At 40.5% G+C, this 72,089-nt stretch overlaps 2 protein-coding genes across 2 annotated transcripts; one reads left to right on the forward strand and one right to left on the reverse strand.

Moving 5' to 3' along the window:
- Window positions 1–2,230: 2,230 nt before the first annotated feature.
- Window positions 2,231–30,383, reverse strand: usp39 (ubiquitin specific peptidase 39). The gene is made up of 11 exons (XM_034170339.1): window positions 30,203–30,383; window positions 29,875–29,953; window positions 29,700–29,794; window positions 27,779–27,915; window positions 15,878–16,030; window positions 15,556–15,781; window positions 15,366–15,440; window positions 15,090–15,157; window positions 12,486–12,674; window positions 4,740–4,889; window positions 2,231–2,241 (listed from the first exon to the last, which is right to left on the reverse strand). The coding sequence occupies exons 1-10, from the start codon at window positions 30,261–30,263 to the stop codon at window positions 4,743–4,745; spliced, it is 1,230 nt and encodes a 409-aa protein (XP_034026230.1). The 5' UTR covers window positions 30,264–30,383; the 3' UTR covers window positions 2,231–2,241; window positions 4,740–4,742.
- Window positions 30,384–36,071: 5,688 nt separating this feature from the next.
- On the forward strand, window positions 36,072–43,725 carry c5h2orf68 (chromosome 5 C2orf68 homolog). Its single transcript, XM_034169467.1, has 4 exons — window positions 36,072–36,265; window positions 43,040–43,155; window positions 43,344–43,489; window positions 43,590–43,725. The coding sequence occupies exons 1-4, from the start codon at window positions 36,156–36,158 to the stop codon at window positions 43,710–43,712; spliced, it is 495 nt and encodes a 164-aa protein (XP_034025358.1). The 5' UTR covers window positions 36,072–36,155; the 3' UTR covers window positions 43,713–43,725.
- Window positions 43,726–72,089: the final 28,364 nt, after the last annotated feature.

A 72,089-nucleotide genomic window follows, 5' to 3' on the forward strand; every position in this document is an offset into this window, starting at 1 on the left:
GCATCTCTTCTAATGAGTGGCAACATGGGAGCCTCTAAACAACTCTCAAATGACCTGAAAACAAAGATTGTTCAACATCATGGTTTAGGGGAAGGATACAAAAAGCTATCTCAGAGATTTCATCTGTCAGTTTCCACTGTGAGAAACAGTGAGGAAATGGAAGACCACAGGCACAGTACTAGTTAAGGCCCAAAGTGGCAGGCAAAGAAAAATCTCAGCTAAGCTGAAGTGAAGGATGGTGAGAACAGTCATAGTTAACCCACAGACCTGCTCCAAAGACCTACAACATGATCTTGTTACAGATAGTGTCTCTGTGCATCGTTCAACTATACAGCGCACTTTGCACAAAGAGATGCTGTATGAAGGTATAATACAGAGGAAGCCTTTTCTGCGTACATACCACAAACAGAGTCACTTGTGGTATGCTAAAGCACATTTGGACACGCCAGCTTCATTTTGGAATAAGGTGCTGTGGACTGCTAAAACTAAAATTGAGTTATTTGGACATAAGGGGCAGTGTGCATAGCTGAAAAAGAACACAGCATTCCAAGAAAAACACTTGCAACCTACAGTAAAATTTGGAGGTGGTTCCATCATGCTATGTGGCCAGTGCAGGTACTGGGAATCTTGTTAAAGTTGAGGGTCACATGGATTCCAGTCAATATCAGCAGATTCTTGAGAACAATGTTCATCAATCAGAGATGAAGTTGAAGCCGCACCGGGGCTGGAGCTTTCAACAAGAGAATGACCCTAAACACTGCTCAAAATCTACTAAGACATTCATGAAGAGGAACAAGTACAATGTTCTGGAATAGCCATCTCTGTCCACAGACATGAACAGTATTGAAAATGTGTGGTGTGATTTTAAGTGGGCTGTCCATGCTCGGAAACCAACAAACCTGAGATGTTTTGTAGAGAAGAATGGTCCAAAATACCTTCAACCAGAATCCAGACTCTCATTGAAAGCTACAGGAAGCATTTAGAGGCTGTTATTTCTGCAAAAGGAGGCTCTACTAAATATTGATGTATTTTTTCTGTTGCGGTGCCCAAATGTATGCACCTGCCTAATTTTGTTTAAAGAATTATTGCAAACTTTCTGTAAATCCTATAAATTTCATTTCACTTCTCAAATATCACTGTGTTTGTCTGCTATATGATATATTTAACTGAAATTGCTGATCAAACAACCAATGACTTATAAAGGAAAATCATGGAAATCATCAGAGGTGCCCAAGCCTTTACATACCACTCTGTGTACATATATATACGAGGTCTGTTAGAAAAGTATCTGACCTTTTTATTTTTTGCAAAAACCATATGGATTTGAATCACGTGTGATTGCATCAGCCAAGCTTGAACCTTCGTGCGCATGCATGAGTTTTTTTCACGCCTGTCGGTTGCATCATTCGCCTGTGAGCAGGCTTTGTGTGAGCAGTGGTCCACCCCTCTCGTCGGATTTTTATTGTGAATAAATGTCTGAACGATTTGGAGCTTTGCTGCATCAAATTTTTCCAGAAACTGTGAGAGACCTCCAGGTGGACACCATTCGGAAAATTCAGATGGCTTTCAGGGACGATTTTATGGGGATTACACAGATTAAGGAGTGCTCCAGCCGGTTTTAAGACCGCCCACAGTGTCTGAGAGCGCGGCGCACTCCGAGCGCCAATCAACAGGCTCACACCTCGCTGAAACAACGCCACGGAGCCGCTCATGGCGCGGGACAAAAGCACCTCCGTGTTGGTCTCACAGGACGGGTTTCAGATGGCTTTCAGACGGCTTTCGGTGGCTTTTCAGTCGTGTGACTATCCGAGAACTTGTGCATGAGCTGGACATGCCAGAACATGGCCTGTGAGGCTTCATCACGCCGTTGCTTTGCGCCATGCGGCTCCACCGCGACGCATGGAATTCTTCCACACGTCTGTCTCACTGTGCCGAAAAAGTGCAGATGTCCACGTCTTCCGCAATTCCTGTGGAAGTCAAACGACGTCCCGGATCAACACAGCGTCCAGTGTGGAAATGAACGGCACATTTCACTGTTACAGGAGTTTTTGTCATGGAAAGAGGAGCGGAGGAATTCCGCGCGTCACGGTGGAGCCGCATGGCGCAAAGCAACGCCGTGATGAAGCCTCACAGGATATGTTCTGGCATGTCCAGCTCATGCACAATTTCTCGGATAGTCACACGACTGAAAAGCCACCGAAAGCCATCTGAAAGCCGTCCTGTGAGACCAACACGGAGGTGCTTTTGTCCCGCACGATGAGCGGCTCCGTGGCGCATCCCTCCGCTTCTCTTTCCATGAAAAAAACTCCTGTAACAGTGGAATGTGCCGAAAAAGTCTTGATGTCCACGCCTTCTGCCATTTTTGTGGAAGTCAGACGATGTCCTGGATCAACAAAGCCTTCACGTTGGAAATGATCTGGTTGTTTCAGCGGGGTTTGAGCCTGTCGATCGGCACTCGGAGTGCGCCGCGCTCTCAGACGCTGTGAGCAGTCTTTAAACCGGCTGGAGCACTCCTGTAATCCCCATAAAATCGTCCCTGAAAGCCATCTGAATTTTCCGAATGGTGTCCACCTGGAGGTCTCTCACAGTTTCTGGAAAAATTTGATGCAGCAAAGCTCCAAATCGTTCAGACATTTATTCGCAATAAAAATCCGACGAGAGGGGTGGAATGACGCAACTGACAGGCGTGAAAAAACTCACGCATGCGCACGAAGGTTCAAGCTTGGCTGATGCAATCACACGTGATTCAAATCCATATGGTTTTTGCAAAAAATGAAAAGGTCAGATACTTTTCTAACAGACCTCATATATATATATATATATATATATATATATATATATATATATATATATGTGTGTGTGTTGACAGGTGATGTTCTTCATCACCTCTCAACACGCCACGGCGATCCACATGTCGACATGCACTCCTGACGTGGTAAAAAAATAAAAACATTTATTATATGGCTGTGACGCTATGCATGCTCTGATTGGCTGATTACTGTTCGGATTTTTTCCCATATCCCAACCGGTTACCATGACAATCAATCCAGAAGGCGTATTTTCGTGACAAACCAGAAGTAAAAAATACAATAAAAAAAAACTAAGTCGGACATAAACCTACTCCATAAATATCTAAACAGTATCTGAAAAAATACAGATTGAGAGCTTACCAGCTAACAAATGGACCATCTGTTAGCAAGTTCTTCATGGAGGTGAAGCAATCAGGTCTGACTATGAGCTGTCAACAGCTTTCATATTCCAGTGATACTGTAAGTCTGTGTGTTTATATATACCAACCCCAATTCCAATGAAGTTGGGACGTTGTGCAAAATGTAAATAAAAACAGAACACAATGATTTGCCAATCCTCTTCAACCTATATTCAATTGAATACACCACAAAGACAAGATATTTGCTCATTTTGAAATGGATGCCTGCAACACATTTCAAAAAAGTTGGACAGGGCAACAAATGACTGGGAAAGTTGATGAATGCTCCAACAACACCTAATTGGAAACACGTGAGTATCATGATTGGGTATAAAAGGAGCATCGCCAAAAGGCTCAGCCGTTCACAAGCAAAGATGGGCAAGGATCACCACTTTGTGAACAACTGCGTGAAAAGAAAAAAAAAATAGTCCAACAGTTTAAGAACAATGTTTCTCAGCGTTCAATTGCAAGGAATTTAGGGATTCCATCATCTACAGTCCATAATATAATCAGAATGCTTTGACATGCACTGTCAACTGTGGGACCTTATATGTAGACAGGTGTGTGTCTTTCCAAATCATGTCCAATCAGCTGAAATTACCCCAGCTCCAGATGCACAGTAAAATGTCAAATTAGCTGACTATTATAAAGAAAGAAAGAAAGAATTATGAAAATATGGATGCATTTTGTTTTAATTTTGGTGCTATATGCCCAGAGAAATTAAGTCATAAATATGAGGAAATTCATGGGGATAAACACTCAGAAACCTCAAACTGTTAGGCATATGAATTTGGGTGACATCATCTCCCTGCAATTTTACATTGCTCTGTGTGTGAACACAGTGGGAGTGAAACAAGACTTCATGGTAGCAGGGGTGGTGGCCAAGTGGGTTGTGTGCTTGGTTTCAGTGCAGATGGTTCTGGGTTCAAATCCCTGCCATGTTTCTCCATGTAATGTGGAGTTGCGTCAGGAAGGGCATCCTTCTTAAAAATTGTGCCAAAGTCGACATGCAAATGCACCTCGGATGTGCTGTGGCGACCCCGAGTGGAACAAGAAGGGAGCAGCCGAAGGGACTTACTACTGAGACGTGCATGTTTTTCTGAATACACCACAGATTACAAAGAGGCGGAGAGATACATTTTTTGATTGCAAAATACAAGAATTTGATTTAAAAGCCAAATTAAAGCCAGCCATATTCCATTTGGAGACGAAAAAAAAAAAAAAAACAGGCCAGACTGACTGTGCACTGGAGTAAGTCATGTAGTGAACACAGGAGGGGTGACCTTCAGACAGCTAATAGTCAGCACCTGAGGTTACGTCACTTTTATGGCTAAAAATAGCTCTCCATCTGTGTGCATTTTTCAGATGCTATATGGCTAATTTTATTTTTATCAGTTACATCTGCACAAGTTAAACAGTAATTATTCATAATCTGGTATATAATTTTTTAAAAGATAGTGTTGATTGCAGTGTGATATGCCCTGAAGTAGCAAGTAAAATTAATAAATAAACAAACCACAAACGCAACCACCACTTACGTGATAGGGAAATTGACAATTGTGGGGTTCTTTTCCACAAAGAAGTTGTTCTTGGTGAATCTTTTGATGCAAAAGATGAGGTACGGTGGCAGTTTCATCAACTGGAACCTTTTCAGAAAATTCTCTTTGTACGTTTTGTATTCCTGAGAACAAAAGAAAAAAATGCATTAATAAAAGAACTTATATTTAAGTTCCACCAAATTCCTGAGTAAAAGCCTAAAGTTTATAATTATTCAGCAAACAACAACTTTTATTTCAAACTTTCAGATTAAACACCGTGTCTTTATTGACTGCATCTAGAAATCATTCATTCTCTGAATTTTAAACTTTTTTCCCTATTAAATGTCTTTCAAAATATTGTTACTAATCTCTTTTAGTGGTGCGACTTAGCTAAAGTTTCTATAACCAGGGTTGTAGCCACAGTGGGCGACACCGTCTGGTGTCGCAGACTGAACAGTCTGCCCCTAAAAATTGGTCCGTCCTGCCTCCACTGCGCATGAATAATTTCGGAGCTCAGAAGCTTGTCTGAGATGGAGTCTCTTCACCCAAAACAATCAAAGACATTAATGGGATTATTTACCATCAGATGACAAAGTAAAACCGCTTAAATTTGTTCACTCTATGCCTTCAACATGGAACATGTTGCAAAAAGACTGGAAATTGACTGAACTTATTTAATTGAGCAACTTTAAGTCCAGACTGACAACACTTGAGATAATGTTATCGAACTGCAGTTGTTTTTCATAATGTTTGTGTAATTTTACCTGTGCATTTGTTACTGTAACTTTTGCTGCCTCTTGGCCAGGACTCCCTTGAAAAAGAGGTTTTTAATCTCAATAGGGCTTTCCTGGTTAAATAAAAAAAAAATTCTAAAGTCAGTTTTAAGAAGAATGAGGCCATTTTCAGAAATAACGAGGCAATAAACTCTAACGTTTTCAAATGCTCATGTAGCCATGGCGCTCTGATCGCTTCCTCTGTCTTTTATGATGAAATAATGCTGAATCTATGTAGAAATGATTGTTATACAATCTGTCGCTGAGATAGAAAAGGATGAAAATGGGCAAAGAAAAAAAATAACTCTGAAATTCTGCAGGGAGCCAGGTGCCACCGTAGGCCCCCAGCAGGGTTCAGGGGCAGTGCCCCTAGTGGGGGCCCACAGGTTTTGGGCATTTTAGAGGCCACTAGAGAGACCTAATTTCCTGAATTTCCATTTTATATTTTTTGTATCTTGGGGTATGTTGAAACCTGACTGTAATAAAAGAATCTGTCAATGTAGACCTTCTTTCAGTGATATCTGCCTCATGCTGTAGCATATGTACTTACTATAGATGCCATAGAATTGGACAGATATCACTGAATTTGTCAAAAACTATTCTGTAAGTGTCTTTCCTTAACCTGGAATGAGCTCTGAAATATATTGGAACTTCATGCAAGTATGTGTAAATCATGAAGCAATCAGGTCTGACTACGAGCTGTCAACAGCTTTCATATTCCAGTGATACTGTAAGTCTGTGTGTTTATATATACCAACCCCAATTCCAATGAAGTTGGGACGTTGTGCAAAATGTAAATAAAAACAGAACACAATGATTTGCCAATCCTCTTCATATTCTTCTTCTATATTCAATTGAATACACCAGAAAGACAAGATATTCAATGTTCAAACTGATAGACTTTATTGTTTTTGTGCAAATATTTGCTCATTTTTATAATGATGCCTGCAACACATTTCAAAAAAGCTGGGATAGTTGCACCAAAAGACTGGGAAAATTGACGAATGCTCAAAGAACACCTGTTTGGAACATTCCACAGGTGAACAGGTTAATTCGAAAGAGGTAAGTGTCATGATTGGGTATAAAACAAGCATCCGCAAAAGGCTCAGTCATTCACAAGCAAAGATGGGACGAGGATCACCACTTTGTGAACAACTGCATGAAAAAAAAAAATAGTCCAACAGTTTAAGAACAATGTTTCTCGACATTCAATTGCAAGGAATTTAGGAATTCCATCATCTACAGTCCATAATATAATCATAAGATTCAGAGAATCTGGAGAACTTTCTACACTAAGTGGCAAGGCCGAAAACCAACACTGAATGCCTATGACCTTTGATCCCTCACACGGCACTGCATTAAAAACCGACATCATTGTTTAAAAGATCTTATACAATCTGCATGGGCTCAGGAACACTTCATAAAACTATTGTCAGTTAACACAGGTCATCGCTACATCTACAAGTGCAAGTTAAAACTCTACCATGCAAAGCGAAAGCCATACATCAACAACATCCAGAAATCCCGCCACCTTCTCTGGGCCCAAGCTCATTTGAAATGGACAGATGCAAAGTGGAAAAGTGTGCTGTGGTCTGATGAGTCTACATTTCAAACTGTTTTTGGAAACCATGGACATCATGTTTGCCGGACAAAAGAGGAAAAAGACCATCCAGATTGTTACCAGCGCAAACTTCAAAAGCCAGCATCTGTGATGGTATGGGGGTGTGTTAGTGCCCATGACATGGACAACTTACACATCTGTGATGGCACCATCAATGGTGAAAGGTACATCCAGGTTTTGGACCAACACATGCTGCCATCCAAGCAACGCCTTTTTCAGGGACGTCCCTGCTTATTTCAGCAAGACAATGGCAAGCCACATTCTGCACGTGTTACAACAGCGAGGCTTCGTAGTAAGAGTGCAGGTACTAGACTGGCCTACCTGCAGTCCAGACCTGTGGTCTACTGAAAATGTGTGGCGCATTATGAAGCGCAAAATCTGACAAAGGAGACCCCGGACTGTTGAACAACTGAAGTCATACATCAAGCAAGAATGGGAAATAATTCCACCTACAAGGCTTCAACAATTAGTGTCCTCGGTTCCCAAACGCTTACTGAGTGTTGTTAGAAGGAAAGGTGATGTAACACAGTGGTAAACATACCACTGTCCCAGCTTTTTTGAAACATATTGCAGGTATCCATTTCAAAATGAGCAAATATTTGCACAAAAACAATAAAAAATCAGTTTGAACATTAAATATCTTATGTTTGTGGTGTATTCAATTGAATATAGGTTGAAGAGGATTTGCAAATCACTGTATTCTGTTTTTATTTACATTTTACACAACATCCCATCTTCATTAGAACCGGGGTTATATCATTAAAAAGCACACAACCTGAGCACCAGCTGTTACCGGAGTCTAAGAATTCATCAAAATAAAAATAAAATTGATGCAGGACGATTTCATCATGCAGGCAAAATATAACTTAACATTTTTGGTTTATCTAGGTCCGCACATTTACAACAAAAAGTAGGTAAAAGAGGAAATTGTACATCTTACCTTTGATTTAGGGTGATGACTGCAGGATTAAAAGCTTGTTGAGGGTCAAATTAGTCCAAAATAAAGCATAATCTAGAGATGGAGAACTTTAAAACTGTCACACAGAGTTACAGGGCTGCAGCTGCATAGATCAGCCTTTAAATTAATTAAATCATCATAAAGTGTAAATTTATGTAAATTTGATAGCTTAACTATTTTTATATTTATTTTGATAGCATCTGTACCTGGATGTGTTGCTGTATATATATATACATATATATATACATATACATATATATATATATATATATATATATATATATACTATATATATATATATATATATATATATATACACTCAACAAAAATATAAACGCAACACTTTTGGTGTTGCTCCCATTTTGTATGACATGAACTCAAAGATCTATAACTTTTTCCACATACACAATATCACCATTTCCCTCAAATATTGTTCACAAACCAGTCTAAATCTGTGATAGTGAGCACTTCTCCTTTGCTGAGATAATCCATCCCACCTCACAGGTGTGTCATATCAAGATGCTGATTAGACACCATGATTAGTGCACAGGTGTGCCTTAGACTGTCCACAATAAAAGGCCACTCTGAAAGGTGCAGTTTTGTTTTATTGGGGGGGAAACCAGTCAGTATCTGGTGTGACCACCATTTGCCTCATGCAGTGCAACAGATCTCCTTCGCATAGAGTTGATCAGGTTGTCAATTGTGGCCTGTGGAATGTTGGTCCACTCCTCTTCAATGGCTGTGCGAAGTTGCTGTATATTGGCAGGAACTGGTACATGCTGTCGTATATGCCGGTCCAGAGCATCCCAAACATGCTCAATGGGTGACATGTCCGGAGAGTATGCCGGCCATGCAAGAACTGGGACATTTTCAGCTTCCAAGAATTGTGTACAGATCCTTGCAACATGGGGCCGTGCATTATCCTTCTGCAACATGAGGTGATGTTCTTGGATGTATGGCACAACAATGGGCCTCAGGATCTCGTCACGGTATCTCTGTGCATTCAAAATGCCATCAATAAAATGCACCTGTGTTCTTCATCCATAACAGACGCCTGCCCATACCATAACCCCACCGCCACCATGGGCCACTCGATCCACAACATTGACATCAGAAAACCGCTCACCCACACAACGCCACACACGCTGTCTGCCATCTGCCCTGGACAGTGTGAACCGGGATTCATCCGTGAAGAGAACACCTCTCCAACGTGCCAAACGCCAGCGAATGTGAGCATTTGCCCACTCAAGTCGGTTACGACGACAAATTGGAGTCAGGTCGAGAACCCGATGAGGCCGACGAGCATGCAGATGAGCTTCCCTGACACGGTTTCTGACAGTTTGTGCAGAAATTCTTTGGTTATGCAAACCGATTTGTTTCAGCAGCTGTCCGAGTGGCTGGTTTCAGACGATCTTGGAGGTGAACATGCTGGATGTGGAGGTCCTGGGCTGGTGTAGTTACACGTGGTCTGCGGTTGTGAGGCTGGTTGGATGTACTGCCAAATTCTCTGAAACGCCTTTGGAGACGGCTTATGGTAGAGAAATGAACATTCAATACACGAGCAACAGCTCTGGTTGACATTCCTGCTGTCAGCATGCCAATTGCATGCTCCCTCAAATCTTGTGACATCTGTGGCATTGTGCTGTGTGATAAAACTGCACCTTTCAGAGTGGCTTTTTATTGTGGACAGTCTAAGGCACACCTGTGCACTAATCATGGTGTCTAATCAGCATCTTGATATGGCACACCTGTGAGGTGGGATGGATTATCTCAGCAAAGGAGAAGTGCTCACTATCACAGATTTAGACTGGTTTGCGAACAATATTTGAGGGAAATGGTGATATTGTGTATGTGGAAAAAGTTTTAGATCTTTGAGTTCATCTCATACAAAATGGGAGCAAAACCAAAAGTGTTGCGTTTATATTTTTGTTGAGTGTATATATATATAATCTTCAACTGCTTTTCCGGTTTCGGGTCGTGGGGGCAACAGCTCCAACAGGGGACCCCAGACTTCACTTTACCGTGCCACATTGACCACCTCTGACTGGGGGATCCCAAGGCGTTCCCAGGCCAGTGTGGACATATAATCGCTCCACCTAGTCCTGGGTCTTCCCCGGGGTCTCCTCCAAGATGGACGTGCCTTGAACACCTCCTAATAAGTGCCTAGCAAGTGCCTGGAACACCCTTGGGAGGTGTTCCAGGCACTTACTAGGCACTTACTAGGCTTAAAGGTTAAAGTCTTAAAGTCCAAGTCTGGGTGTCCATGACAACTGCCACAGAAAATGTCAGGCCTCTAAGTCCATTATTTGCTGAGATATTCTACCTTGAAAATGGCTCCAGAAATGACGGCCATAATTTTTGCCTAAAAAATGGCAGACCCCATGCACACTAAATTGGCCATATCTCAGAAACCACTTGGCCCGCAGGCCTCAAACTTCAGATTTGTTGTTCTGAATAGTCTGGGAATATTTGATTAAAATTTGAAGAAAATCTGAGACAAAGTGCATGAGGCCCTCATTGATTTGACATGGAATGACCCCTTTTCAATGTTATTTATTTTATTAATTTAGACTTTGGCAGAAACATGCAAAAAAGAACTCTGATATTACAAATATTACAACATAAATGTCACTTTTGTGTCTATTAATTTTGCTTTCAATGCATCAAAAACCACTCAAATTTAGTTAAAATAGGGCTTGCCAATAACATTTTAGAGGAATAAAAACCTATAGCTTCGGGGGTCTCCGCTTTCTCGACCCCCTTGCCCTGGATCCCACTAGGGTCCTTTAAGTGGGGCCCCTGTACCCCCGGCTGTGAGCCATGATCGCATAATTTACCCAGCACTAAAATGGTGCTAGCTAAAACCCTGTCCATAACAGTTATTAATTTTGTCATATAAGCACCAAATATGGGACACATATTATAAATTAATTAATGTTTATTTTCAGATGTCGAGGCATGTTGGAGCTAACCTCTAATAATCTAGAGGGGTCAAAATTTAAAATGTTCCAGTCATATTGAAAGGCATGCCATATTATTTGCAAGATCATAAATATTCCAAAAAGGTATAGTCTGGACTATTTATGTTTGAATGTTATGAATTTATGGGGTAAAAACAGCAGAAAGGATGACAAAGGTCAATTTCAAAAGTTAAAGTCACTCCAATTTTGGTATAAAGTGATGCAAATTATTGGTTGACTTAATAGGGCAGCGCAGTCTCGTTTGAAACCCTGCATAATGTCGCATAATTTAACCACTTCTGAGGACAGCCTGCAATTGCACAACACAAACACAGCATCACTTCTAACGGAAAAAAGGTGTGCTGTTTTGTTTTTGACTGCAATCATCAAAGCAGTCGTGAGAAGTGCAGTTTTTATCAGTTCCAGTGGAGAAGGGAAGACGAGGCAAATGGGAGAGGTCATATCGGTAAGTGTAAGCCTACACACCTAGCCAGAGTAGGTGCGTTCTCTCACCTGCACAACCGCCTTGACATGTTTTGAGCTCTGGGTCATAAACAAATCGCAACACGTCCACTTTCCACCGCATCGTCACTTTTTCTTTGCCTTTTCCCTTTGTTTGGCGTGAAATTTTCCCAAAAAAGTGCAGTGTTTCTGATGGAAACAGATGAGGGCTGTCACCGGATTTAGCATTAGTCATATGTGTCATATCCTAACCTTTTAGCGCCCGCCCTCAAATGAGACTGCGCTGCCCAAAAGGGTTTTAAAAAGAAATACTATGCACGGTCTGTCATGCTTAGTTATCATATTTATGGGGCAACATATGTCACAGAACCCAATGGACATTAACCCTGTTTGACCTTTTACTTTGGAGACCAAGCATTCAACACAGTCAAAACTCTTCCATTTATTAATCCTATTAGCTCAACCAAAAATTTGCATAACTTCTTACTAAAATTAGAGCAACTTTAATCTCTGACCCATGTACACACTGAAATTGACCTTTATCACCATTTGTTCTGTTTTTAAACCCTAGCAATCCATCATACATATATAGTCCAAACTATGCATTTTTTAAATCTTTATGATTAGACAAACAATACAGTATACCTTCCAATACAACTGAAACATTTTAAGTTTTGACCCCTGTGTAATACTTCATTGACCCCTGTAGGTCATTAATGATCAGTTTCAGGATGCCTCAACATCTGAAAATAAACAGTTAATTTAGAATATGTATGCAAAATTTGGTGCTTTAATGACAAAATGAACAATAGCCTAGCTATGATGCCCCACAATTTGGAACTCCATTTCTTTGTTCCTTCTGGAGTGCAGAACAAAATATTAGTGCAATCCAATACCGGAAAACTGATAAACTTCAGCAGAAGGAAATACGTTAGCTGATAGCAGAGAAAAGAATGAACTGGCACCTTCTCTGTGCTGCCATTGAACTTGGCCAGAATGTTGAAGAGAGGAACCTGGGGGATGATGAGCTGCTCTTTCTCATCCTTGTACAGTGGTGCTGTTGGGAGGTCAAGGGTCAGGAACAGGAAGGTGGACTCAGACATCTGCTCTTGGTACTCCTCTGTCAGGATCAGTGCTTCTTTCTCTTCTGGTGGCTGGAAAAAAATAAAATAAATAGGCATAATTCTGTTGTAAATGGACTCTGGTCAGATATCAGGGCTTGACAAAAATAATCTTTTCTTAGACCTTAGAACAGTGGTGTCCAAAGACATTCCAGGAAAGGCCAAGAGGGCGCAGGCTTTTTTTTTGCCACCACAGACTCCAGCAGGTGATTTCCCTGATGAAGTCATCCTATCTGCTCAAAGTGATGTTAATTAGTGAAATCACCTGCTAGATTCAGTGGCTGCAAAAAAGAAGCCTGCATCCTGTTGGACTTTCCTGGAATGTCTTTGGACAAAATTACCTTAGCGATTCCAACCTGAAGTACAGAACCTTTTCTGTAACTTTAAGCTTCTCTTGTCAAGATGACGCTTCGCTTAAAGTGTGAATTTCTTTTATACTGTGTCAATAAATCTTAACGAGATCATACTAGAATTTAATGGACACATCACACATTATTTAACATCCTGGTTAGCAACACAACATCAAAGTATTCATGACTGTAAGTCTATCCGTTCACATGCTGTAATAATTAGTGGTCACTGATGTATTTTATTGCTAATTATCCCTTTCACTCAGCAAGCCAGCAGGTGCACTTCCGGAAAACGTCTTCCTGATATTTCTCGCCGTGTGATGTACATTTTAGATAAAGCAGAAACATCCCAATGGCCAAAACAGTGTGAGACAAATGCTGCTACCTCTGATAAAGTTTCTGAGCTTTCATAAAAAGTGATGACTCAGATTTACATAGAATGTAGAATGTTCACCCCAAAACCCTTAATTTTTTTTGAGAAACCTATTTTACTACCACCCTGGACACACATGTGAAATCTCCAAAACACTGTTTGTTAAATTTGAAATCTCAGAAGCAGTCTGGTGCATTTTCAGGTCAATTTACCCACCAAATAATCTCCAAGAAATTCAGTTTTTTTGTTGGGTCAGGTCAATTTTTCCACCCCAGAGAACTTGTACCGTGATGATAAATTTGTGTGAAAAGACTATTTTCCCATATTGGCAAGATGACAAAACTATAACACAGTCTGTCATGTGGATTACAATACAGCATTACTACTATTTAATAAGTAAGTTCCTTCGGCTGCTCCCTTGTTTGCACTCGGGGTTGCCACAGCAAATCCAAGGTGGATCTGCATGTTGAATTGGCACAGGTTTTACGCCAGATGCCCTTCCTGACGCAACTCCACATTATATGGAGAAATGTGGCAGGGGTGGGATTTGAACCCGGAATCTTCTGCACTGAAACCAAGCACATTAACCACTTGGCCATCACCCCTATTACTACTATTTGGTAAAACCACATATTCGCATTGGACTGTTACTGTTCTCTCTCTGCATTTATCCAAACATTTGACATCAGCAATTTCTGCTTTTATAACAATTGATAGTGTCTTTAAAATAAACTAAAATAAAATTTGATACAAGTAAATCTGCATCTACTGTTCATTTAAGTAACCAATATAACTTTTAGTTCCCAGGAACATTGATGTGGGTTTAAATTATATTCTTACTCACGTCTATAAATGGGAAACGCAATAACATGGATTTTTCATCCAGTGCTGATGTCAGCATTTCTAGGATACTCACAACTGAAGTGTTGTACAAAATGACACAAACGTTTTTTACATCAATATCTGATTTCTACGAGCATATTAAATATTTATTATAGTTTCCTCCACATGAATATGTCACTGTCATGTATCAGAAGAAATCACAAACTGCATATTTAGCAGACTAACATATCATGTTTGCATGGAGACAGTTTGAAGGAAATTCATCCCAAAGACAGATTTTGATTTGTGTGAAATAATTTGAGTAACACCAAAAAAACCTGATAAAATAAGATTAAATTAGTGTATCGCCCGTGAGGATCTACGGGCTCTAGATTGGGTATGAAATAGGTAAGCTGACATTTTTCAAGGGTGGTAATAAATTAAGCAATGACTTGGATTGGCATGTGACTCCAGAATATTTTCAGAACCTTAGACCTCAACAACTTTTAGAAGAAGAACTCAACTCTCTAGTCAAATCTACTTCACAGATTCTCACCACATTTTCACCGCAGACACATATTAGGCCTGGGAGTGTATTGCAACATCTTACATTATTTTGTTCGGTATACGCCACACTGCAGTCACACTGCCTTCACTGTCTTCTGCTGGACAAACTACATAATGACACCATTTCCAGCAGTCAAAGTGTTTTTCTGCATTATGCTGTAAAATAAAAGTTCTCATATCAGCTAAAATAATGCCATTAACAATGTTTCTGAAAAGCTCATAATCAGCCGACATAATCAGCCAACAGATGTAGCAGTCAGGCTCTAGCATAAACTTTTACCACCTTGAAACTAACCAGTGATATTGTTAATTTATTAACAAGACAAGTAAACTCACTAAATCTGGGTGTGGAAGTTTCTTCGAGAAGATGCGCATGGAACCTTGAAATGCTTTGGTAATGATTGCTATTAAAAGAGACAGACAGACAAAAAAAAATAGTAATTCTTAAATTGCTTTTAGGACAACATTTTTCTAGCTCAGTCTAAATTAAATTCTGTGTCAGGAAATCAAAATGAAACATTGCTCCACATTTACTTTTATAATTAAAAGCTAAATGGCATTCTGAATATATTACCTAAGACCAACAACTGTAAGCGTTTCCTCTTAACTCACATGACTTTTTCTTGTTGCCTCCCAGAGCACCGTGTAGAGCATTCAAGAACCACGTCATGAAGTCCACAGCATCGCCTACAAAACACAAAGGATTTAAATAAAAATCTCCATTAAGTGCTTATTTCACAAAAGCCATTGATGAGAACCACAAAATCTACAGCCAACAATTGTGTGTGGAAATACTTCATACCCTGCTTTGTAATCTGGAAGTTCTTCTTGCTGCACAATACCACAGCCTGCAGCATCTCGTGAGGAGATACGTGGGCCTTGAAGTTTCTTGGATTCCAGAGTTTGCGCATCAATTCCCCAAACCTCTGCACCAAAAGGAACATGATGTCCCCTGGTGGCCTGCGGATTCCTCTGTAATTTTCTTCCTCCAGAAAGTAGTTTCGCAGGGGTGGAACGTTGGAAAAAGCCTTTAAAAGTGAAGCAATAGAGAAGTAATGTTCCATTATTATTTGAGACACTTAGGACAAAGTCTAGATAACATTTTCCCTGAGAAAGACACATACCTGTAACACCACATTCGCATAGTCATTAGCCTTGATGTTATTTAGTCCTACAATTCCTGGCAGATAGGTTGTACCATCATAGGCTCGGTACAGTCTGCCCTGCTTGTCCAAACCCGAGATGTGTTGTTTGGTGAAAGTTGGCTTCAGCACATACTACAGAGAAACAATTCAACAAATTATTGAGAGGTTTCAGTTTGATAATGTTGACAAACTGGAGCAGCACTCACTAAAGCAGATACTGTGTCAACAAGAGCATCTGCCATAGCTAGACCTCTACCTCGAGTCAACCAGACTGAAGTTACTGAACAATGTACCGACTAATCTCAACCATGTTCATCAAAATGTATGATAGTGCTATGCCAGCCAATGACAAAAATTCTCTGCTGCTTGTGTTGTCTTACTGGTATTTATCCTACGGCATTAGAAAAGAGCAAATGACACCATGGCATGTACTGTCTTGGCAGGTGTGCCACATTCATAGCATTTGTAAAGTCAAAAATTATTGGATGCAAGTCGGAGAAAACGATTTGAACATATATGCGGGTTGGATTATCATCATAACAACTACAAACACTGGGGTTGTACGTCTTTGAGGTGGTAAAGTGAAGCAACCACAGATATAACAGAAAATACCTGAGTCATAACAACACTTCCTTCGCTTGGAAGTCATAGACATATTAACTACCTTTTCGTAAAGAAGAAACAGGGCAAAGTCTTTACTAAGGTGCAATCTGCTGACCCTGTCACACAATAACATTCCTGTTAAGAAACTAATGCTGTTACAGTCAAACATATGTTTAAAAATGACAACATTTCTTAACCTTACTACTTTGTCTGGAAACAGCTATTTTCTAACTCTGTCGCTACTTCTCGTATCAAGCATTGAAGCAAAAGCTGCAGTCTCACACACGTCTTCAGCACCATAAATGATATTATGGCTCTTTGTTCACATTTCGTGAACCTGGCTTAAAAACTAGAGGTGCACCGATCGATTGGGCACCGATCATTATCGGCCAATCACGCCTTAATCGGTGATTGGCAAAATGCGCCGATCAAAAGGACCGATCACAACAGTGCAGGCAGTAGTGCAGGGAGCACTTGGTCCTGTCATGACACGCTTTCCTCTGTGACGTAAACTCATTTTGACTTCTGGTATGAGCTGGACGGACAAGGAGAGCAGTCGCCATCATCTAATGTAGTCCATGTCCGTCCAGCTCATATCAGAAATCAAAATGAGTCAAATGGCTCAGAGATCTAAATAGACTGCTGTGTAATGAATGGAACCACACTGCCATCTAGTGGATATCCAGTGTGCGTGAGTGTGTATTTGTGAATCAGTAGGCATTTTGATTTTGTTTATTTTTTTCATATGAGTGTAGAGGTACAGAGAGTACAAAGAGGCTTTGTTCATTTGATTTGCTTATATTGTGAACTGCCATGATACTGGAATTGACAACAAAGTTCGAAATAAAAAAAAAATTGATTGATTGATTTGTTTGTTGATCTGTGGATTTCGCGAAAAGAATGTCTCAAAATTACGTCACAGAGGAAAGCGATGAATGTATGTAATTGGTGATCCACAAATGCTGAAACTCAATTCACATATACAATTTCCAGTTTTACAAATGTAACTTTTTTTTTCTTTTTTTTTTTACAAATTAAGTTTTATATTTGCAAATACAACATTATTTGCAAAGACCAATTTATAAGTTACAAATATGAAATTTGCATTTGTGGATATCTGAACACATTTGCAAAACAATGATTATTTGTAGATCACCCTGTGTGCATTTACAAATATTAATGAGACAATTTTAACCCCATAGAATGAGGGCTGTATTTTACATTCTCAATGTATTCTCTGTAGGTTGTAACCTGAGCAACATGAAACATGGAAAAAAAAAAGCTTGCTGGTAGAACAAAGTCAGTGTAATAAAACAAAAGTTGGCAGTTTATTCTAGTGTCTTTATTTGAATGCATGTTTTTTGTTTTCATCATTAAGTTTTAATGCAAAAATAGTCCTATACATTAGACCTATATTCTTATTTTGGGCATGATCCAAAATCAAATATGTACTTGATCGGTATCAGCAGATCAAAATTTCAGTGATCGACCTAAAAAAATCCTGATCGTTGCACCTCTATTAAAAACTATGCTTTTGAAGCTGCTTTTGTGCATAATTAGTGGCGTCAAACTCATGAGTGAATAAGCAACTTTTGCAAAATCCATCAATATGGAACATGCAGACTGTAAAAAGTGATGCGACAGAGGAAATCTGAGCTCAGATTCAGAACTCCAAAATTACCCTAAATCAATTCTCCAAGTCCATGCAAGAAAAAAAAGTTGACCAGTGTTATTATTATAATTATCAGTATTATGTTTTTTTTTCTACTTCTATTTTGTCATTTGATTTTAAAATGGACCACAATGGAAATGTGTTTTCACTTTCTTGTGTCATCCATGTATTTTTAACATATTTACATATCTCGTACAATTATATTATGTACTTAGATTGAACTTACTGAATAAAATCATGCATGCAGACACGCTTTTAATATATAGATGATTTACTGCCCCCTGCTGGAATGGTGTGTGAGTCCAGAATGTTAATATCAATGTCCATTGTTAAGTGTTGTTTGCTAATGTATGTAGCTTCTCTAAAAATATTAATCCTGTCAACGTTCAGTTTTGGCACCGTTCATCCTTGACCCAAAATACTCGTACGTAAGTATACCAAATGGCAAATGTTAGCTCTCCCCAGTTTGTGCGTGATCAAAATTCTATGCACGCACAGCTTTTAGGCTTTCTGCAAACTGCTGTAAGCAGGTGCTTTTAATCTGACAAACAGAGACTGTGGTGGAAGACATTAAAAGCACAGTAATATAACACTCAACTAAACTGACTAAACCAACTGAACTACAAAAACACAAATCAATAACACTAACAACACTATTAATCTAACATGAACTACAATAACATTTAAACCCATGAACTCCCATAGTGCACTGCAGCACAATGTCCACTGTTTAATGGTTAGCTAAAATCCCTCATTTCTCCTCCCCCCCCCAAAAAAGTCCTATCAACTTCCTGTTTTTGCAGCATACATTCTTGACTCAAAATACATACCAAACGGCAAATGTCAGGTTCTCCCCAGTTTCACTGTGACCAAAGCCATACCCACGCACGCACACAGTGGCCACATGGCTATTATAATATAAATGACGATAAAATAACAACAATAATAATAATCATCATAATAATGTCCATATGATAACAAGAACCTAAATAATTTATAAATACATTAAAACAGTAAATTAACATTTAAAATATTATGTAATTAACAGGAAATAAAAGTTCTAAAACTGTTACGGTCAAAGGTTCTAAAAACATTCTGGACTCACATGCCACTCCAACTCAGTATAGAAACATAATTTATTATCATCCCTGAAAAATGTCAGCTATCCATTTTACTATCCATTTTTCGTACAAGCATTCTAGAGCCTGTATGCCCACGGTCAATGCACCAGTGTAAACTAGTCAAGCAAGTGAACTCATGCTTTTATGAATGTTGAACTTTGCAACACAAGTTGTTCAAGTTTTCTGTTCTACTGAAACCAGCATTAATCAAAGTCAGACCATACCATTATTTGTCAAAGTCCTTCAGGTGCGTGATTCTGTCTCAAGTGAAAGTGGCTGCACTCTATGTCTAAAGCAGTAGTCTAAAACTGTAATGACCCAAGGACCTCTGTCAAGGCTTTGTCTACCCAGGTGGGTAATTTCAACAATTAAAGGAAAGCCTAGGTATGTACCCTCTAAAATGCAGTGAGTGAATAAATGAATTGTTAACACCACAACTCAAAAAGCAACAAATGCTATCAACTTAAGTAACCAAAGTAAAAGACGTGTGTGCCACCTGCTGGACGGTTGGTACCATTATAATCAGGTGTAACTGTTGCACTAAAAACTTCTTCAAAACAGGAATGTACTGAATCAGACAACTATGACATTGTTTTTTGTTTGTTCGTTTTCCCCCAGCTGAAATTTCACATCTTGCATTTTCGAAAATCCAGTAACTCAAACACTATGGTTTCAGAAATGGTCATGAAGTGCACTTTGGTGTGAAAGCTAAAACCTACAGATACTGTTCTCACATCTATTTATGCTGTGTAATAGGACATCAGATCTGACCAAAATTTATCATCACTTGACATAAATTCAGGTGTCTCTTAGCACTTGACTACCTGCACACTTGAATGATCTAATTAGCTTGTGGCAGAACAGGGAGAGATGGAAAATATGTAGGTTAGGTGGTACTTCAGGACCGAGTAGAGAACCACTGCTTTAGAACATGAGAACACAAGGATTTTCCTTGTCACCACTTTATTACAAAACTATTATTTTGCGTAAAACTATTGTAATTGGGTAAACTTTATTATGTGAAGTTGCTGTTTCTTTATTTCAAACTCTTTCAGGTGTTAATATATTGTGAAATTATCCTTTGCATTTAAAAAGCCACTCTATAATCTGGTCAACGTTTCTGTTGTATTTATTTTATTTTTATTTTTCAAAAAGCTATCCTTTCAGGCACCGTTTTGAAACATCAGCATTAGTATCAAACATTAGTATTAAAAATACTTAATATAATACTAAATAAATAAAAGAGAACCACACCAATGACTTGACTAAAGAAAACTGTCTGTAAAAGGAATGATTTTTGTTAACAATACTAGTTTGTCCAAGTATGTACGGGCTTTGAAAATACTTTGGTAAAACTGCAAAAATTGTCACTGTTCAAATACATATGGACAAACAATTTTAGACATTGTTCATGTCAGCATTATGATGACAATTTCGAATCATCAGATGCTAAATATCTCTCATTCAAACACCAGTTATTGGTTTGGGAAAATATTCCTCCTCCGAGATGATGGATGTGTCTTGCACAGTAAGTGAACGTGGAAAACTCCAGAATCAGACCCAATCCATATCAAAACTCTACATTTGCACAAGGCTTCCAGAACTGCAAAAATCTGTATCTGGATGCAGTGTTACTACTCAAATACTTTACATATTTGAGAAGAACTGAACCCCAACCTTAAATCATTTAAAAGAAAGTAATTTGCAAAGTTGCTAATTGACTGAGACATCAGGGCTAGAGCGTTGTTCTGAAACTGGAAGTGTGCAGTGCTCTCCCAACAATGATGGCTAATTTCAGGAGTGGCGCAGAGTGCCAAATCTTTAGTGTTTGTGCACTTTTTGCATACAGTTTTCCCACCATACACTACATGTGGTTCTCTCAGTAAGGCCTGCGTTAACACTGCTTACACATAAAATTTAAAAGGACATGTTGCACGTTATATAACATTCCGATTAAGAATACATCAAAGTATTCATGATTGTAAGTCTATCCATGCACATGCGGTAACAATTAGTGGTCGCTGATGTATTTTATTGCTAATTACCCCTCTCACTCGGCGAGTTAGTAGGTGTATTTCTTATTACTCAACATTTCTCGGTGTGTGATGTACATTTTCAGAAAAGTAGAAACATTCTTATGGCTGACAGACCAAGTGAAATTAACGCTGCTACGTCCGAAAACGAAGATTCTGAGTTTTCATTCGAAAGTGATGGCTCGGAATTACATAGGATGTACAGATAGACAGGAGGCAACACACTTCACCCTGAAACTTCTTTTTTTTTTCAGTCTCTCAGATTTTAGAACCTAACATGTGGTGATGCTGCTGTTTGCGTCGCAGGATGCCATTTTACTGCTTCAAGGAACATCGATACAGCACGCCTCCACTACAATGTTTTACAGACTGCCTGAACATGCAGATCTTACAATGGAGAAAGTCAGAATATGTTATTTTCAGGAGATAATAGGCATCCTATCTAACATAGCAGGATCGTGAGAGAATTCTCCGGCTGCCGATCGTGCGCGAGCCGTGCATGAGGACTTCTTAGATGAAGTGGACTTCAGATACTTAATCTTTGGAAATCATTCAACAAGTGGGAAAGTGCTTGTTCAGTTTTTTTTGCCCCTTTTGTACTTTGTCCTCCTTAAGCCCCTTTCACACCGGTCCTGCATACAGTTACATATGGTGCGTATGTAATAATGCAAGAATGTCTGCATCAGTTGCACACAGTAAAAATCCGGAAAAAATTAAACATGTTTAAACATTATTTAAATTACATTATTTAAAATTAAACATCTCATTTTTTTTTTTAATTTAACATGCTTAATTTTTTGTGTCCATTTCACATTGCCCTTTGCGTCCCTCAGTGTATTGTGGCACTAGGCTACAAAACTCTGCATCGTCATGACGCAACTCTATGTTTGCCCGGTGTGAAAGGGGCTTTAGTAGAGCTGGTCCGATTTATTTTTATTTTACTTTAAGAGTGTGTCAGGATCTCGATGTGTGGGGAGTCTGTTCTGTAATGGAGCAGCACGCTGCTTTAACCCCATTGTATCTCCCGCCGTGAACGTCGAACTGTGAGCTGTTTGATCACAGATGTATTTCTTAGATGTTTCAGTTATAATCGATGGCTACACTTATAAGCATGCACAAAGCTGAGCCTCTAGCAGAGACTGTTTTTAACAGGTTGCGTTCATGATGAATGTGCACTCGCACCAAGTCTTCTCACAGTGGATAGCGGCTGCTGGTTTCACCATGACTGCATCAAAATGAACAGTTTTCACTTAAAAATGAGTCATCATCAGAGGTGTCAAGTAACGAAGTACAAATACTTCGTTACTGTACTTAAGTACACTTTTTAGGTATCTATACTTTACTCCATTACTTATTTTTCTGCCTACTTCTGACTTCTACTCATTACATTTTCACACAAGTATCTGTACTTTCTATTCCTTACATTTTTAAAACAAACAGCCTCGTTACTCTTGGCTTCAGTTTAATGTTTATATATTATGTATATATATTTCCTGTCATGTGCGCCTGTAATCAGGTATCATTAGTGATTGATCTCTGCTCCCCTCCACAGCATGTCTTTTTCCTGGTTCTCTCCCTCAGCCCCAACCAGTCCCAGCAGAAGACTGCCCCTCCCTGAGCCTGGTTCTGCTGGAGGTTTCTTCCTGTTATAAGGGAGTTTTTCCTTCCCACTGTCGCCAAGTGCTTGCTCACAGGGGGTCGTTTTGACCGTTGGGGTTTTTACATAATTATTGTATGGCCTTGCCTTACAATATAAAGCGCCTTGGGGCAACTGTTTGTTGTGATTTGGCGCTATATAAATAAAATTGATTGAATTGATTGATTTCTTACACATTTACAACTACTAGTAAAACAAATTTAATAGCTTCTAATAATATTAAAAATAACAAGAAACCCAAACAATAAGACCACACTTTTTTCTTTCAACAGTCTGCCCCTGCTGGAAGGTCTTGTTTATTAAAGCCCTCCCAGCACAAAGGCACTCTAAAGCAGCCGTTAAAGCCAACTCTCTATCAATTACAAAGCGCCAGTCATGCGGAGGTCTTGAAAAATAAAGTCATATTGAGTTATGGTGTTGATTTATAAATAACATTAATACCGATAGAATAACTCCATTAATGTCAATTCTGTCATTTGTACAAAGTTAAAATATCTTTTAATGTTGAATAATGGACTAATTCTGAGTAGGGATGGGTATCGAGAAACGGTTCCTTTCGGGTATCGTTAAGAAATGATTCGATCCACCGACATCAATAAGCTTTGTGCTTAACGATTCTGTTATCGGTCCTTCAGAGTGGCCGTTGTTTTGGCGGGTGTTTGTCAGGAAAATGATAATTTCTGTACATTGATTACAGACCCTGCAGCGGGTCCTTAATCAACTTTTCTGCAGCGCCGCTTTGCTTTGAACCTTGAACCAATCGAAGCGTGGTTCGCAGATTGAAGCAATGCTTCAGTCGATTGCTTCGTTTCTTTCTTTCACTTAATTTAAATCGTGTAGTGTTCATGGAGTATCAAGCTGCGGTCAACATCTGACGACCACCTCCTGATTGCCGATCGTATGGTCGAATGAGAATCAAACCTGTTTGATATATTATTGTGGTCGGCCGTCGTGAGGGTTTCCTGCTGCTGAAAGCTACAAGCAGCATCCAACCGTTCGCACTGTGCCTGTGCAAACACTGCAGAGCTGTCTTGTAATAATAATATTATTATTATTATTTTGCAGTTGTTTTGTTTTTAAAACTTAATTTGTAAAAAAAAAAAAGCCATTTGCAAAGCAAAAAAGTTGATTTGACAATCATCTGACATAACCGGGGTTAAAATAAATAGAACACTGCCATCTACTGGTTCCCAGACACTGCCATGAACACTACTGGCCAGTAGATGCTAGATGGCAGTAGAGGCCTTCAAAACAAATTCTAGATAATCCCTGTCTGCTCACATTTAAAATGCGTGGAATTTAACAAACGCAGTTAAAAAAATCAACGTCTATAAACACAGAGAATATATTCAAGAGAGTTTTAGGCACTAGAGTTTAATGCTGTTGTCCGTGGAGCCTGAACAGAGTGTCTGAAATGCATTTGTCCTGTCGTGACGTACTGAGATTACATCATCCTACCCAAAATGCACTGCGGGGCAGAGCATGTGCTCACAAAACCTTAAAAATTAGCACATTACTTTAAAACTAAAAAATATATCTGATATTTTTACTTGATGAAACTTCAGATATGACAGTAATTTGACATAACTTGTCCAAAATTAGTTTGGTTAAAATTTAAACCACAAGTTAAAAATGTATGCCTCTGGATGACTTAGGTCATATTGCGAGCATATCGGTATGATGTTAAAGGAAATGTTTTTTTTTTCTTTTTGGGCTGTTTTTCCTTTGTCTGCAGAGGACTGAGATGGTTCTTATACAAGCAGTTCTCTTCTGTTTGCAAAGGTTATACTGTGCGTCTGTTACAAACTTTTGGCTGTTCAGCTTTGTTTATTTTGTTTATCGGTTTAAAAGTTATCGGACAAAAATTAATCGGAGATAATTGGTCCGATAATGGTTTTTAAAGTTATCTAAAAAGATAATCCGATGCTGAAAACATTATCTTCGATAATTATGTTATCGGATTAATTATCGGAAGTGTGCCCACCACTGTCTATGGCATTTTCAATGTTAAAAGTTAGCATTAAGCAATTGCAGCTCTCATCACGTTCGGGTGCATTTGTTTTCAAATTGTAATATTTCTTAAATTTATTTTTGTTTATATATTAATAATCTAATGATTATTATATACAATTTTGGAGAAAGAGGCTAAAAGAACCTGAATAGAAACACAACAGAAAATATAAAACCAACTAACAATGAACATACATAAATAAATACATACATACATAAATAAATGTTTCCTGTGAACACCTAGTGACTCTTACACCTCCACTTCATCCCTGTCTTATTTAATGACAGTTTGTTTCGGTCAAACCATATTTTCAATGTGTTAATTTCTTCAGTGATTTCCTCCAGAACTATCTGCCAAACTAGAAAACTGCTGCATCCTAGTAAGAGCAGATACTACTGGAATGAATTTGAAACAAGTTTTTTTTTTTTCCTTCACTAAATGGATGCTGCACTCACTGCAGTTTATTGTCTGGAATAGTCCCAGATTGCATTTCAGAGCTTCTAGAATTTAAACATTTTCGTGCAGGTGGTGTTGGGGGGTAATTTTGGGTTTTGTGTCTTGGGCCACATGTAGAACGAATCAGTTTAAGCTTTAAATTAAGCTTTCAATTCATATAGTGGCATCTACCTTTTTTTTTTTTTTTTTTTTAAAGGTTACTTTCTACTTTTATACTTTAAGTAGGTTTTGGAGCACATACTTTTTCACTTTTACTTGAGTAAAGAGGTCAAGTTGATACTTCAACTTTTACCAGTATCTATACTTCTACTTAAGTAACAAATGTGTGTACTTTTGACACAACTGGTCATCATAACACGACATCACAATTATGTAAACTTTGCAATTAATCTGCAGCTCCATTCTTAACATTAGCAACCACATTCTATTCAAGCACACAAAGCAAGTTTTCCTCAAACCTATGTAAACGCTATGGGAAACACTGAGAAAAACAAGTACTCACAAGTACTTTGTTTTCTGCAGTCTCTATAACTGTTTGCTGCGAATGCAAGATACTTTGAGACCAGCACTTTTATTGACGAGTGCACACGCACAGTGTCAGCGGCTTCTCCACAGTCTTAACTTGGAGCGCAAACAGGAGAGACTCGATCCATCAGCTGCAGATGCAATGATCGGATTACACTTGTAGCTGACTGCGCCAGTCGCAGATCAGTACAGCAGAAACTCGAACCATCATGGACTTTTCTTCAGCCAGGACAAGAATTTAATCATTTTCAGATGTTTTCATCAGACTGAAGATGATCTCACTGAAACAGACAGGTGAGACTATATTATTTACTCCTTGTGTCTCATCGAATAATAAGCCACGTATGGGTGTGTCAGTGATTATTTGAAGAATGATCCATGTTTTAAGCTATTACGTATCTAAGGTGCCTCTATGTGCCTCACATGCTACATATCAGCCTCTAGTGAGCCACGACCAACCTGTCATTTGAGACCCGCCCAGCCTCGAATGGCTCATGTTGCTGCATATGATCCACGTCAAGCCACATATGATCAGTGCCATGATAATGCGACGTTGGAGCACGTTTACACGTGGGTTTGGTCCAAATCTCCAGTCCTCCCAAACTTGGTCCCTTTAAAATGTGGGTTTTCAATTCACAGCATCCACTCAAGATGTCTCTTTTTTTTTTAAACGCAGCCCAAAACTAGACGCTCCAGTACATTCCGGCGGGTGTGCACCCCATTCTTTTCACACAACTTGTATTGTGCTACCGGCCTTTAATCCAAAAGACATACATTGTGGCTCATAAAAGTACACAGTAAAGGAAATGACAATTCAAAGAACTCAAAAATAATAATTCTCAGTATTAATTCAAATGGAACAACAGAAGCATTTACAGCATATTAATGCATCAATTTTTTTAAACCTTCACTCATTTCTGAGTTCTCCTAGTTTTGGCATGTTTTCAATTGTTTTCACTGGGACAATCCCAGGTCCTGCCTGCATTCATCTCTTTTATTTGGCTTTTAGCAATTTCTTTTTAAAATACAAATATTGCTTATATTGTAAGGTACTAAATTCATTAATTCACTTTTCATTTCATGTAAAAAAGAGAGGAGAGCTTTAGGAAAATCATTGCTTATCTGGCTAGACCCTGACTTAACAAATATTATAAAAAGTACATTAATGCCAACATGCATTTTCTTATGCATAATGCAATAATCAAAATCTCCTTAGCTCCCTATTTGTTTTTCTGAGAGTTAAACGTTCATCTGTATGCTAAGGGCGTTAGCAGCTTTGATAGCTTCACCCATTAGGTCTACTTAATTTATGATTACTGGAAAAATACGCAGCTCATAACTTTTAATGTCCACAACAAAGTAAGCTGTTAAGGAGAACCACCGCGAAGTCCCCAAAAATATGTTTTAATAAACACAAACCCAAACAAAAATAAGCCTTCTTCTTCATTGGATTTTATTGGTGGCTTGCAAACCAACACGGAGCACTACCTCCACCAACTGTTTGGGCATGGAACATGAATGCATTCTGATATATGTTGTCAAAAATAACCCAGAAACATTCACCACATAAGTAAAAACACGGATTTCTGGGAACTTCCAGAAAACTTACATCACTGTTTAAAAGACCAGTTTTCACAGCTAAGTGAATGCAGGTTGAGAGGACAACCTGCATTCACAAGACTACATTCATAGTCTACAAGTGCAATGCATTATGGAACCCTGAAGTTGTCGGTGTGGAATAAATAAACAAATGAGTAGAAGACATCAGTGAAAACTATCTAATAGATGCCGACACTGCTCACCGTGATGTCCTCTAGTGAAGAATCGATGATCTCATAGTTGTCTGGCAGACAGTAAAACTTGAGCGTGTGCAGATTGAGGAACACATGATGGGTAAACTGCACACTGTGTGTGTAAGCATGTGACTTCAGACCCCTGCCTGCAAAAGAAGCACAGCAACAACAAACGAACCAATGCACGACAAAGTGATAATAAGCTTAGAAAAATAATAATAATAATAATAATAATACTACAAGCAAAGTGCCACGCAGCAGCGCAAAGCTCCCTCTATGGTACAAGAAGACACAAACCAGAAATGGCACAAAAAATCTGCCCAGTGGGGGAAAAAGCCACAAACCAGACAACATTGTCGTAAAAAGCCATAAACCGATGGTAGACGAAGCTGCAAATCGGAAATGACATGGTGAGATGCTGAAGAGCTTTGCTCGTTCATGTCCGCGACATATCCATACTAATACAAGCGAAGTGCCACACAGCGGTGCAAAGCTCACTCTTGGTAGATGAAGGCACAAACCGGAAATGGCACAAAACAATCCAAAAATGGCACAAAAATTCGGCCCAGTGGAGAAAAAGCCACAAACTGGACAACATTGTGGTAAAAAGCCACAAACCGATGGTAGACGAATCCGCAATCCAAGCGCTGTGCGGCTCTCTGTCTCTGTCGGACGCTAAAAGCACCTCAAAAATGTGGCATAGCCGTGCTCGAAATTATTTCCACCGGCCGTTTTGTGTGCCGTAAAGTCGGAGGGATTCTATGAATCAGAACAGAAAATCACCTACTGGCGGAGGGATTCTCGGACGCTAAAAGCACCTCAAAAATGTGGCATAGCCATGCTCGAAATTATTTCCACCGGCCGTTTTGGGTGCCATAAAGTCGTTTGAATCAGAACAGAAAATCACCAACTGGCGGAGGGATTCTATACCGTTTTGGGTGCCATCACTAAAAGCAGCTCAAAAATGTGGCATAGCCGTGCCCGAAATTATTTCCGCCGTGTGGCAAAAATTATTTCCACCGGCGCTTTTCGCCATGCGGTGAAAATAATTTCGGGCACGGTGGAAATAATTTTTGCAGTCTTGGTAATTTTCTGTGTCGGGCGAGGATGATAAACAACTTATTTTTTTATTTGGCCTTAAGTGGCCTTATTTTGTGTAGCTAACACGATAAAACATTCAAAATACCATGGTAAACAGAACTACAGAAGTCCACGTCGGCATGTGTGTTTATCCTGTTTTTTCTCTGTTAGTGTCATGTCTGCAAAACCTTCGATCAGTCCACCCCTGAAAATAGTGAATGGTAAAATATGCCAATTTTCAATAATGAAAATCACCAATCATGAGCTATTATGGTGAATGTGAAATAAGGAGCTCTTAAATTCCGATTGCCTTTAAGTTCCCGCCAAAATGCGGCCGTTCCGTTCGTTGTGAATAAATTTAGATGGCCGGCAAAACAGCGCAACCCGTCATTTTGCCAGTGCCGTGTACAGGGAAATATCGTCCAGTTCAACTTTGCCGAGGGCACCACCATGTTGAAATAACTCAATGATGTCATTGGAACTAGCCAATCAGTGAGCAGATCCGGTCAAACAGCGCCATATCCGTCAAAATATCCACTGCTTTATTTCTATTTATGTCCAGAGATCAAGGATCCAGTGACCAATTTCATATTTATTTACTTTAAGACTCAAAATGTTGTAGACATAGAAAACCTGTAAAGCCTACTTTTAGTAATCAGAAAACTCACACGAGGTATAGATAAGGGAATAATAAGGAATCAGATCAATTAGCCAAATCCATAATGGCATCAATATCGATCAAATCTTATTCAATATCCATCCCTTGATCTAAATGACATGTTGAGCTATTGAAGAGCTTCGTTCATGTCCCAATAATGAGTTCAAATAAAATAAATGTTAAAAAGCCTACCTTGAAAGTATTTCCCACATATAAGGCATGCATAAACATTGATGTGGGACAGGGAGATGGAGCAGAGCTTCTCAAAGTCAAAGTCCAGCACACTCCTGCAGGGTTCACGGACACTACTGTCAGCTGCTGGTGAGCCTGAGCATCAACGTTCAGTCAGAGCATTTTCTAAACGTACCTGTTTATGGTGTCAAGATAAGGACAATGACGGCTTCTCCGGTCTTCTACTATACGTCCACGCCGTATTTTGGCCGACACTGTAACACGAAACGTAAAAATGAGGCACAATCACTGAACTGAACGTCACTTTGGCTAAATAATGCTAACAAGCCCGTTGTTTAGGGTGTGATTGATTTGATAAATCTATTGTGTCTAAGGGGCGGTGCAGATTTGGTACATGAAATCCGCCCGTGTGAAGGATAAGAACATACATAAATCGAACACTCTAGGAGCGTTAGCTAACAGCTAGCCAGAGGGGAAACTGGAAAATCTCATAATTAACCTACCTTCCTTTTCGTAGTCCTCATCACCATCATCAGGCTGCCGTTGTCGCTTTGAAGAAAGCATTACTGTACGTGTCAACTCTGCGTGTATTAGAGCTTTATTTACTACAGACCGATGAGAATATCAAACACGATACAAACTCGCGGTAGTGTGTAATGGGACTTCACAAAGTAAATAACTAACCCGGAGTTTGAAAGCCAAACTAAATCGATCCACGATCAGATTCAGATTTATTGTACCCTTAAGTAAATTTGGTTTGCGGTCAGTGAGTCATCTCGTTTAATAAACACACAGAACAACACAAAACATGACCAAAAAAAAAAACCAACGACAACAACAACAAAGGACGACCCCAAGATAAAAAAAAGAGTTAAAACAGCAATAGATAAAAAGCCTAAAGACATATCAAACCAAGCCAAATGATAAAAATGTACCATTCATAAAAACAAGGTAAAAGAAACTAAATAAATACATAAGAATAAATACATAAGTTATATTGCAGCTTCTTTCACTTGTTAACAGCACTGGTGGCTGCTGGTACAAAACTGCTTTTATAGCGTTTGGTTTTACAAGTAGGTACCCTGAACCTCCGACCTGAAGGGAGCAGGGTGGGAGTCATCTCTTAGAATCAATCTTACAACCTGCAACCTCATTCACTTGTCGTTTAAAACACAAATGTCACAGTGTTTCACATTAATCATCCATCCACACATTTAAAATAAAAATTCCTTATTTGACAACCATATGCTTAACTTCTGTGATGATCACAATCTCAGAATTTCTTCTTGTCGTATGTTACACCTGTCAGTGACTCTTGGGGTTATGAATCTGGTGAGACCAAGTTGTGTCTACAGAAGCCTTTGACAGTGCTATCAGTGATATGAATGTGTGTTATAACTTGACAGATGAAAACCATATTCCGGTTGCTTTATCTCTGGCGGTTGAAAAGATACCTAATCTCACAAATATTACCAACAGTTGCACCCCTAAACTGAACTGGGAAATTCTGTCTGAAGCATAGTATAATACACTGAACATAACTAGAAATGCAACACTTTTGTTTTTGCTTCCATTTTTCATGAGCTGAACTCAAAGATCTAAAACACTTTCTAGATACACAAAAGAGTGATTTCCCTCAAATAATATTGTTCACAAATCTGTCTAAATCTGTTAGTAAGCACTTCTCCTTCGCCAAGATAATCCATCCCAACTCACAGGTGTGACAGATCAAGATGCTGATTAGACAGCATGATTATTTCACAGGTGTGCCTTAGGCTGGCTACAATAAAAGGCCACTCTAAAATGTTCAGTTTTATCACACAGCACAATGCGCTTCGTTCACAGGTATTATGAACTCCAATATTCTGCTGGGAATCGATGATATCAAACATCACAAAATCAGGTAAAATGTTTTGATCAATTAATCTGAATAATTTACAAAGCCTTACATTTTGGAGCTGCCCGATTATAGCTCACAAAGTCACTCTGCTCTCAAAATGAAAATTCATCATCGGTGCCGAACTGTTATTGCTGCGAAGGTTTGGAAACAACCGGTTAGGTTGAAAGATCAAGACATAACCCACATATCCCACACGTCGGGAATTCTATTCAGATAAAATATTCATTCATTCATTCATCTTCAACCGTTTAGTCCAATTAAGGGTCGCGGGGGGCCGGAGCCTATCCCAGCAGTCATAGGGCGCGAGGCGGGGTACACCCAGGACAGGACGCCAGTCTGTCGCAGGGCCACAAACAAACACACCCACACACACACCTAAGGACAATTGTAAAGATTCCAATCCACCTAACCCGCATGTCTTTGGATGTGGGAGGAAACCGGAGCACCCAGAGGAAACCCACGGAAACACGTGGAGAACATGCAAACTCCACACAGAAAGGCCACAGGAATTGAACCCACGACCTTCTCGCTGTGAGGCAACAGTGCTAACCACTAATCCACCATGCTGCCTCAGATAAAATATATCTTATATAAAATATAGATCTTGCAGTCGATTAGTAACAAGGCAAGTTTTAACAGACAGTTAAGGTTAATTTTATTCAGTCAGCTAAGGGAAGAGGAACGCCACCATTTTATTTGTTTTTATTTTTTATGTGATTTCTGGTCCAAAGGACTATATCTTGTAGTCCATTGTTTTGTTGTCTGAAACTTGGTGCTAAATTTGTTGTCGTCTACACTTCTACAGGGATACAGTTGCTGTTTATTTAATTTAAGATCTTATTGTTCACTGTTCGTTTGTACTTGGTTTATTTTACTGGTATCCCAGTGTAAGTGATTTATGTATATATATATATTATATATATATATATATATATATATATATATATATATATATATATATATATATATATATATATATATATATATATAGAGATAGATAGATAGATACTTAATATTTGGGTGGCAAAGCAAACCAATTGTTGGGAAGGTGTCGTGACACGAACCCACAACAGGGGGCGTTAATGAACGGACAATGGATAAGCCAAAAAGTAACAATTTAATGTTGTGAATCGCACAACGAAGTACAGACAATAACAATATGGTGGAATGTCAATTATACACAAGGTGACGTGTGGGCAGGCTCGAAGATAGAGGACGTCTGGCGAGAGAAGAGCCGGATCCCACACAGCTTCCACCACCAACGGATCTGAAGAACACCGGAGCCGCCAAGCCCTGCGCCCCAGGTGGCCGCTGTCTTCAGCAGTCAGACCCGGTACTGCTGGCAGAGAACAGAAACAGTATTGATGAGTGTGAGTTCGCACACTCAGTAATCCCACAGTCTGTGTTCTTTAAGGAGGGAGCTCCTCCACCTCCAATCACACACTCGTGCAGCTCCTGTTTAACCACTTATCTGGTTTGGGGTGTGAGGCGAAGCTGTCGCAGTCCACACCAAACGCCAATACCGCAGATAAGAACACCGTCACAGGAAAACGGCTGCAAATGAGAAGTTCAGACTATTACACAAGGTTTTCTTCAGCAGAGAAAATTACCTGAATGGTAGCTGATTTCTCGGCGAGGAGGTGGAGTTGCAGTCCGGCCTTTATGGAGATGGTGATGAGTTGACTGAGTGACAGCTGGTGCTGATGAAGAGTGACAGCTGTCACTCCCAGTGGCTCCGGCGCCCTCTCGTGCTTGAAGCCCGCACTCCAAGCAGGGCGCCATCTGGTGGTGGTGGGCCAGCAGTACCTCCTCTTCAGCGGCCCACACAACACCAATTGTCCATTTTTTGATAAAAGCATGGAATATGGCACACATATTCTCAATTAACTAATGTTTATTTTCAGATATGGAGCTATCCTGGAACTGACCTCTAATGAGCTACAGGGGTCAATAAAGAATTACACAGGGGTCAAAATATAAAAATTATTTGTCTGATGATAACTATTCCAAAAAGGTATAGTTTGGACTATCTATGACTGAATGCTCTGGAGTTATGGTGTAAAAACAGCAAAAATGGTGACAAAGATCACTTTCAGTTTATACAGGGGTCAAAAGTTAAAGTAGCTCCAATTTCGATAAAAAGTGATGCAAATTCTCTGTTGAAATAAAAGGATTAATAAATGGAAGAGTTTTGACTGTGCTGAATGCTTGGTCTCCAAAGTAAAGGTCAAACAAGGTTGACGTTCATTGGATTCTATGACAAATGACATATGTTACCCCGTAACATGATAACTAAGCATCAGTTCAATCCAATTTAACCATCTTATAAAGCGCCAAATCACAACAAAAGCCATCCCAAGGCGTCTCACGCAGAACAGTTCAACATAAAAATTAAAATAAATAAATAAAAATAAAAAAAAATCAAATACATAATTAAAAACAGAAGTAAAAGAATAAAACAGATAAAAAATTAAACACTATTCATAAGAAAGAGAATAAAAATAGGTTTTAAGTCTTGACTTAAAAATGTCCACGGACTCTGACTGCCTCACGGTCACAGGAAGTTTGCCCAGTAGTTTGGTCAAATACTACTGGAGAAATGATAAGTAGATTACAGATTATTCAGAATAGGGCTGCTCATGTGGCACTTAGATGCAGCTTTAGGACAAATATCATCACAATGCATAAAAAATTAAATTGGTTGTTAGTCAAAGATAGACTTTTCTATGCGCTGATTAGTTTTGTTAGAAAGATTATTGTGACTAAGTTACCTTATATTTTGTTCAGGAATTTTTCTTTTAGTTCAGAAAATCATACTTACAGAACCAGACATGCTGTGGTGTGAAATTGTACGTTACCTGTAGCTAGAACCAATGTCATTAAGAACACATTTAGGGGTATGCATGAATGGAATTTATTACCGGATCACATCAAACTCATTGCAAATTAATGTTTCTTTAAAAAAAAATTCTGAAACAGTATTTATCGGTATCTGAATCAACCCTTTCACCATGCATAGATGATTCATTTGATTTGATATGATTTAGTTTTGATATGTGATTTTTATTTTCATTTATTTTATGTATTTGTATTGTATTTTTGACTATATTTGTAAATCTGTTGGACCCCTGGAAGAGGTCTAACTAATGGGGATCCAAACAAACAATAAACAACTGTTCCACAGAGTGGGTGCATGATAAGAAAAAGCTCTTTGACCCACTGAATTCTTCTTCACCCTGGGAACACAGAGAAGTCCCAGAAGTCCCTATTGTACAACAATCATTTCCACATAAATTCAACATTATTTCATCATAAAAGACGGAGGAAGCCATCAGAGCGACACGGCTACATGGGCTGCTAACTGCTACATTTACTGCGTGTCCATCATTTCAAAGCGTTACGGAATATTGCCCCGTTTCTGCTTAAAACAACCTCATTTCTGCATAAAACTGACTTTAGAATTATTTTAAGAGGTTTTACCTTGTCATCTGATGATTAATAATCCCATTAATCCATTTGATAGCTTTGGGTGAAGAGACTCAGTCTCAGACGTGCAGCTGTGGTCCGAAATGACGCATGCGCAGTGGAGGCAGGGTGGACCAATTTTTATGGGGGACCATTTGGTCTGCAATACCGGACTGGCAGACGTCAGAAATCTCAGATTGTTCTTGTTATTTTTTATTATTATCATTATTGTCATTATTATTATTCACAATAATAATTATTATTATTGTTCAAATCCTACCCCTGCCACATTTCTCCATGTAATGTGGAGTTGCGTCAGGAAGGGCATCCAGCGTAAAACCTGTGCCAATTCAACATGCAGATCCACCTTGGATTTGCTGTGGCGACCCCAAGTTCAAACAAGGGAGCAGCCGAAGGGACTTACTTTTATTACTGACATTATTTCTTCTTGATTTGTGTTTTTGCTATTTTTGTTTCTTGTTGTTTATGTGCCTATTTTTAAAATTTGCCTTGTTTGTGTTTCTCCTATTTTTAAATTGCTTGTTTTGTGTTGCTTGAGTCCCCAAATTTAGGGATTTGCCCCGTTTTGGAACATTTAAACGCTCATAACTAACCAATGCTGACACCAACATACACTTATTATACATGAAAATGTAAAGTGAAGTCTCCACTACAAAACTATCCACTTTAATCACATATTAACTAACCACAGCTCAAACGCCAAGCAAATAAAGACATAAATCAGAATTCATTTTTTGGGCAAAGAAAACTCATTTACTCCTACCAAGTATTATTTACTTTCTTTTTTTTTTGCATCCACATCATCCCCTAGAACCTGTCTTTTAGCTGATCCAAAGTTTTGTATGTTTGATTTTGCACAAGCTGAGAAATAAATCATAATGTATGGGTATGTAATTTTGGTGAACTAGGCCCTAGGGCTTAAGAGGATGGTCCTCTTTGTAGTTTATAAACCCCGGGAAAGTCTAGATTGGACAACAAGATTTGTGGCGCAGACAGTCTCAGCTGCTCACAGATTGTGTCGATGGGTTTGTTCATCCACACAGGCGCCGTGTAAACAGCTCCTTGTTGAAATGGACATTTTAAGAGATAATGAAGCACAGGAGCTGAAATATAAACCCGGAGGCCGTTTGGACATGAGTCACGGTTTTCTGCATCATATTCGGAGGAACCAGATCGCCAGGTAACTATGCTCGGCTACATTTACCTCCGGGATTTAGCATTAATGTTATCTAACGAACCACAGCTGGAACTAGACTTTACTGTGGAAAACAAAAGTTGGGTTGGATTTATTTTAGACAAATTCATACCAGTTAAAAGTACAAGGTGCAAGTAAAACCAAGGATAACATTAAAGCATGAAAACACTTATTTTTCAATGTGGTCTTCAAGTTCATAGGCTGGACATTGAACGCATCATGAATGAATGAATGATTGTTCTCGTGAGGAGGTCTGACAGCCTGTGCACCCGTTTTCAACAATGTGTAGGTAAAAGGGTTTGTTTTTTTAGTCCATTTCTAAACGTCTTTCCTCAAACTACAAGTGTACTTAAGGATAGATGCGAAATCAGTTATTTTTGTGTGTGTTAGCATGTAATAAAAACAATTTAATAATTAGTGAGACAGAAATATTAAGGTTTTTTTTTTAGGTTGTGGGGGAGCTTAGAGAAAAGAGGAGGTCATCAGAATCGCCTTTATTGTCATTGTAATTTACATTGCAACGAGATTTGAGTGTAACTCCAAAAGGTGCTTTTCTGAGGTGCGAGTTATTGTTAGCCAAAGAAAAGATAATGAAATTTAACAAAATAAATTACTTAAATATATGTACAACTAAAATAAAATGTGGACAAAAGTAAAATGTAAAACAAGAATTATGTACAACTGTGGAATGATACTGCCTGGGAAAATATTGCATATCATAGTTAACGAACAGGATCCATTCAAAATTTAGAGCCAGTATACAGTCAGTTGCCCAGTTCTAGATCACTTTTTTGAAAGTCCCGCTATATGGAGCCATAATGCAACTGAATGTCCTATATTGTGTATTGTTGTATTGTGTATTTGGATGTTATCTAGCTGAAGGATTCTGGATGGGGTAGCCATTCTACTTAAAGTGTGAAGCCACATTATGTGTGGTTTCTGAATACAAGCTCGGGGTGATCAGGACTCTTCAACACAGAGCCCTACAGGTGCCCACAACTGCAGAGGGAAGGGCTAAAGAACAACTTGTCTGGAAAGCCCTCACAGTATGTGGGTACCCACGATGGTCCCTGAACAAAGTGCAGAAGTCCCAGAGAACAAAGAGACCAGATAGACAGGAGACGGAGACAAGAAGAAGAGGAGTGTCTCTCCCTTATTTAGCAGGAGTAGGGGAAAAACTACAGAGGATCTTCAGACAGCACAAAATCCCTAAGGACAGGATCCCTAGTTACAAACAGAGCAATGTAGTGTATTCTATAAGATGTCAGGAAAACTGCAACGAACACTACATAGGTGAGACAAAGCAACCTTTACACAAACGGCTATACCAGCATCACAGAGAGGGCGCCAGTGGACCTCATTCTGCAGTTCATCTCCACCTTAAAGACACTAACCACACATTTGAGGACAAGGAAGTTAAAATCTTAGCCAGAGAGAAGAAATGGTTTGAGAGAGGGGTCAAGGAGGCATTCTATATGAAACAGTTGAAACCCAGCCTTAACCAGGGAGGGGGTCTGAGACACGCTTTATCCCCTGTTTACAATGGGGTACTCAGGTCAAAGCAGTTTCAGTCTTTTGTTCATGGTAATGAGTCATTCACGTCATCAGGAGAGTCGTCAAGGGAGCCATCAGGAGAGGCATCCGTCCCATCATTAGGAGGGACAGCTGCTCTGTCATTAGGAGGGTGCTAACTAGAGCACAATAGGTGCTAATTAGAGCTATTTTTTAGAGCACTAGCCTATAGCAGCGTGCCTCTCGGTAGGAGGGGTCTGGTTAGGTTTAAAACTCCAGCTTTTGTGACTTCTGTTTATTCTTCTCTACAAGAGTCAAGACAGAAGTCAGACTACCAGAGCAAGAATTTTAGCTGAGGAAGCTTCTGCGATTTGAAGCGAAACGTCCTTGCGTCAAGCAACCCAGTCCAGTCGAAGATTCAAGCTTCTCTATTATGTGTGGTGCACATATTTGCCGGAAATGGATCACTTTGCCCGGTTCTGGATCACGACACTCTGTGTCACTTTGGGGCATTCCTGGCATCTGGCTGGAGCCCTTCTAATGAAGAATAGAAGAAGAAGAATGAATTCTGTGCCCGAGAATGTGTTTTGAACACAAAATGATATAATTTATACTTATTAAATGAGAATTTACTTAGTTTCGAAAGGGCACTGTTATACGTTTTTACAAGCAAAAAATGAAGTGTTTTTAAATACCTTCAAACCTGCATTCTTTGATCCATATATGGTCAGTAAAAAGTTGCTGAATTGAAATAAGTTTATCGAGATTCCACATTATTTCTGAAAAAGCATAAATGTGCTATGTTGCAAGAGCTCTCATAACAAAAGATCAACTTATTTCTCCATAGTACTACACTGTATATAACTGGAAACCGCGTGTATCCACCATTCAACCTTCATGAACAAAATAATGCTTCTTTTTAAGATTTATTAGCTCACTTCATGTTTTATTTACAGTACTCAATGAAGTGGGTCAGGAGGACAGCACAAGATGCCCCAACTTGCTATCATTTCGCACCTTATATTGTTAGAGATGGAGAGCAAAGGAGGGTTTTAAATGTGTGGAGGTGAGATTTCTCCCGAATTAAAAAGTAAAAGCCCCCACATTCGTGATGTTGAGATGACCCCAAAGTACACATGGCTCGCAAGTACTGACACGAGGCTGCTGCTTCAGTGATCCACAACCAGCAAATTCTGGCATCGGAGATAAATGCGTGCAGCAATTATACAGCAAGACATAACACGCTGACATTTTCTACCCATGTAAGTAAGTATATTCCCACTCTAGAACCAATGACACTGAATAGCTAACTCACCTTTGCTACTTCTTAGAGATCGCCACTTTCACACTTGCACAAATGAGTGAGTCAGAAAACGCGTGCACACCACGGAGACCGGGATGTTTTGATTCCTCTGCTGATCATAAGGATGGCTGGATCCGGTCGAGCTTGTGGTTGTTTGTAGACAAAACATCAGTCTTTCCATTGGTACCAAGTATTAGCTTATTCGCGCTGATTAGGAGAAACGGCGGCGCAAATACTACAGCAGTGATCCAGAACCTGCAATGATCCAGAACTGGGCAAGTGACTGTACTAAATTGTAAACTGAAAAATTGGTACATTGAAAGTAGATCAGAGTTGCATCTCTGCTTTTCCTTCATCAGGCTGTGTGACCTCCGATGCACACTGAGCAGATTTGAGGCTGACTGGGATGAGAATCGGCCCCTTCAAATCTGAGACCATGGTCCTCTGTCCTCTGAGTTACTGCCCCAAGTGTAGGAGAAGTATTTTGGGATTTTGTTCATGAGTGGGGGTAAGTTGGAGCATGAGATTGAGAGACAGATTGGGGCGACGTCTGATGTTTTACAGACGCTTCACCAGGCCGTCGTGGTGAAGAAGGAGCTGAGCCAGAAGGTGAGGTTCTCAATTTACCAGGCCATCAACGCTCCTATACTCACCTGTGGTCAGGAACTCTGGGTAATGACTGAAACAATAACGTTGCAGATACAAGGGGCGGAAATGCGTTTCCTCTGTCGGGTATCTGGGCTTAAACCCCTGGACAGGGTGAGACGTTCCACTATCCAGGAGGGACTCAATGTAGAGCCGCTGCTTTTTCGCATCAGAAGGAGCCAGCTGAGATGGTTCAGATATCTGTTGAGGATGCACTCTGGTTGTCTTCTTAGGGAGATCTTCCAGGCACATCCACCTGGGAAAAGGCCCCAGGGAAGACCCAGGAGCTGGCTTGGAAGGCCTCGGGATCCCCTGGAAAGACTTACAGGACTTGGGCAAGGATGGGGAAGTGTGGGATAAGCTGCTTGTTCTACTGTCACCACAACCCATATCGGCAGCAGAAAATGAATGAATGAATGAAAATAGGTCAATCATTTGGTAATTTGTTAGAGAAAAAATATTTATTGCTTCAGTCTCTCAAGTAACAGGGGCTTGGTGGTTAGCATTGTTACCTCATAGCAAGAAGGTCATGGAATTGCTTCACACCTGTCCTTTCTGTGTGGAGTTTGCATGTTCTTCCCATGGTCATGTGGATTCCTTCCGGGTGCTCCACGTTCCTCCCACTTCCAAAGTCATGCAGGTTGGGTGACGTGGTGACTCTAAATTGGCTGTAGATGTGAGTGTCAATGAGTTTGTCTCTCTATATGTGGACCTATGACAAACTAGCATCCTCTCCAGGGTGTAACCCCGCCGCATGCCCGACTGCTGGGATAGGCTCCAGCCCCCAACCGTGACCCTTGATTGGAGTAAGCTGGTATAGAAAGTGAATGGGCCTCTCAAATACTTTTACTGTTTTTCCTTTATTTATTTAAAGTAGACCTGCATTGAAATAAATGCAGTCAGATCTTTGGACCAAAAAATGACTTATATTTACACATAAGATCCTTCTGAATATAGTAAAGTAAATCTGCAAGCCCAGATCTGTCATTCAACGGAGAAATCTTAGTTTAAAAATTACACATTTACAGCTAAAATTTAGCCCTCCGCAAAACTGTCATCACATCCGGGACGCTGCCGAGACGTCAGAGAGAAGACCCTATCCCAGCATGCATTGCGCGTGCCAACTGTAATTTGTGGATTTACGTCAGTTTGCATCTCTTACAAAAGCACCTTTTTATTGTCTTATACAGAAGGATCGACTTTTTTTAAAACTTCATATTGTCTTGCGGTACGTTTGGTGAGTACACATTTCTTGTATTGTTGCTTGAAAATGATTTTTGGGGACTTTTTCATACGCCCATTTGATTGAGTGGTGTCGCATTGAAAATCTACTGTCTTTAGCCTCCGGTGTTAATGTCGCGGGGTACGGATGCGGGACCCGCAAAGAATTCAAGTCATTAAAAAGATATAAACCTCTCTCATTGGCCGCGGAGCTCTGCGGCTCCGATTACCGAGACCGTGCGGTGCTGCGGATTTTGCCGCAAGAAGTCTGTCCTTGTGGGCAACAGGTGTCACCGGCCGCTCCGCATCAAAACAGCGTGCTTCGTCTCTGGACTTGTTGCCAAGTTGGCCGCACCTCCATTCAGTAGACAGAGAGGTGGTGCCGGCTGCACAGCAGACATGAGGGCGGTGTGAGTGGCCTGCTGCGGCGTTTACCGAGCCCGCAGACTCGGTAAGCTCATCGGAGGCAGTGAGAGCAAGGCGTTGGAGAAGAACGTCGCCCGCTGTCGATGTCGCTGCTGATCTGAGCATGCAGTGCTGTATCTCGCATTCATTGCAGCTTACTTTTGGATGCTGAAACCAGGATGTGTATAACAGTAACATTACTAACAGATAAAAATCAATTCAATGCGGGATCGGACTGAAGGTGCGAGCACTCCGTCTTCTGCCGGACGTCACTGCAATGTCCCGGATGTACAAACAGTTTTCACGGAGGGTCAAATTTTAGCTGCAAATTTGTCATTTTTAAATGAAGATTTCTCCACTGAATTACAAATTTGGGCTTACAGATTTACTTTACTGCATTCACAAGGGTCTTATAAATACATATCAGCTATTTCTTTCTGAGATCTGACCACAATTATTTCAATGCAGGTCTACTTTAAAATCCCTATGAATTATGTTTTGGGTTTTTAACTTTAAGTTGTGCAAATGAAGACAGTTAAAGTTCTTAACTTTGAATTTACAGTTGTAATTTTTGTTCAGCTTGTCATTAATAATATACTCTGTATACTCTGCAGCAGCAAATCCATATTTGATTGTTGTTGTCCTGTTGTCACTTTGGGATGCAGTTAATGTTGTTTTCCATTGTTGTTCTATCAGATATTTTGTTGATTAATTATACAGGTTATAAAATGTCAAGAACTGTGTCATTCAGTTTACCAAAACACAAGGTCAGCATCTTATTTAAAGATTTTTTTTTATTTTTTTTTTATGTCCAATAAAACTCCAACTTGCAGCTTCAGCATTTTTGGAATTGTGGTGCATTGTTGGAGAAGGCCAAGGGGATGCTCACACTTCACCTGGCTGTGGCAGATAAATGTTTATTTGAGAGATGTGGGGGATGGACCAGGTGTGTACCTGGGTGGTTGCCATCCAGGAAACCAAAGCAGTTCCATGGTATCGTGGATGCAGCAAAGCACACCACCAGTGCATGTTAAAAGACTTAGCATGAGAAAAAGAAAATCTGAAGATGCTGTCAAAAAAATATTTGGTAGTTTTCATTTTCACATTATTTAAACAAGTGTCAAAATTATGACACTGCTGTCAATCAGCAAATTGTTTATCTGAATAACAGTTTTGGCTATTTGTACAGTTTTTAACTCTTTAAAACAAATCGAAGAAGAAGGGTGCTGTGTAAAGCCACCTTGACACTTCCACAAATTTGATCCCCACACTGGCACGCAATCTTGTCTGCCAGTGAGTAAACTCATAAACTGTGTGTGGCTGCGTGCCAGTGTACAAAGAAAATCTTGAAATGTTCAAAATTTCTGGCACGCATAAATTTTGTCACTTGCGTGAACTAGCTGTGAACATTGTGCGACCTTTTTGCAAACACTGCTTGTCATTATGCCTAGGGCCTCGTACAGTTTACGACAACTTTACTCGTTGACATGCAAGATGCCACTGTGGGGATCAAATTTGTGGAAGTGTCAAGGTGGCTTAAATGGGGTAAAAGATTGAGATCTTCATCACTTTTTATTTTAATTTTTTTTTTAAATGCACATTGATAACTGTTAGTTACGTAAATAACTTTTGTGTAATACCTCTGGATAACTGTGAATCCTTGTCTGTTGAAGAGATGACTATGATAGAGAGGTGAAACAAGCCAAAGAGCTTCAGCGGCGCCGACACACTACAATACCCCGACGCCCGCGGCGCCCAGACATACAAGTGTACCATCCTCGCCGACGATGTAAGATTTACCTGCTTAATTATTTTGTTTCCACTGATGACTGTAAATCCACTAAGTGCAATGAAGAGACTGTGTGTGTGTGTGTGTGTGTGTGTGTGTGTGTGTGTGTGTGTGTGTGTGTGTGTGTGTGTGTGTGTGTGTGTGTGTGTGTGTGTGTGTGTGTGTGTGTGTGTGTGCTTGTTTGGTAGGTGGATCCGAGCCAGGGGCCGGCGCTGAGGCTGAAGAGTGGAACGAGAGCGGCTCGAGCACAGAGACTGAAACCCAGGGAGCTGAGCTTTTCTGGCTTGACTACCAGGCAGACTCTGGTACCATTACCTCCTTCCTCGTGCACAAGGTTCATGAGCATCTTTTTAGCCTATGATCTGGTCCTGAGCTTCAGTGTGCTTTGACTCTGATCTGCTCCAACCGTCCTCACAGTCTGTCTCTGTCTGAAGGAGGACAAACCTGAGAAGGTGGTGGAGCAAGTCGCAGAAAAGAACATCCTGGATTTGGACATGAGGGCAGCTCTGGAAACCCGGATTCGAAAGGAAATGGACCAAAGACGGGACAAGTCCTGATGGAGTCTCAAAAGGAATGTATGCTGAGCAATACATCATGCGGGTAAACGTTATTAATGAAAAAGATTTCAAACCTCTGGGATCTCACACACACACACACATCTGTTCTGCAGAGATCCAGTGAAGGAATTGTCACAACGAGTTCACATTGGAACATTTTCTCATCAACTGAATCCAAACGTTCTGGACACATGCTAAAGGATGGATATCCATCCATCCATCCATTTTCTTCCGCTTTATCCGGAGTCGGGTTGCGGGGGCAGCAGCTCAAGCAAAGCCGCCCAGACCTCCCGATCCACCCACACCTCCCCCAGCTCCTCCGGGGGAACCCCAAGGCGTTCCCAAGCCAGCCGAGAGATGTAGTCCCTCCAGCGTGTCCTGGGTCTTCCCCGGGGCCTCCTCCCAATGGGATGTGCCCAGAACACCTCTCCAGCGAGGCGTCCAGGGAGCATCCGGAAAAGATGCCCGAGCCACCTAAGGCCTCTCTGAACATGTGATAGGTTTGTTTACAAACAACAAAATATAAATATTTAGATGTGAATGTGTCCATTATCGTACTGTATAAACAAATGTCGTAGAGTTTTGTGGGTGTACCCATGCTAAAGTTTTTGTGTGATAACTTTGTTTCCCTTATTCTAATTTATTTTACTTGTTGAGAATTTTATTTTTTATACTTTTTATACAGAAATGTTACACAAAAACAATTTATGACAGTTTATAGAATTGAACAGCCATTAAATGTGAATGTGGTTGTTTCTTGGTCTAAAACGTGTATTATTTACTGACTACACGTCATCTGCCTGCAGTTGAGCATTTTTTCCTTTCTTTTTTTTAATTTAATAATAAGAATTCTCAGACCTGTCAACTACTAAATGAGTCACAAGTGCTTTACTACACATTTTCACCAGGTGGCGGTATGAGTCTATGTAAAAGTCTAACTTTTATTAGGTGGCAGCTAATGTGCTGCTTTTATGTTGTGAAATTTGAGGGTGTGTTTTTTGTTTTTGTTGGTTTGTTTTGACACATGAATAGTGCATTTTAGGCTTGGAGTCAAATTGCATTACATTTGTACAAGGTTAACTATCTTTATGAACACTATTTTTAAAACTACAGACTGAAGCGCTGACCCTGGTATCCACACGTTACTCACATGTCGCATACAGCAGTTAGTCTTCGGTGTGGAAGGTTCTCTGTTCAAAACCCACCCCTGCCCATTGTCCATGTAATATGTCAGAGTGTAAAACCTGTTCCAAATCAACATGCACATCCATGTCAGATGTGCTGTGGTGACCCTGAGTGGAAAGGAGGGAGAAGCTCAAGGGACTTGCTATGGCGTACAACTCCAAAAATTAGAAAATGCATATTAGCAAAATATTAGTTTATTTCATTGGATCAATCCAGAAAAGGGATTTGTAATAGAGAAATTTTGGAAGTTCTGAAAGTATGTTGTTATGTATTCAGTACTGCACTGGGGCTCCTTTTGAATGAATATCTGAATCAGTGTGGGATGGTATGGAGGCAATCAACCTGTGGCAAGGCTGAGGTGTTCTAGAAGCCCAGGTTGCTTTGATAGCGGCCTTCAGCTCGTCTGAAATCCTGTCTGGGGGAGACAGGATGATATTAGGTCATGCAGTGATCATGTACATGAATGTTGTTATTAGGGATGCATTTACATCTTCAACACAGCGCAAAAATGTCATAACGTCAGAAGAAAAGATGAAGTACGGTGGACCTGGAAAGTATTCACAGCTCTTCGCTTTTTCCACATTTTATGTGTAGCCTGATGAAATTGACACTGCACAGGACACAAGAATTGTCTTATGCGGGTTCTTTAATTCTGAACAAAATAAATAAATGGTTTGGGTTACAATTTTTACAAAATGAAAATACAAAATCTTTAAAATAAATAAAACCAGGGAAAGGTCACTAAAATTCAGGGTTCTCCATTTTTCCCTGTAACACTGACCCCTCATCCCAAACACAAAACTCAGTCCTTTATGGAAATTTCCAGTGCAGCCTCAGGGCACTCACATAATGCCTCTTTAATCTAAATATACAGCTACATTTTAAAAAATGGCTGTGCAATACAAACAGGAAAAAGAAAACACAAATGGAAGAAAAGAATATAACTAAAAATGAGGAAAAGAAAATAAGTAGCAGCTCTCCTTTAAATCAGAGGAGACAACCTACAGTTGGCATTCTGAAAACTTCCACCTTCTGTAGAAAACTTTACTTGTGCAACTTTCATTACATGCAGGATAAACATCGTACCAATAATGTGGACCCTCAAACGCGGCCTACTCGACGGCTGCGGTCGTGTGCCTCACCGTCACAGTCTTTCGTGGTCCCCAGGACCATCCACCAGCTGTGCCATCTTGGAACACAGAACAGGCAAGGCAGGTTTATTTATAGAGCACAATTCATACACAAGGCAATTCAAAGTGCTTTACAATTACATAAATTTACAGTCAGATATAATCAAATCATAAAATGTAAATAATCATTAAAAATTACACTAAAAGGAAAAAGTGCAGATAAAATACTTTCAGTCATCACATGCACAGGTAAAATAAACTGTTTTCAGCCTGGATTTGAACATTGTCAGAGTTGAGTCCTGTCTAACCATTTCTGGAAGTTTGTTCAAGATTTTAGCTGCATAAAACTGAAACGCAGCCTCTCTGTGTTTAGTCCTGACTCTGGGAACCGGCAGTAGACCACTTCCTGAGGTTCTCAGAGCCTGAAATGGTTCTTACAGGTCACAGATGCATTTTGGGGCTAGACCATGAAAAGATTTGTAAACAAGCAGAGCTGTTGTGAAATCTACAGTGATATACACACAGTGAACCCTCTCAAATGCATCCGACTCTATATTTCCTGCAACCAACACGATGATTGATTTACCTAAAAAAAAATCCCGGGACATCACTCTGTCTCCAACAAACGCTGTGTGTTGCAACCAGGAAGATGAGAGGACACCCTAAAGCTCATGGTCCCCTTTTCTAGAACCCCAAAAGAGATCCAAGAGTGTATCCCAAATACAAAAATACCTTCTGGTGGCGTTAAATGTATACTTCATTGTTTTCCACCCGGTTACATATGTTACAGCCTTATTCCAAAATGGATGAAATAATTTTTTCCTCACAATTCTACACACAATATCCCATAATGACAATATGAAAAAAAAAATTTTTTTTTTTTTAGATTTTTGTTAATTTGTTAATTTAAAAACTAGGAAATCACATGTACATAAGTGCAGCCTTTGCCATCAAGTTCAAAATTGAGCTCAGTTGCATCTTGTTTCCACTGATCATCATTGAGATGTTTCTACAGCTTAACTGGAGTCCACCTGGGGTAAATTCAGTTGAGATATAAGAAAAAAGTAGGTGTTTTTTGGACTGTTTTTTTTCTTTGACCTTTGCAAATTAAATTCACCCATGTGGGATGAATATAAGAAGATAGTATCTTCATCAAACTACTCCAAAATACAATCACTTCTATGTAAAAAAAAAAAAAAAAAACCTCTTTGGGCCACTTCATCAGTGATGTATTCTGGGGTCATTGGGTGTTTCAGGTCTCACAACATCACATGCCCTCACTTAGGGGACCCAGCTAGGGTTGATCAGGTCCTGACTAGTGTCCCAGCAGCAGCCCAAGGATCAGCCCTCTTCAACCAAAGCTACCTTGTGGCTTTCTCTGTGGCTTCGCTTGTGGATTGAATAGTCATCTTTTTGGCCACTCCAGTGATGCCCAACCGAGTGAGGACTTTGAAGAGTGAACATCCTGTAGATCCTCTACAGCCAACTTCAATGGGCTCATAGAACATCCTCCAGCATCTGCTCCTACACTCCTCCACCAGTTCCTGGTACCTGTCGCATTTCATCTCATTGGCTTCTCTACACGCACTTCCTAAGGCACTGTTAATTCCAGCATAAGATGTTTTGAAGCCTCAGAGGTGATGATCATGTCTGGCCAGAGTGTTGTGACAGCAATTGCTTCAGCTGCTTGCCCAAGTCAGCCCCCAGCTGCCAGTCAGAGGCTCAAGGGAAGCTCCTTTTATACCCAATCATGACACTCACCTGTTTCCAATTAACCTGTTCACCTGTGGATTGTTCCAAACAGGTGTTCTTTGAGCATTCATCAACTTTCCTGTCCCAGCTTTTTTGAAATGTGTTGCAGGCATCTATTTCAAAATGAGCAAATGTTTGCACAAAAACAAAAAAAATTCTATCAGTTTGAACATTAAATATCTTGTCTTTGTGGTGTATTCAATTGAATATAGGTTGAAGAGGATTTGCAAATCATTGTATTCTGTTTTTATTTACATTTTACACAACGTCCAAACTTCACTGGAATAGGGGTTGTATTTCTTTTTTCACAACAGCTGCGCGATGTGGTTACACATGCTGTACACATGCTGCAGCTGCTTGCGTTGTGTTCCCGCCACAACGGTGTTGCGCACCCGCGTGCGTGACACCGTCGCGTGCACGAAACCGTCGGCTCGATGTTTTCGTGGTTCGCTCATATGAGCTCTTCCGCAGTGATTCGCCCTATGTACTATGTGTGAAGGGGCCCTTAATGTAAAGTTTCTCTGGTAAATTATTCCATTTTTTTGGGGCCACAAATGGAAACACAAAAGCACCACCTAGTCGTCCTAGCGCACGCATTTTTAAAATAAAACGTACCCCTTAAATTATACATTCCTTCTCTCAGCGTAAAATATTCTTGAATTCTGAGAGGTAATTGTTTATTTCTTGCTTTATGCATCAGCTGAACAGTCTTAAATATAATCATATCACAAAGTTTTAATATCTTTGATTTAATAAATAACGGATTGGTATGATCCCGAAACCCTGAATTATAAATTATTCTTAAAGCTCTTTTTTGAAGGATGAATAATGATTGTAAAGTAGTTTTATAGTTATTACCCCAAACTTCCGCACAGTATGTCAAATAAGGTGCAATCAATGTACAATACAAAGTATATAGTGATTTACCATCTTAAATGTACTTTGCCTTATTCAATATTGCAATACTTTTAGAAACTTTCTTTTGAATATGATGAATATGAGCTTTCCAGTTAATTTTATCATCAATAATTACACCTAAAAACTTATTTTCCTTGACACAATCTAGATTTACCCCAAGTATATTTAACTGTATTTGTACATCCAATTTATAATTCCCAAATAACATCATTTTGGTTTTTGACCAATTTAATGACAATTTGTTCATGTCAAACCAACTCTTCAGCTTTATCATTTCGACTCTCAAATCAAACAATAATTGCTGCAAATTCTCTCCAGAACAAAACAGGTTTGTGTCATCAGCAAAGAGAACTGCTTTAAACACATTGGAAACTTTACATAAATCATTAATATATAAAATAAATAATTTTGGTCCCAGCACAGAGCCCTGGGGAACCCCACAACAATGTCCAGATCTGTAGAACTGCAGCACCCCAATTTTAACAAACTGCTTCCGGTTTTGCAAATAACTTTTAATCCAGTTCAGAGCCACTCCTCTAATCCCATAAAGTTCCAACTTTTTAAATAATATGTTATGATTGATTGTATCAAAAGCCTTTTTAAGTCAACAAATAGACCTATTACTAATTCCCTTTGGTCCACATGTTTATTAATCTCTTCAATTGCATTGCACAAAGCCAAAGCAGTGGACCTTTTCGCTCTGAACCCATATTGACTGTCATCAAGCAAGTTGTGAAGTTCAGTAAATCTATCCAGTCTGTTATTGTAAAGTTTTTCCAGTATCTTAGAGAATTGTGACAATATAGACACAGGCCTGTAGTTAGTAAAAAGATGTTTGTCACCAGATTTAAATAGAAGTATCACCTTTGCCACTTTCATACCATTTGGAACAATTCCTGTTTGAAATGATTTATTAAATATACATGCTAATGGTTTAACAATTTCTGGAATTATCTGCTTTACTAAAGCCATATGTATATCATTATGATCAGTTGACCTTTTACTTTTACATGTGCTAACTATCATAATAATTTCTCTCTCAACAACTGGGCCAAGAAACATAATATATGGATTTCTCTCAATTAATTGCTGGTTTTCCCATGTAGTATGTGGAATGTCAGCTGCTAAATCTGGCCCAACATTAACAAAAAATGTATTAAAACTGTTCACTACTTGGTTCATGTCATATTCATCTTTATTGTTACAAGTAAAGTAAGATGAGCAATTCTTTGATTTGGGTTTATTTCTTAAAATACTATTCAGTATTTTCCATGTTTCGTTTATATTATTTTGATTATCATTTAGAATTTTGCCATAGTATGATTTTTTACAGTTTGGCATAATGGTTGTTAATTTATTTTTATAGCACTTCTATTTAATCTCAGCCTCTCTTGATTTACTTCTGATGAACTCTCTATATAACATATTCTTCTTCTTACATGCCCTTTGCAGTCCCTTTGTTATCCATGGATGGTCATTATACTTGCTATTTAAACTGCAATGTAGAACTGGACAATTTTTGTTATATACATCAAGAAATATCTTTTCAAATTTCTCATATGCTAAATTGGCATCATTCTTCGTATAAATGGAATTGCAATCCTGCAGACGTAAATAATTTTTTAGGGCGGTAATAGCTTCTTCAGATTGCAACCGCTTTTGATATTGTATTTTCTCCTTCCATTTAGTATTCAAATTCAGCTCTGTTACTATAAAAATTAGTAAGTGGTCACTGATATCATTGATCAATAAACCACTTATTGTTTTTGTATTAATATCATTTGTAAAAATATTATCAATAAGGGTAGCTGACTGAGAAGTTATTCTTGAAGGCCTAGTAATTTTTGGATATAGATTTAAGGTGTACAAAGTATTAATGAAATCATCTGTCAATTTATTTTGATGCGGATTTAAAAGATCAATATTTATATCTCCACAGACAAATACTCGCTTAATACCCATCTGTGAAAAATATTTATCAACCCAATTTTGAAATTCTTCACTTTTTGAGCCAGGAGCTCTATAAATACTACTAATAATTATATTTTTACTTATTCCCAAACATATTTCAATTGTAATACATTCCAAAAGATTTTTTACGGCCATTGTCACTTGATCATTGATTTTGTAATTAAGCCTTTTATCAACATACAATGCTACTCCGCCACCTCTATTATCTCTATTCAGATGATTAAATTCACAACCCTCCAATTCATAATTTGAAACATCATCATCAGCAAGCCAAGTTTCTGTTATAGCAATTATAGTAAAAGGTTGGCAGAATTGTTTTAAATAGTCTTTAATGCTCCCAGAATTCTTGTACAAACTCCTACTGTTAAAGTGAATTATTGAGAACTTCCCTTCCAATATAGTGCACTTATTGTACTGTTCCTCAGTATAGTACTGGCAATTATTATTTACAGAGGAATAAAAATGATTATCCGGGTCTATCTCATATTCCCAATCTTGAATATGATGTTCCGTTTACCGAAAAGGTTGTAATTCTTGTACCAACGTAAATTCAAAAGGATCAGCTGTCATCATAGAATACAAACACAATTAACAATCAGACTCCAGCATAGTGTAAACATAACGTAAGCATACCATGGCATTCATTGCCCCAATTAATCCTACCCATGTTCCTTTAACAACACAGACATAATCATTATTAAACCAAATACCCATCATTTAAACCTTTCCATATCCGAAAGTTCTCTTATCACTATAACTTTAGCTTCTTCTGGTGCTCCATTTAACTTAATCATCACTGTGTGCGAGTGGTGTGTGAGCAAGTATAAAATCATAAGAGGAACAATGTGTCTCAAGATTGTTTAAATATACTGAAAATAGCAGGAAAACTGGCCCACAGTGCTCATATGCCAAGTCCCATCAGCTGTCAGTCTGTAAAAATCACACCATAAGTATAGCGCATGAGATACCACTGTTGTGTGAAGAGAATGCACCAACTGGCCGATGATCTCACTTTGGATTCTATTGCTAATTCCACTGTCTTACCTCATCCTCCATTCTCTTTGTTTATGTACAGTAAATTATAGGTCTGCTCCAACATCATCTTGTAGAGGATTCATCACACATATGTCTCCTCTAAAACATAAGGAAATGGGATGGAACAAAATCTCTGGAATATTTTCCACTGCCTGCTGTTCCTTGCTGCTTTATCAGAAACTGTCCACACATTCTCTTACCTTCTTCCTCGGGTTCAGCCTTTTCAGGCATTTTTAGGCCACTCTTGGTAGCTGTCAGTTTAACCTCACTGACCTTTTGATTATTAGAAGACTCAACATGTTAAAGAAAGTGATTTGTTACATAAGTGGGTACAGAGTTATACATTTGGTTTGACCTCAGTCCCCGTTGCAGCGGTGGGATGAGCCAAAGTGATCTTAAGTCAAGCTGATGGAGGAGGCAGGGGGCGAAGCCAATCCCCAGCAGCAGACAAGGACCAACCTGTGGCAGTGGGGTGGTGGAGGGAGCGTCAGGTGGGGAACTGAAAAACGGCAAGAGATTAGTGAGATGTCAAGCTTCTTTTAAAGAGTGTTTTTGCATCCAGTTGGTTTGCGGTGATTATCAGTGGCATGTGTTTAGGATTGTGTACATGGCTTAAGTCATATAGCTGATTGTAAGAGAAGTATTGTGAATCTTCTCTGAGAATTTGCGCTGCCCTTCATAGACTGTACAGCAGGTATCTCGGTGGGATTAGAGTGGGGCTGCCAGTATGCAGACCTGGATTGACTGGAGATCTGCATTGTCTCAGTCCAGCCAGCTGTAAATGGGTACTTGACTGGGGAAGTAACTTGCAATGGTCTGGCATCCCATCTAGGGGGAGTCAGATTATCTGCTTCACACTCAGAATCCAGGGATAAGCACACTGACTAAGACCTGCAACTTCAATGTCAGGGTAAAGTGAGAAAACAGACTGCAGGAGAATGACTTTTGAGAACAGTAGTCAGTTAAATGTGTTTAACTTTTCATGTTTGTTTGCAAATAATATCAAGTGTGGCTTGCTGATGTTACTGCACAGGAAGTTTTGCTGAGTAAAATTTACTCTGCTGGGATAGCATTTGATCCCAGTCTATATAGAGTAAATTAAGCACTATCATAGAGTGAAATCAGCTCGACAGTTGTCACAGACTGAATGGCCCCCTCCGCCCATGTGTCGTTCCGGAGCCCAGCAGCCCGTCTGACACAGTCTCTCCACCCAAAGCGATCAAATGGATTAAAGGGATTATTAACCATCAGATGACAAGGTAAAACCTCTCGAATCATTCTAAAGTCAGTTTTAAATAGAAATGAGGCCATTTAAGCAGAAACGAGGCTTGAATTTGTGATGCTTTGAAATTACCGATGCACAGTGAATGCATCAGCTAGCACCTTGTGTAGCCAAAGCGCTCTGATCACTTCCTCCGTCTGTTATTATGGAATAATGCTGAATTTATGCAGACATGATTGTTGTACAAAAGCATCAGATATCTGTCGCTGAGATAGATGATGACTGGAGTGCAGTTTTAAGCAGAAACGAGGTGATAATCAGTGAACCATGGCCGATGACACATGCGCAGTGATGGCAGGGCTGACAGGGGAACATTTGGTCAGCAACACCGTCTGGTCAATCCAAGTGGTTTTACTCCAATAAGAGTTGATTTCACACTGTTGAGCTGATGTAGCTCTGTGATAGAGTATTTCACTATTTGTACTGGGATCAAATGCTATCCCAGCAGAGTAAATTTTCCAAAGTTAAACAAAATCAGATAGTTCATGTTGCTCGCACGACTCACTCATTTTCAACCGCTTATCTGGAATCAGGCTGTGGGGGCAACAGCTCCAGCAGGGGACCCCAAACTTCCCTTTCCCCAGGACACATTGACCTCCTCCGGCTGGGGGATTCCGAGGCGTTCCCAGGCCAGTGTGGAGATATAATCTCTCTACCTAGTCCTGGGTCTTCCCCAGGGTCTCCTCCCAGATGGATATGCCTGGAACACTTCCCTAGGGAGGCGCCCAGGGGGCATCCTTGCCAGATGCCCGAACCACCTCAGCTGGCTCCTTTCAGTGTGAAGGAGCAGCGGCTCTACTCTGAGCTCCCCACAGATGACTGAGCTTCTCACCCTATCACTAAGGGAGACCCATTTTGGCCACTTTGTACCTATGATCTAGTTCTTTCGGTCATGACCCAACCCTCATGACCATAGGTGAGAGTAGGAATGAAGATTGACCATAGTAGATCGAGAGCTTCAGCTCCCTTTTCGTCACAGTAGTACGGTAGAGCTAAATTCCGTCCCTGCTGTGGCGATTCTCCGTGCCAATCTCATGCTTCATTGTCCCATCACTCGTTAACAAGACCCTGAGGTACTTGAACTCCTTCACTTGGGGCACCAGTTTCCTGCTGAGAACCATGCCCTCAGATTTAGAGATGCTGATCCTCATAAATGGACTGCATTTATATAGCAGTTTTCCATCTGCATCAGATGCTCAAAGCACTTTACAATGCCTCACATTCACCCCAATGTCAGGGTGCCATACAATGTGCTCACTACACACTGGGAACAACTAGGGGATTAAGGACCTTGCCCAAGGGCCCTTAGTGATTTTTGCAGTCAGGCTGGGATTTGAACAGAGGATCCTCTGGTCTCAAGCCCAACCCTTTAACCACTAGACCATCACCTCCTCATCCCAGCCGCTTCACACTCAGCTGTACAAAATGCAATGACGAGACCCTGAGCCCACCAAAGTGGAAACCCTCCTCCCCCCGACTACGCCTCGATATCCTGTCCACGCATATCACAAACAGAATTGCTGACAAGGCGCAGCCCTGGCAGAGGCCAACCCCCACCGGAAACGAGTCCGACTTACTGCTGAGCACCCGAACACAGCTCTTGCTTTGTGAGTACAGAGATTGGATGGCCCTGAGAAGGGACCCCCTCACTCCATACTCCTGCATTATCTCCTGGGGTACCCGACCATACGCCTTTTCCAAGGCCACAAAACACATAGGCTGGATGGACATACTCCCAGGTGCCCTCCAGGATCCTTCTGAGAGTGAAGAGCTGGTCGGTTGTTCCATGACAAGGACGAAGCTCACATTGTTCCTCTTCAATCAGAGTAGAGAAGCTTGAATCTTTGACTGGACTGGGTTGTTTGATGCGAGGATGTTTCGCTTCTAATCGCAGAAGCTTCCTCAGCTAAATTTCTTGCTCTGGTAGTCTGACTTCTGTCTTGACTCTTGTAGAGAAGAACTAGTTCTGTAGAGAGGCCAAGTTCTTCTCTACAAGCTGAGGAAGCTTCTGCGATTAGAAGAGAAACGTCAAGCAACCTAGTCCAGTCGAAGATTCAAGCTTCTCTGCTATGGAAACCACCTGGACAACTGAGAGCCTTCACAGAAACATCTTCAATCAGAGGTTCGACTATCAGGTGAACGCTCCTTTCCAGCACCCTGGAGTAGACTTTACCAGGGAAGCTGAGTAGTGTAATGCCCCTGTAATTGGCACACACTCTTTGACTGCTCGCACCATTTCACAAAAAAACATTTAATGCCAGCAAATACTTTTACTGTGAAAGGCATGCTGTCAGTGTTCCTTTGCGACAGTTTAACTTATCACTGAGGGCACATTAGCTAAAATCTTTTCTTACTAAAACGATGAATTTCCCACAATTTCTGCAAGGTTTCAGTGAGTACATAAGCTGAATAAAATCATATTTGCTCTGAGTTCAAATTTAAATAAACTGTTCAGGAGGTAGGGGTACTGAGGATTTACTGTTTTAAATGTTCTGTTTAATTTTGTCTGAGTCTCATCCAATAACCTGTTTAATAGCAATCTAATTTTCATATAATTGATAATACTGATTTTTGAAAACAACATGAAATTCAAATAATATAATGTAACATATCAATCAATCAAATGACATAAAAAGTGCTTATCAACTCCACATGTCGATCATTCATTCATCTTCTACCGCTTAGTCCAATTAAGGGTCGCGGAGGACTGGAGCCTATCCCAGCAGCCATAGAGCGCGAGGCGGGGTACACCCAGGACAGGACACCAGTCTGTCGCAGGGCCACAAACAGACAAACAAACACAGACACACCCACACACACACCTACGGACAATTTAAAGATTCCAATCCACCTAACCCGCATGTCTTTGGAAGTGGGAGGAAACCGGAGCACCCGGAGGAAACCCACGCAAACACGAGGAGAACATGCAAACTCCACACAGAAAGACCACGGGAATTGAACCCACGACCACCTCGCTGTGAGGCAACAGTGCTAACCACTAATCCACCGTGCTGCCCACATGTCAGTCAAATAATAATAAGTGCCAAGTGGCTTTTGAATGTTTGTATTGGATCAAAGTTTATATTATTTCTACCTCAAATGTCACAGACCGGCTCATACCCACGAAAAGAAAAGAGGGGAGGCAAGATTTAGGCCATCACAGGATTTTATTGTAAATAATACGTAACTTAAAGCAAAGCTAAGGGAATATGGAGTGATGCGTCAATATGTAAGATGTATGCAGTGCATGGTTGAGTGAGCATGTCTGTGTAAATATGACTGAGTGCAAACCCAAACCAACAAGAACTAAAAAAGATGGTACCTGTGGGAGCCAGCAGAGAGCAAGAATGTTACTGGAGCCCTGCTTTTATCATGAGCCCCAGGTGACTCCAATTAGACATGGCCCACCTCTGCCTGTACGAGGAACCACCCCTGCAGGGCAGAGGAGAGGCCATGACCCCCCCCCCCCCCCTTCCTTAGAAAGAGGGCCCCACCCTCTGCTCCACAAAATTTTTTGGCCCAATTTAAAAAAAAAAAAAACATTCCCAAAACAAACCATCCCCCATCCCACTCAGCAATCTTGACACCTTGGAAGCAATTTCAGAGTGGGAAAGTGTGGACAGCCATTCCGGAGACAACAAGAACAGACATTAATTCACAGGAGCACAGGACAAAGCATTAGCAATAACGTTACTTTTACTGCTGATGTATCTAATGTCAAGATTGTAGGGTTGTATAAAAAGCCCAGCGCATAACGCATTGGTTGGGGTTCTGCAGAGACTTCAAAATGTAAGTGGGTTATGGTCAGTAAAGACTGTCAGTGGGGTCTGTCCAGAGCCAACATAGACCTCGAAATGCTGTAAAGACCTAATGCCTCCTCCTCTGTGACTGAATAGTTGTGTAGATATTTATTAAATTTCTGGGAGAAGAAGCTGACAGGAAGCTCAACTCCCTCATCACTTTCCTACAATAGTACAGCTCCAGCCCCTATCTGACTAACATCTACCTGTAATTTAAAGGGTTGCCCAAACTGTGGTGCTACCAACACAGAAGCTGAACACAAAAGAGCTTTTACCTCTTCAAATGCCTCATTGCACTGGGCGGACCAAACAAACTCAACCTTGGCCTTCAACAGGCTGGTCAGTGGGGACACCACTACCAAGAAGTTTTTACAAAAAGCACAATAGTACCCCACCATTCACAAGAAGCGCATCAGTTCTTTCTTTGTGGTTGGCTGCGGAAACTGCTTCACAGTCTCAATTTTTGCTTCCACAGGACACCAAACCCTGACCAACAACTTTTCCAAGGTAAGTCACAGTGGTTTTAGGAAACCCACACTTTGCCAAATTAACCGTTAGCCTGGCCCACACCCGTTTTTCAAACAGGGCTTGGACTCTCCGGACATGCTCCTCCCAAGAGTCTGAGTAGATGACCACATCGTCCAAATACACAGCACACCCCTCCAGGCCGGACACAACAGGATTCATCAGCCACTGGAAGGTGGCGGGAGCATTACTTAAACCAAAAGGCATCACTGTGTATGAGTACAAGCCTGATGGAGTTATAAAAACAGAAATTTCACGGCCTCTTTTGGTCAGCGGCACCTGCCAATACCCTTTTAAAAGATTGCATTTACTATCAAACTGTGCTGACCCCACTTGATCTATGGGTGATTCTTTAACTATGGGCACTACTGGCCTTGTAAATGTAATTTCCACCACACCATGGGTGTGGGACAAGCACAAAACGGCAATATTTGCATATAATGATGCTGAAAAAAGGTGAAAAAGTCATCATAGACTACTAGAACAAAGTTCTTAACACACTTTCATTGTAAAGATAACTATAAAAGTGTGAAATTTCCCCTTTTTTCTGTTTTTCATACAATATGATCAAAGGACATAATAAGTGCCCATAGTCTAAGAATCACCCCTATACAGTCTTCCATCCGAGGAAGCGGATGAAGATCTGCTTTGGATATACTGTTAACTTTACGATAGTCAGTGCAAGGTCTAAAAGTTGAGTCAGACTTCCTAACCAGAAGACAGGGTGATGCCCAATTTGAAACACATGGCTCCACAGTACCATTAGCCAACATGTATTTCACCTCTGTCTTCAACTGTTTCTTCTCATAAACTCTAAAATCTTTGCCTAATGGGCTTAGCCTCTCCAATGTCTATGTCATACTCTATTAGGTGAGTCTGAGTGGGAGTATCAGAAAATAGAACAGTATAACCTCTAAAGAGCCACTAACTCATCACGTTTATCACAATCAAGGTGATCCAACAACGAATTAAGATTTTGCAAGGTCAGTTCTTCAAACGATCTCTTAAAACCTCATCTAGACCAACAACCATCTCCTCATCTCCCCCCTCCAAATGTTCAAGGCCACCATGAACAGTGACAGGCACAGCAGCCAATGCCAACCTCACTGCTGAAATGCCTTGATCTGAATCAGGGGAAAGATAAGATTTTAACTAATTTATATGACAACTTTGAAGATTTCCTACAACCTGGGATTTCAGTAAGATAAAGTCTGACACTTTGTGCAACACAGTGAAAGTACCAAAATAAAAACTTAGCTTGGAAAAGAGAATTCACCAATGGCATCACCGGGACTAAACTCACGCAGCTCAGCACATCTGTCATATTTCTGCTTCATTTTCTTCTGGGACAATTCCAATTTTTCCCTAGCCAGTTCACCGCGCTATACAACTTTAAATCCATTTACATAGTCAAGAATATTTTGGGGTGGTTCATCAAGTAACCATCCATCTTGTAACACTGCAAGTGGCCCTTGGACTATGCGACCAAACACTAAATCATTAGGGTTAAACCCTGTGCTTTACTGCACTACCTCACGGGCAGCAAGTAACAGCCAGGGTAGGCCCTCCTCCCAACCTGCTGACAACTAATAAGTGAGCTACACCCTCATTTAAGACATGGCCAGAAATGACGGAGGATGCGATCATAAGATTTATCAACACCCAGATGACCTGCCACGCCACCATGCGCGGTCTGCAAAGCTTTATCCCGCAGTGGAGTTGGCACAACAATTTGGAAAACCGGATTCCCCAGACCCTGGTGACTCTGTGGAACCCATTTCCTGACAAGAACTCCATCTAATAGAAAATAACAGAAAGCACTATCCCTCACCACTGACTTGGGCACAGTTCTATCAAACAGATCAGACAAAGTTGTATCAGCGTTTTGCTCAGCTTCTAATATGTCTTTAGAAACAGTGAACTGTTCTACATGAAGTTTGACCTTTCTGCCAAAGCTCATTCTCTTTAACTCTAGAAGCAGCACGGGTCATAAACTGGAAACATCAGAAGGGACACTGCTGCAGTCTTGAGATAGACCTGTAGCAACCACCAAAGGTTGCTTCAGAAAAATACTGGGTTTACTATCTGCCCACACTTTACTCCCTGCAAGATCATTTCTTAAGATCACGTGTGCTCCCTCTAATGGCAACTGGGGTCATACACCAAGAGCTACATCACCTTTTACCAGACCACAAAATAAAGTGACTGTGTAAAGGTGAAGAAAATGGAACGAAACCCATACCTTCTACCATAACACAAGCACCTGTATCAGAAAGTTTAGAAAATGGCAACAGACTGTAAAATAAAAGTTGCTCCTATATCTCTCAAAATTCTGATTGGTACCTGCACTACATACTCTGTATTGCACATTGATTGTACCTTACTTGACTTATGGTGCTGAAGTATGGGGCAATAACTACAAAACTACAGTACAACCATTATTCAACCTTCAAAAAAGAGCATTAAGAATAAATCATAATGCAGGTTATCGGGATCATACCAATCCACTGTTTATTAAATCAAAGATTTTAAAACTCCATGACATGATTTAATTTAAGACTGTTCAATTGATGTATAAAGTAAAGAATAAGAAAGTACCTCTCAGAATTCAAGGATATTTATGCAAAGAGAAGGCATATATAATTTAAGGGGTTTGTATCATTTTGAAATTGCGGGCGCAAGGACAACCAGGAAATGCTTCTGTGTCTCTATTCGTGGGGGGGGGAGAATGGAATACACTACCTGAAACTCCAACGATGTCCAAATATCAATCAGTTTAAATATTTATACAAAGATATGGTGTTTGACGGAAAGTGAACAGATGATCTTTGGCTTAGTGAATGTGCAGACTGTTTTGCTAAAGCTATGTTTTTGCTAAGCGCAGATGTGCATCTTTAATTAACAGTTCAGCCTTGAGGGAAGAGCGGTGTGACCGGCACACTGGTTCAGGGCTGAACGTTGTTATGGGGAGGCTAGGAGACTGAAGGCTTAAAGCCATAACAGTTTTCATAACGACATGAGACCAGACTTTTTCTTGTTTTGTGATATTGTCGCCCCTATATGCTTGTATGTAACTTTATTTCAATAAATATGAGAGGCAGGTGGGCGGGGCCCTACAGAGCTGATGAGACGGTCTGTGGTGAGGGGTCACGCTTGTTTGCTCTCTCCTGATCAGGAAAAGAAATTCAGTTTCTCCTGCGTGATTATTTTCTGTGTTAACTGAGTTGGTTTTTTTCAGGTCCAACTCTGAACAACTCTGACATCTATTGCCACTTAAAGACACCACACCACCGGAAATGAAAGCTGAAAATCACCATGAGGAGATTGAGAATCAACCTCAACCTTAGAATGTACAATCTCACCCTGGAGGTCAGAAACCTTTTAGATCTGAGTAAAGGACACTCTTAAAATGACCCTCAACAAAACAATGACAGCGGGTATTGCTACTAACGGATTCTTTAGATACTCCATGACCAAATTCTCACTGGGGCCTGTGATCAGAAGCTCCATACAAAGACAAACCCCTGTTTATAATCATATTCATAATGACTGCCAATGTTTTCCTCAAAGTAACTTAAATGTGTTAGCACATACTCATCTGCAAGAGCGCTGCTTTAGGGCCCAGTCCCACTGGGGAGAGGATTAATTGCGCATGAGGGTGATTCTTTAACTACGGGCACTATTGGCCTTGTAAATGTAATTTCCACCACACCATTGCCTTACAGTATAAAGCGCCTTGGGGCAACTGTTTGTTGTGATTTGGCGCTATATACGTGTGCTCTGATGTCACTGTTTATCTCCATAGAAACTACCCAAACAATCTTTCATACAAACTGTTTAAAGGGACATTACAGTGTTGTGGTGGAAATTACGGCAATAGTGTGGGACAACTACATTTTGTTTAAAAAAATCACAACAGTTGTATGACATTGAATACCCCAATTATGTTTTGATTATTTTACTGATATTTTATTCAGAGATATTTTAAAACATTAGAAAAAACATATTTTTTTTACCATTCATTTTTATCATTGAAGATCAAAAGTCTGGGTGTGGGACAAGCACAAAATGGCAATATTTGTATATAATGATGCTGAAAAAAGGTGAAAAAGTCATCATAGACTACTAGAACAAATTTCTTAACACACTTTCATTGTAAAGATAACTATAAAAGTGTGAAATTTCCCCTTTTTTCTGTTTTTCATACAATATGATCAAAGGACATAATAAGTGCCCATAGTTTAAGAATCACCCATGAATTGAGTACACAAATTACGGGCATTCGTTGTAGTCCGCAACAAAAATGACAAATGTCCCAGTATGATTTACGGATATATTAATAATGTATAGCGAATATATGATGAACAATCACGGTTGTATAACGCATGTAGTGAGGAAACGGATCCGACGCATTGCGATTATCACGGCAGCATTACGGGTGTATTATGAATGCATCGTGCACTTGCATTTGCGGCGGATGCAAATCAGATGCGCTTTATTCGTGGCCAATCTGTATGCAGTCGCTACAGGGTGATTCTTAGACTACGGGCACTTATTATGTCCTTTGATCATATTGTATGAAAAACAGAAAAAAGGGGAAATTTCACACTTTTATAGTTATCTTTACAATGAAAGTGTGTTAAGAAATTTGTTCTAGTAGTCTATGATGACTTTTTCACCTTTTTCAGCATCATTATATGCAAATATTGCCATTTTGTGCTTGTCCCACACCCAGACTTTTGATCTTCAATGATAAAAATGAATGGTAAAGAAACATTTTTTCTAATGTTTTAAAATATCTCTGAATAAAATATCAGTAAAATAATCAAAACATAATTGGGGTATTCAATGTCATACAACTGTTGTGATTTTTTTAAACAAAATGTAGTTGTCCCACACTATTGCCGTAATTTCCACCACAACACTGTAATGTCCCTTTAAACAGTTTGTATGAAAGATTGTTTGGGTAGTTTCTATGGAGATAAACAGTGACATCAGAGCACATGTATATAGCGCCAAATCACAACAAACAGTTGCCCCAAGGCGCTTTATATTGTAAGGCAATGGTGTGGTGGAAATTACATTTACAAGGCCAGTAGTGCCCGTAGTTAAAGAATCACCCTACAATGTATTTTAGTTCGTGATGTGGACATGATGGGCACGCAAAATATCCGTTTTACACACTGTCCCAGTCCGCTGCCAAGCCGCAAATCCCTGTCAGTTGCGGATATCAGCAGATGACGGCGAATATACAGCGTATAGATTGAGTATGTATTGTGTATGTATTGAGTATGTAAGGCGGATGTTATCCGCAGCCAAAATTTTGTGCAGCTCAAAAATCCTGGCAATGGAAAACAGTGCCTTCTGTGGAGTATGCGGATGTGTGCGGGTGTCGGCCGACTCATACAAGCATGTTTCACGGATACTGCGGATGTTAAGCGAATATGAGCCAATTTTGTGTGCAATCCATACGCAAATCCTCCTAAACGCCAGTGGGACAGGGCCCTTAGATGGAGAAGTAACTCCGTGCTCATTAATAGATGTCACAACTGCTTCAGGTATCAAATTTTTATACTGCTCCAACACAATTAAGTCACAAAGCCTCTCAAAAGTAGTGACCTCTGAAGCTGTAGACCGAGTAAACGCAAATGTTAAATCATGAAAAAACTCTGAATAAGTCTGTGAATCAAGCTTTTTCTTAAACCAAAAACATTGGCGATATGCCTCAGGCACAAGCTCATACACTTTCAGTACTGTTGACTTAACTATAGCATACACCCTACCATCAGCTACACTCGGCGCTAAAAAAAGTTTCACGTACTCTACCAATGAGAACACTTTGCAACAATGTTGTTCTACAGATGCACCACACACAGCAGAAGGAGCCATTACAGATGCAACTAGAGCTAGAATGGTTGAAATGTGCCAGTAAGCCAGTAGCAGGTCCCACACCACAGTTTGAGGTTTCTCAGAATATTTGTTACTTAAATTTGATGAGTCAAATGTTAATACTTATTTTAGTCTTAACGAATTGCAGATTCAAGAGGATCTGGATATAAGAGCTCCCTCTGCTGCTCAAATGTCATTGCAATTGGACTAGACTGAAAACTAGCTCCCTGACCACCAAGAACTCCAGCCTCCACAAGACCTTGTTTTAAACCAGTCTTAACAGTCTCTTTTAGCTTTGTATCAACTATGTCAATCTCACAGTGCTCAAAATCTCAAAATATTGCTCCTTAGTACAAAACTCTAAAGCTAATTCTGAACGAACAAAATTTGCAAGATTGACATTTTAACAACCAAGTACAAAAATGTAGCTCACAAGCTGCCAATCTGGGTTTAGGACAGGAGACACTCCCCACTATTCTCAAAAACAGCTAACTGCTCCCTAGTCTTCGTTCAGTCACATATGGTGGGGTATTATGCACATGAAGTCAGTGGAGTGAAAAAGTTAACCAAAACCTGGCCACCTTCAACAGCCACGGAGGTGCTCCCGAGCTGATGTTGGGGAAAACGGAAGGGGACGCGCCACCGACGTTCACTGCCGCCTAAAACAAAAACACCACGAGTTTCATATGGAAACTCACTGAGGAGCCTCAAAAGCGGAGGACTCCGACCTGGACACAAACCCAGCAAAAGGCCCAAGGTGAGTCACAAACAAATTAGCAAAAAGCTACCAAAGGGGAACAAATGCTCTACTGCTACCCACCAAAAACAATGGCCTAACCAAACATCCCCTCAGAATTGGCAAACTCAACCAAACTTAACTAAACCAAACAACTTAAATCTGATATGCCAATTTGGACAAGCCCCCCTTTGTCACAGGCCGGCTCATAGCCCACGACAAGAAAAGAGGGGAGGCAAGGTTTAGGCCAATCAAAAAGATTTTATTGTAAATAATAAGTAACTTAAAACAAAGATAAGGAAATGAAGTGTGACGTGTCAATATGTAAGATCTATGCAGTGCATGGTTGCGTGAGCATGTATGTGTAAATATGACTGAGTGCAAAACCAAACCAACAAGAATTAAGCAAAAAGATGGGACCTATGGAAGCCAGCAGAGATCAAGAACATTACTGGAGCCCTGCTTTTATCATGAGCTCCAGATGACTCGAATTAGACATGGCCCGCCTCTGACTGCATGAGGAACCGCCCCTGCAGGGCAGAGGAGAGGCCATGAACAGCTCACATCTCAACCCACACATTTCACAACAAATCTAAATGTCCCTGACTCACATCATCAATAACAACTGTATTCACATCCATATGTTTGTACTTCATGTACACTAACTGTTTATTCTTTCATGTATCTCTGTGTGTATTTATGTCTGACCATGTTGGATAAATGTCAATCTTTTTCTTAAAATAACTGTATTTGCGTGTCTCTTTGTATCTCAGTGCCAACCATGTCTTAAATGTACACTTTGTCAGTTAAAACTAGTGTGCCTTAATTGAGAGAGTGGCGACATGACGAGGTGAAAAAAATCGGTCACGTGCCTCATGGTGCCATCTTGGGTTCAAAATAGTGTTCGCACTGTTTACGATGCGGGTGGGGAGCTGTTGACTCTGACTGGGGATGTTGTCGGGTGGTGGAAGGAGTACTTCGAGGATCTCCTCAATCCCATCGTCACGTCTTCTGAAGAGGAAGCAGAGACTGGGGACTCAGAGGCGGACTCATCCATTACCCAGGCCGAAGTCACCGAGGTGGTTAGAAAGCTCCTCGGTGGCAAGGCTCCTGGGGTGGATGAAATCCGTCCTCAGTACCTTAAGTCTCTGGATGTTGTGTGACTGTCTTGGCGGACACGCCTCTGCAACATCGCGTGGCGATCGGGGACAGTGACTCTGGATTGGCAGACCGGGTGGTGGTCCCTCTGTTTAAGAAGGGGGACTGGAGGGTGTGTTCCAACTATAGGGGGATCACACTCCTCAGTCTCCCCGGTAAGGTCTATTCCAGAGTACTGGAGAGGAGAATTCGACTGATGGTCGAACCTCGGATTCAGGAGGAGCAGTGTGGTTTTCGTCCTGGTCGCGGCACACTGGACCAGCTCTACACGCTCCATCGGGTGCTCGAGGGCTCATGGGAGTTCGCCCAACCAGTCCACATGTGTTTTGTGGCTCTGGAGAAGGCGTTCGACCGTGTCCCTCGGGGCACCCTGTGGGGAGTGCTCCGGGAGTACGGAGTCCGGGGTCCTTGCTAAGGTCTATCCGGTCCCTGTACGACCGCAGCAGGAGCTTGGTTCACATTGCCAATAGTAAGTCAAACCTGTTTCCAGTGCACGTTGGCCTCCACCAGGGCTGCCCTTTGTCACCGGTTCTGTTCATTATTTTTATGGACAGAATTTCTAGGCGCAGCCAGGGTGTAGAGGGGGTCTGGTTTGGGAACCACAGAATCTCGTCTCTGCTGTTTGCGGACGATGTGGTTCTGTTGGCTTCGTCAAATCAGGATCTTCAGCATGCACTGGGGCGGTTTGCAGCTGAGTGTGAAGCATCCGGGATGAAAATCAGCACCTCCAAACCCGAGGCCATGGTTCTCGACCGGAAAAAGGTGCTTTGCCCTCTTCAGGTCGGTGGAGTGTCCTTGCCTCAAGTGGAGGAGTTTAAGTATCTCGGGGTCTTGTTCACGAGTGAGGGACGGATGGAGGGTGAGATCGATAGACGGATCGGTGCAGCATCTGCAGTGACGCGGTTGCTGTATCGGACCATCGTGGTGAAGAGAGAGCTGAGTAGGGGGACAAAGCTCTCGATTTACCGATCGATCTACGTTCCGATCCTCACCTATGGTCATGAGATTTGGCTCATGACCGAAAGAACGAGATCGCGAGTACAAGCGGCCGAGATGAGTTTCCTCCGCAGGGTGGCTGGGTGCTCCCTTAGAGATAGGGTGAGGAGCTCGGTCACTCGGGAGGAGCTCGGAGTCGAGCTGCTGCTCCTCCACGTCGAAAGGAGTCAGTTGAGGTGGCTCCGGCATCTTTTCCGGATGCCCACTGGACGCCTCACTGGAGAGGTGTTCCGGGCATGTCCCATTGGGAGGAGGCCCCGGGGAAGACCCAGGACACGCAGGAGGGACTACTTCTCTCGGCTGGCTTGGGAACGCCTTGGGGTACCCCCGGAGGAGCTGGGGGAGGTGTGTGTGGATGGGGAGGTCTGGGCGGCTTTGCTTGAGCTGCTGCCCCTGCGACCCGACTCCGGATAAAGCGGAAGAAAATGGATGGATGGATGTTAATCTGTCTGCATGTAAATCCAGCTATTTTATTTATTTATTCACTGAAAATGGTGGGTTGTTGTGCATTTGGAGGCACAAAACACAGCATGGGCTTAAAGATGTACAGATTCCCTTCAGATCCAAAGAGAAGAAAATTTGGGAAAATAAAGTCAGCTGTGTGGGATGGAAGCCGACATCATCTTTGACGATATCGAAATTTATTGTTCAGTCCCATGTAGAGTAAAACATCGTCATCACATAAACCACATATTTGCAGTCACCAGACAAAAAGTCCCAATGTTTTTGTATTGTTTTCCATGTAATAAACACTATATACGAGTATAACAGATTTTGTACAACGGATTTTCACTCACATCGGATAAAATGTCCCGTCCGATCACAACATATTTCCATTAAACCCCTTGCATGTGGGACCGGTGTCAAAAGCCGGACCGTTTATTTTTTTCACACCTTGTTCAGACTCGACCCGCAGCCTGATGTGCACCTGTTAAATCAAACACTGCAAAAGGCTGTGATTTGACACTTTTCTGCTTTCACTCCTTTGTTTCCCATCATATTTTAATAGATTTTGCAGTGCGCACGCTGATTACAAATGGATCAGAAAAGTCCGCAACTTTGCAGCATGAAGTTGGAAAAAGAGGAAATTGTACAGCTTACCTTTGATTAGGAGGTGATGTTTGTAGAAAAAAGCTTGTTGAGGGTCAAATTAGTCCAAAATAAAGCATAATCCAGAGACAAAACTGTCACACGGAGTTATAGAGCTGCAGCTGCATAAATCAGGCTTTAAATTAATTAAATAAATCATCATAAATTGTAAATTTATGTAAGTTTGGTAGCTTAACTATTTTTATATTTATTTTGATAGTAGCTGTACCTGGATGTGCTGCTGTATGTGGTTAAATGATTTTTAAAAAATTTTGAAAACATTAAAAGTTCATTCAGTACTTCAGCGCAGTTGGAGCCAAAATGACGCCATGTTCTGAGTTGACGCCACTCTCTCAGTTAAGGCACACTAGTTAAAACTATGTAAGAGTAAGTACACCTCTTTGTACATCCCACCTTCAAACACAGCCTCATACGACCATCCATGAAAAATCCACTTAACCTCCCAATTTTCTATACGAATACAAACTTCCTACCGCCACTGCACTAGCTGCACTGTATGTTATAAGTACGATCAAAATCAGACTGGGTGTTCTTAAGATAACATATATACAGTACATGCATAACTTCACGGAAACGATCAACACAAAGAAACACTTCCTTCTGCTTGATGGTGAACAAATATAAAACACAAATGATCATAATCAACATTTCACCACAAGACCACAACAATATGAACATATTATTTTGTGTATTTTCAGGTGCAAATGTGATATGTGATCATCTGATTTGTGGACCTTGAACTTCAGCCTGGGTAAGCTTGAGCATTAATCCAGCCCTGTATGTGAAGTTCGATATTTAAAATAGACCTGTGCTCCTGCATGGAAAAATAACTTTGCTTGCCTCAACAAAATTAGACTATGGCGATGTGTGCACTCAGGTTTCCTTTGCTTTACAGTATCTTCATACATGCCATTACTTTGTAAATTTTATGCAATGTGTGCACTTTTGTATTGATTTGTATCTGAATCTGATTTTGGTCATATGTCCAATAAATATGCAGTGAGCTACAGAGGGGTTTCAACCCATGCAGACCGACCCCTCCAACATGACCTTTTGGACTGACTTTAAAGGCCAACGCTCACAAAACATATATGGACGAGACATCATATGCAATTCTTAGACGTATCGGCTTGCTGTGCCATATGAAGGTGGAGAAAGCTTCACAGTCAGTTTTTAGACTTGCCCTCCCTCCCTCTCCCCTTTCAGTGCATTTTATCAGTTCAAATTGCATCAGGAAATACAGCACTACAGTTATACTATACCACGTCACAAATAGTATTCACGCTCAAGTCACATTAAACTTGGCATCTTGTCTACAGTTAAAGGCAGCTGTCCATATCCACTCACATACAGATCAGTGTGACTTCTATTTTTGACTGTGAATGGAGGGGGCACACTCCACCTCCATGCATGGGCACCAGCATCTCAGCACTGACAAGCCACTCAGGACACCATTTCAACAGAATCGGACCTTCTTCATAAAGTATGAAGTGCAAAGGGTGCAGTGTCAGCACACCAGAAATCACATTTTTAAAAACTGCCCCACCTCTCTTGGTAACATCACGTGTTTCAGCTGATGAAGGTTCACCTCCTTGCAGAAGGTCACACTCGATAGGACGGATGTTATCAAGACTGTCAAGGAAAATCTGGAGCTGTAGGCGATAAATAGTGAAACACGAAACTGCCAGAAGACACATCAGATCAGAGCAAAGAAAGCTGTTTGGACGCACAAGAAAATACGGTGACAAGGACACTAAGGAGTGTGTAGTGGAGTGAACGGTCGGACTGACAGTTTGGTTCACTTTTCTCAAAGCTGCTCACATGGTTGGTTAGTGTCACGAGCTGGCACAGAGAGGAGGCCAGCTGTTTGGTGGAGGTCACTGAGGTTGCTCAAGAGGCTTACTTGTCAAGCACAAAGTTCGAGTGGCAGCTTCTTCAGCTTTAAATTACCAAACAGTTTGACTTTATTCAAAAGTTTGGAGTACAGTTTTCTTTTGTGTGAATAAAATATGGAGTCTGAAGCACTGACGAGGCTAATTACCCCATGTGCACGCTGTAGTGCACAGTATTGTGTTTGCTTGTGTGTGTAACTCACAAATGGGTCAGTAAATATTCAACAACCTTGGTAGAAATATTCCTTTAAGTGAGTGTTTCTGGATGGTTAGCTTTGGAGCAGAGGTCAAGGTAAGGTTGTGCAAAATATATTTAAAAAATACCACACACATTTTTAGGGTTTCCTCATCACCAATAAGATGTATGTAATGAGAACATCCCACCTACAAAGAATGGAGAGGTCTGTAATTTTTATCGTAGGTACACTTCAACTGTGAGCGACAGAATATAAAAAAAACAACAAAAAATTACATTGTATGATTTTAAATAATTAATTTGTATTTTATTGCATGAAATAAGTATTTAATACAACAGAAAAACAGACTTTAATATTTGGTACAGAAACCTTTGTTTGTAGTTACAGAGGTCAGATGTTTCCTGTAGTTCTTGACCAAGTTTTCACACACTCCAGCAGGGATTTTGGTCCACTCCTCCATACAGATCTTCTCCAGATCTTTCAGGTTTGGAGTTCCAACTCCATCCAAAGATTTTCTTTTGAGTTCATGTCTGAAGACTGGTTAGGCCACTCCAGGACCTTGAAATGCTTCTTATGGAGCCACTCTTTAGTTGCCCTGGCTGTGTGTTTAGGGTCATTGTCTTTCTGGAAGACCCAGCCATGACCCATCTTCAATGCTCTTACTGAGGGAAGGAGGTTGTTTGCCAAAATCTCATGATACATAACCCCATCCATCCTCCGTTCAATACGGTGCAGTCGTCCTGTCCACTTTGCAGAAAAGTACGCCCAAAAATGATGTTTTCACCCCCATGCTTCACGGTTGAGATGGTGTTCTTGGGATTGTTCTCATCCTTCAAACACGGCAAGTGGAGTTGATACCAAAAAGCTTTATTTTGGTCTCATCTGACCACATGACCTTCTCCCATGCCTCCTCTGGAACATCCAGATGGTCACTGGTGAACTTCAAACGGGCCTGGACATGTGCTGGCTTGAGCAGGGGGACCTTGTCATTGACCAGGTCCTCTCTCCCATGTAGTTCTGGGCTTTCTCAGAATCATCCTTACCCCACGAGGGGAGATTTTGCATGGAGACCCAGACCGAGGAAGGTTGACAGTCAATCTGACAGACAATCTTTTGTTTCTTCCATTTTCTAATAATTACACCAACAGTTGTTGCCTTCTCACCAAGCTGCTTGCCTGTTGTCCTGTAGCCCATCCCAGCCTTGTGTAGGTCTACAGTTTTGTCCCTGGTGTCCTTAGACAGCTCTTTGGTCTTGGCCGTGGTGGATAAGTTGGAGTGTGATTGATTCAGTGTGTGGACAGGTGCCTTTTATACAGGTAACGATTTCAAACAGGTGCAATTAATAAGTGCAAAATATGTGCTGAAAAGTACATCCAGGTTTTGGAGCAACACATGCTGCCATCCAAGCAACATCTTTTTCAGGGACGTCCCTGCTTATTTCAGCAAGACAATGCCAAGCCACATTCTGCATGTGTTACAACAGCGTGGCTTCATAGTAAAAGAGTGCGGGTACTAGACTGGCTTGCCTGCAGTCCAGACCTGTCACCCATTGAAAATGTGTAGCACATTATGAAGCGCAAAATACAATAACGGAGACCCCGGACTGTTGAAGAACTGAAGTCGTACATCAACCAAGAATGGGAAAGAATTCCACCTACAAACCTTCAACAATTAGTGTCCTCAGTTCCTTAACACTTATTGAGTGTTGTTAGAAGGAAAGGTCATGTAACACAGTGGTAAACATATCACTGTCCCAGCTTTTTTGAAACGTGATGCAGGCATCCATTTCAAAATGAGCAAATATTTGCACAAAACAATAAAGTTTATCAGTTTGAACATTAAATATCTTGTCTTTGTGGTGTATTCAATTGAATATAGGTTGAAGAGGATTTGCAAATCATTGTATTCTGTTTTTATTTACATTTTACACAACATCCCAACTTCATTGGAATTGGGGTTGTAATATAATGGCTCAACATACAAGTTGTGTAGTCTTTCCAAGTGATGCCAAAGCTTGTAATATCCTTTGGAGTTAGCTGGGTTGTTGTGGTTAGCTCTTTGCTTGTCTCCTACATGCAGGATCAATCAATTTTTAACTTATGCAAGAAATTACATACACTTGAAAACCTTCTGAAGACCAATTTACATTTGTACTTGATGAAATAATGAGGCACTAACACACAACTCTACAAGAAACAACTCTGCAAGAAAATGTCCAAATACTTTTGCTCCCTGTGCTGTTATTCTTACAACACAATTTGTGTTGTGGTTCTGTCAGTGTTGGGGTTTTAGTCTCTTGTCTCCTCTTTGTCTCTTTTTCTCACATCTGTCCCCAGTTCCTATCTACTCTTATTTCTGCACTCATCTCCTTATGTCATCACAGTTGATCCCAAAGTATCTACTCATATCTTCTTTCAGCTCTTGTCTCCTTGTTAGGTCATCACCTCTTGTCTTTTCACCTTTATCCTGTCAAGTAGTAGTCTCTGCCTTTGTCTATTTCCTTCAGTTTCTAGCAATGTCTGGCTATCTGCTGCCATCTGGTGTTCCCTTTTATTATCTTCAGTTTCAGGTAATATCTATTTACTGCCATCTGGTGTTCTCTTAAATTCTTTACATATCAGTCTCTAATTAAGGGCACCTGCTTGAGTGTCCACCTGCAACAATTAAGGCTGGCTGTATATTGTGACTCCTGTTTGGCCTTAGTTGTGGGTTCATTGCATGTATGCATTTTTGAATGTTGCTGCTGGGTCACTGGAATCCATTTCCTCTTGTGAGTACTCTGAATTCACCCTGCATTTTTG

The sequence above is a fragment of the Thalassophryne amazonica genome, chromosome 5 (assembly GCF_902500255.1).
Source record: "Thalassophryne amazonica chromosome 5, fThaAma1.1, whole genome shotgun sequence".
NCBI lineage: Eukaryota > Metazoa > Chordata > Actinopteri > Batrachoidiformes > Batrachoididae > Thalassophryne > Thalassophryne amazonica.

Excerpts from the sequence above, each read along its gene's own strand:
- usp39 (XM_034170339.1), bottom strand. The coding sequence starts at position 30,263 with ATGCTTTCTTCAAAGCGACAACGGCAGCCTGATGATGGTGATGAGGAC. Across the intron at positions 16,031-27,778 it reads CTTCACTAGAGGACATCACG|TATGTGCTGAAGCCAACTTT; the intron begins GTGAGCAGTGTC and ends GTTTCTCTGTAG. Across the intron at positions 15,441-15,555 it reads CTTCCAGATTACAAAGCAGG|GCGATGCTGTGGACTTCATG; the intron begins GTATGAAGTATT and ends TGTGTTTTGTAG.
- c5h2orf68 (XM_034169467.1), top strand. The coding sequence starts at position 36,156 with ATGGACATTTTAAGAGATAATGAAGCACAGGAGCTGAAATATAAACCC. Across the intron at positions 43,156-43,343 it reads GTACCATCCTCGCCGACGAT|GTGGATCCGAGCCAGGGGCC; the intron begins GTAAGATTTACC and ends CTTGTTTGGTAG. Across the intron at positions 43,490-43,589 it reads CCTCCTTCCTCGTGCACAAG|GAGGACAAACCTGAGAAGGT; the intron begins GTTCATGAGCAT and ends CTCTGTCTGAAG.